Source organism: Trachurus japonicus, unplaced genomic scaffold, assembly GCF_045865225.1.
Source record: "Trachurus japonicus isolate A0001 unplaced genomic scaffold, Traja_1.0 AP030908.1".
Taxonomy (NCBI): Eukaryota; Metazoa; Chordata; class Actinopteri; order Carangiformes; family Carangidae; genus Trachurus; species Trachurus japonicus.
Genome location: NW_028221041.1, coordinates 1 through 55,000, shown reverse-complemented (window position 1 = coordinate 55,000; position 55,000 = coordinate 1). Strand labels below are relative to the sequence as shown.

The 55,000-nt window shown below is 42.1% G+C and overlaps 1 protein-coding gene and 2 long non-coding RNA genes across 3 annotated transcripts; 1 reads left to right on the top strand and 2 right to left on the bottom strand.

Moving 5' to 3' along the window:
- Nucleotides 1-6,394: 6,394 nt before the first annotated feature.
- LOC146959917 (uncharacterized) lies at nucleotides 6,395-18,929 on the bottom strand. Its single transcript, XM_085772785.1, has 14 exons — nucleotides 18,703-18,929; nucleotides 16,681-16,789; nucleotides 16,409-16,512; nucleotides 16,200-16,328; nucleotides 16,020-16,169; nucleotides 15,827-15,920; nucleotides 15,599-15,666; nucleotides 15,253-15,492; nucleotides 15,082-15,162; nucleotides 14,847-14,981; nucleotides 14,629-14,691; nucleotides 14,425-14,487; nucleotides 13,683-13,742; nucleotides 6,395-13,563 (listed from the first exon to the last, which is right to left on the bottom strand). The coding sequence occupies exons 2-14, from the start codon at nucleotides 16,787-16,789 to the stop codon at nucleotides 11,230-11,232; spliced, it is 3,630 nt and encodes a 1,209-aa protein (XP_085628911.1). The 5' UTR covers nucleotides 18,703-18,929; the 3' UTR covers nucleotides 6,395-11,229.
- Nucleotides 18,930-35,486: 16,557 nt separating this feature from the next.
- LOC146959916 (uncharacterized) lies at nucleotides 35,487-37,106 on the bottom strand. The gene is made up of 3 exons (XR_015035562.1): nucleotides 37,025-37,106; nucleotides 35,943-36,042; nucleotides 35,487-35,866 (listed from the first exon to the last, which is right to left on the bottom strand). It is a non-coding gene; the product is annotated as an uncharacterized LOC146959916 (long non-coding RNA).
- A 10,392-nt stretch (nucleotides 37,107-47,498) lies between these two features.
- LOC146959915 (uncharacterized) lies at nucleotides 47,499-49,541 on the top strand. The gene is made up of 4 exons (XR_015035561.1): nucleotides 47,499-47,569; nucleotides 48,246-48,300; nucleotides 48,634-48,685; nucleotides 49,181-49,541. It is a non-coding gene; the product is annotated as an uncharacterized LOC146959915 (long non-coding RNA).
- Nucleotides 49,542-55,000: the final 5,459 nt, after the last annotated feature.

Below are 55,000 nucleotides of genomic sequence, written 5' to 3'. Positions count from 1 at the left end.
GGGGCTTAGGGGAGGACAGAGGGCTTCTGGGATCTCCTTCCATTCACTCATTTAGGTTTTTTTCATGCTGATCTATGATTGGCCAAGACACGTAAAATGACGCGCCAAGGGAGAAGCAGTCAGAAGGTACCAGTAAGGAGATGTGACAGCATTATGGTAGTTAAAGGTTCATGAGGCAAGAAATGCACATGCGTTTTAAGTTTTTTACTGCTAATGGGCGATGAAGCGTTCAAAACCAAAAAGAATGAGCCCGCCCGCGTATCTCTCCGTTGCCTTGAACAGGCTGTGTGCTGCATAATGCGCTGCAATTCTGGGTCCGAATTTCCCGCGCTGTCCGCGGATGTGACGTCAAATGACGCTGCATGCGCGTCCTCGACAGCTTCGGCTTTCACCGCGTGCGACTAGCGGTCGGCGGATGTCTTGCAGCCTGAACAGTTATGTGAGCAGCAAGTAGAGAAATAACGTCACTTTCTTACATTTTAATATTTTTTCATGCGAGAAAGTGACAGTTTAGAGTCCCAATCTGTTGTCAGTTTATCTAAATAACGTCTGTAAGTAGGTTTGCTCCGACATTTTTCGGAGGAGTGCAGAGCCACACACGAGCGGCAGCAGCGGCTCATCACAGAGGCTGCAGCCGGGGAGCTGAGCTCATCGGCCGGGCAACAGCTGTCCTCCTCCCAGTGAAGAAAACGAGCCGAGTAACTTCCCCACAGGTTTTTAGCATAGACTGTAAAAAGAGGTTTTTAGAGGTTTTCTGCCGGCTGGTTGTTTTTAGGAGATAGGATGCTGGTCTCGTTGATGAAATCTAACAGTGGCACTGTGGCAGTCGCATTAGTTCATTTGAATGAAAAGTGAAGCAAGCAAGCAAACTTTATTTATATAGCACATTTCATTCCGAAGAAGCTTCAGGTGTGTGTGAGCAGCGCAGCCTTGGGGCTCTGTACGTACAAAAATCACCATATTTAGACTACTTCAATAAATAAATAAATAGTTTTACAATGAGCCGATTGATTCATCCGCGGTCAGTTTATCCAAACAACGCCTGTAAGGAAATTCTCCGACGTGTTCGGAGGAGTGCAGAGCCACTAGAGCAGCCGAGCGGCAGCAGCGGCTCACAGAGGCGGCGGCGGCGGCCGGTGCTGACCTGATGCCTGGACGGTCAACCTCCGGGTGTCGCGGTAAATTGAGCACTGTACAATGAGCGCGGCGGGGGGCAACCGCCATTCCGACATGCCGCCATTCCGACATTGGGCCCTAATTGTCGGAATGGCAACACTTCACCCTTTAATAAACATCCCATCATTCCGACAATTTTCTTCTCCTAAGGTCGGAATGGCGGTATCTTTTTCTCTTTTAAACGTGTTGCCATTCCGACAAATCTTTTAAAAGCCTACCCCACCCCACCGCACCCCCCCCCCAAAAAATAAAAAAAATAGGCCTAACACGATTTTGCACTAATGATATGCCGGCGCAAAATAGCAGTTTGCCCACGTTTGTCCAGTGCATCTCATTAAAGCACACAGATTAGTCAGATAATTCAAACGGCAGACGATTTCAAAGCCTCAGATTTTAAGCAGAGGGACTCCACAACCTCGTAAACCAACGAAGGAGGAGATAGGCTTGAACGGGAAGCAGACCGTGCTTTCAATCACACACTCCGAACCCAGTTGTTGCACTTTAGAAAATATAATTCGGGGGGGGGGGGCTTACAAACATGTACCAAAACGGCTCCAAAATACGCACAAAAATCCAAAAGAAACGAAAATTAACTAAAAGATTAACTATTACTACTACTACGCATGCCTCTGTGCGTCTGGCACACGCGTCTTGGAGCTCTCCCACATTGGTTTGTGAATGAAAACTATATGTTCAGCTCCCCTTACATGTGAAATGTACTTATTATTATTAGGGCCCGAGCGGCGACTGCAAGTCGCCCAGCGAAAGCCCTATTGTAATTGCTCTGTTTATTAGGCCCGAGCGGCGAGTAGCACTCGCCTGGCGAAGGCCTATTGAAATCGCGCTGTTTATTATTATTATTATTATTATTATACCCGTACTCTTCATGCCCCAATTTGGCCCCTTTCCCAAACGCGAAAATGCCCCGACTTTTGCCCGGCCTCCGGCCGGATCCGAAATTCGATATTTTGTGCTGCTCGCCCATGTCCGACGCGAAATGGCGAAACAGCGCCCCCTACAAAGTCCAAAAAAGCCCATAGGGAATTTGGGTCACTTTGTCGTACACCTACAAAATTCGGTACACATATGTACCATACCCACACAAACAAAAAAGCCTCTTATTGTCATGGTGCAATGTCAACAGGAAGTCAGCCATTTTGAATTGGTCGTTTTTGGCGCCAAATTAACTCGGTCAAAACGATTCGCCCAATTTGATAGACAACATCTTCTGACCTAGCTGAGTACAAGATGTGCTCCGTAGGTTGATAGGTCAAAGGGCGTGGCTGACAGGGGGCGCCCAACTTTGGCGTTTTCGCCATCTAATTACGAATGGCTGTCACACCCACATACTTTATCCTATCAACTTCAAACGTGAAGGAAATTATGGCGGTGAGTCACTGATTCGCCCGACGTATCAATATCCCACTTTACTCAAGGCGCCCCCCGGTGGTAACAGGAAGTGACCATTTTTTACATTAAAAACTTTAACTCCGCCCACAAATTTCGCCCTAACGACTTCAAATTGGCTACAGGTTATGGCGGTGAGTCACTGATTCGCCCGATGTATCAATATCCCACTTTACTCAAGGCGCCCCCCGGTGGTAACAGGAAGTGACCATTTTTTACATTAAAAACTTTAACTCGGGAATTTGGGTCACTTTGTCGTACACCTACAAAATTCGGTACACATATGTACCATACCCACACAAACAAAAAAGCCTCTTATTGTCATGGTGCAATGTCAACAGGAAGTCAGCCATTTTGAATTGGTCGTTTTTGGCGCCAAATTAACTCGGTCAAAACGATTCGCCCGACCGGCTTCAAATTTGATAGACAACATCTTCAGACCTAGCTGAGTACAAGATGTGCTCCGTAGGTTGATAGGTCAAAGGGCGTGGCTGACAGGGGGCGCCCAACTTTGGCGTTTTCGCCATCTAATTACGAATGGCTGTCACGTCCACATACTTTATCCTATCAACTTCAAACGTGAAGGAAATTATGGCGGTGAGTCACTGATTCGCCCGATGTATCAATATCCCACTTTACTCAAGGCGCCCCCCGGTGGTAACAGGAAGTGACCATTTTTTACATTAAAAACTTTAACTCCGCCCACAAATTTCGCCCTAACGACTTCAAATTGGCTACAGGTTATGGCGGTGAGTCACTGATTCGCCCGATGTATCAATATCCCACTTTACTCAAGGCGCCCCCCGGTGGTAACAGGAGGTGACCATTTTTTACATTAAAAACTTTAACTCCGCCCACAAATTTCGCCCTAACGACTTCAAATTTGCTACAGGTCATCGAGATGCCATGCTGATCGAACGATGTGCTCCGTAGGTCTCTACGTCAAACGGTGTGGCTGTCCTGGCTTCTCTAAGTTTGGTGTCCTGCTCTACACTGAGATTTCCCAGTGCCTGTGACTGACTGTGAGGTGACAGTCAGGCACTGAACAAACCTTATACAAATACGCCCCCCGGTGGTCAGAGTGACCTGGTTTACACTTAGATTGTCCGATCGGCTTCAAATTTTACATGTGTAATCCCAGTCAGCCCCTGATCACAAATACCAATATCTGGCTTCATACAAATGTGCCCCCTGGTGGTAACAGGAAGTGACCTGGTTTACACTTACATTGTCCAATTGATTTCTAATTGATTTCTAATTTTACATATTTGATGAGCCTCCGCCCCTGATCACACCTACCCACATCTGGGTTCATACAAATACTACCCCCAGTGGTCATGACCTGGTTTACACTTACATTACACTTACACAGCTCTAACGCCCACATACTTCATCCGATCAGCTTCAAACATGATCATTGCTCCACCCTGAACATTTCGATGGATGGCACACCCACTTTACTCAATGTGCCCCCCAGTGGTAAGAGGAAGTGACCTGGTTTACACTTACATTGTCCAATAGACTTCAAATTAACATTTATGACACCCCTACTTCACATTTTATGTACATGACAGCAGTCCCGCCCTCAATGCGTTACTATGCTTGTATTTTACATTAATATTGTCCGATTTGCTTGAACCTTCATATGTTATGATAAACCATATGTGCATATTTGCTGATACCTAAACATCACTGCTAAAGCCATTGTAATTGTATTCGATACAAATAGCTAACTCCTTTTGGCAACCATAATAATTTCTACTAGGTTTCTAATACAAAAGGTCTTTTAAAGTTACTACCTATATGACATGGTGTACAGTGGTACAGAGATCAAATAAATGTCAAGATTGGATTCTGTTATATAATAAATGTTTTATTTGGAACTATATTAGAGAGAAAGACCCAACAGTTCCCACACACAGCAAGCACTAAGCGACAGTGGAGAGGAAAAACTTTCTTTTAACAGGAAGAAACCTCCAGCAGAACCAGGCGTTAGTGTGGGCGGCCATCTGCCTCGACCGGTTGGGTTTGAAACAGGGAAGGTGGAGAGGTGGGGGAGAAAAGAGAGGAAAGACAGAGAGAGAACATCCATGAACAATGTATGTTTTTATGAACTTCATGAACAGCTATACAGGGACCTACTGAACATGATTACTCTCGAAGAGGGGGTGGGGGAAGAAAGTGGGTTTACATAAATATGAAAGGAACTATATACACCAACACAATCAACATAACTTTACAATAACAGCAGTGATTTTTTTTTTTGATGTTTTTTTTATATATTTTTTTTGTGAACAGTACTTAACACCCAACACAAAACAAAGTTCAAAGACAGAACGGATGGCTGGAGCTCTGCTGTCAGGGTATGGGAAGTGTTGAAAACCAGGGCTGGAACGACCTGTAACACAGAAAAAAAAAACAGGGAGCCAGCCAGGGAACACAAACACTAATATACACCAATACAGGCAACACAACACCACATGAACATAAAATATCTGTCAAAAACTATATTACACAATACTACACACTTAAAAAAAAATTCTTAACCACATCTACTACCGCTACTACTCTACTACTACTACTACATTACATTACCCAGTCTAAAGCCGCACACATACATAACTACTACTGCTAATACTCTACTACAACTACATCTACTACCACTACTACTCAACATTACCCAGTCTAAAGCTGCACACAATCCCCTCATGATCACTAAAATATACTGGCAACACCACTGACTGTACATCATAAACAGCTGTTTTAACATATACGTGGTCAATAAGTGTTCCTCTCTCTGTTGTGGGTTGTGTCACATGTTGCTCAAACCCTTTCTCCAACATAAAACCACAAATAGATGAGGATGTTAAAATATTATCATTAAAATCCCCAATGACAGCAACAGTTTTATCTAAGGAGTCCAACCACTCAAGCAACATGTTGAGATTCTCCTTGAACAAAGACACTGGATATAATGGTGGCCGATAAATCACTACTAACAACATGTCAAAACTATCACAGGCACAAACTAAACATTCCAAGTTCACATTTGGCGCCTGGATGACATCACACACTAAACCATTCCGACAAAACAAACCAACACCACCATGTTGCTTCCCCTGTAGCTCCACCAATGCTGGATCACTACTGGAATATGACACACTTCGAGGACCACTATAAAAACTAAAACCATCAATCTGGACCGATTCTAACAAAGAATCTGCAGGCAGCCATGTTTCTGTCACAGCAATACAGTTAAGCTGCAAATGCTGTATACATGACGCCAAATCTGCAACATGTCCAGATAATCCCTGCACATTCATCAAAAACACCGAAAAATTATTTGACTCCAAGTTAGGTCTGACCACATTTTCAGTTACAAAGTTTGGCATGCGTTGAAGTGCATCCTTTATTCTGTCATTACAGAAAATGGCCTTATCTGCAAAATCTCTAATTATCAAACCTGATAGAGTCCTAACACGACTCAAAGCTACATAGGCCTGTCCTGGAGCAAATATCTTTTCAAGACACACCACTGCTTCATCTACAGTTATGCCCTGTGTCTTATGTACTGTACACGCCCAAGCAAGTTTCAATGGAAATTGCCGGCGCATCCCACCTTTCCTTGTGACCCTTTCCTCTTCAGGTTCTATGCCTGTTGAGCCAGCTACAACTACTGGGGTATGTGTACTGTTTCTCCTCCTCTGGGTACCAACTTTATCATCATCAAACTTAACATAAACAACCCGAGGAAACTTACAACCAGCCTGATAAACAATGTCAGTTACTGTGCCACATACCCCATTCACAAGACCATCTTTTCCCAACAGCAACTTTTCATCCAAACAGGTGTTAGATGTCTTGCTGTGATGGCTGCTCATCAACTCCAATTTCCCAGTTTTTTTACTGTTAGCAAAGTCCTGGGCATGGATTACCTCATACTCAGGGCATGCTGTGAACAGCTGCTGAACATTGTGCTCATTTACTTGTGCATTTGTTGCAAAAATGTGTAAAGCTGAGCGGACTTCACCAGTTTCACGGCTTTTCAGTATTTCAACATCACTGTTCAGCAAAGCAGTCCCTTTAGTACGTACTCTCAGCTGATTCAACAAACCAGCAAAAACACTATCCTTCTGCCTTACAATCGTTGTTAACTCAACAACCTTAAATAAACTGGACCACAGGTTAACAGTCACATCATCAGTATACAACGATTTCCCTTTAACGGGAGGCAGCTGATAAAAGTCTCCTACAGCAAGTACACACACATTACCAAACGGTGAAAAGTCACCCGTTTGTTTGATCTGCCTTAATCGACCATGAATGTAAGCCAAAAGGTTATGATCCACCATGGAGATCTCATCAATTATCAAAATCTGCAGATCACTCAACTTAGCTCGCAAAGAATTGAGCTTCTCTTCCCCCAAAGGACTGTACGGCAAGCGCACATCCTTCCCTATGCTAAATGTGTTGTGTATCGTTGCTGCATTCAAATTATATGCCGCAATGCCTGTCGGAGCTGTCAACAAAACACACACGCTATCAGGATGACGACAGACTGTTGACAAAAGCCTCCCAGCCTCATACTGAATAGCCCGAATCAGATGACTCTTCCCAGTCCCAGCACCACCTGTAATGAACACATGGAGAGGCTCTGGCTTTTTATCAGCAACACGCTCCAAACACCACTGACGCACCCGATAAAAAATGGACATCTGTGTCTCGTTCAGTGATCTGATCAATGTCAATCCCTCACTCCTGGTCATGACATTATTCCTTTTCTCCAAATGAGAACCTTGTTGCCTGGTAACCGATAAATCAGGAATACTCACTTGGTCTTCATCCTCCACCTGTGGATTATCCCGGAGTTCCTGAACGCACTCTAAACGCTCCACCTGAGCCTCCGGACACAACTCACACCAGGCATCCTCTAACAAGCCCTCATCATCAATGCGATTCTGAGCCTCATCTATTTTATCTGCTTCGACCTCAAAGTCACATCTATTTCCATCTACAATAGACCTGACTGAATGCCTGGACCCATCGCTAAACCTGACATAACCGCTATTGTAAAACTCTTTAAAGGTTACACAGTTAGCAGGTTTAAGCTGGGAATCTGTGCGATGCGGCAAGAACAACTGCAATATGCTCTGATAAAACAACTCTGGACTCTTAGTCTCAGAGAATCGAGCATAACGAACAACAGCTGGTTGTGTCCGTGTTCTCTTGGCAACAAAACCGAACTTACCATTCAACTTGATGGGGTTCTTACACTTCTCATTTTTAGTAAGAACACGATACTCAGACACAAACACAGCCAGACACATGTCACCAAAAACACTATCATCAGGTCTGTTCCTATACCGGTCAACAATACTAGTCATCCACATGTCTTCACTGCTAAGATCATGTGATGAAGAGGATGCCTTCTGTTTTAACACACTTAAAGGCAAACTCATCCTAACAGTACTGTCTCCTGTGGGAATGAACATCACCTTCCTGGAGCACTCTTTTAGATGCATATTAGTCAGTCTATACACAGCCTCCTGAGCTGACACATCCCTATTGTGTAAATAAACACTGCCCATCTTCTTGAGAGCTTCCTTTGCACTAACATTACCATCTTTAGAGGCCTCTTTATGCGCATTGCCTAACAACAATCCCATTTCCCGCTCAGCCTTGGAAATGTAAGAAATGATATAGACAACACAGGCATACGCATCCACTACAAACTGGATATCCAAATTCGCACTCCAGCATTTCAACAAAGGCTTACTGTAATGGTTAATCCACTCTTCGGAAACCTGCCTTTTCAACACAACTTCAGTGCTCCGTCCACACAGTCTATAAGCTGCCTCAAACTCTTCCTGAGTGATCCCTAAATGACCAAACAGGTGCTCAACACTATCAAAACTAGAGTTTTCCTCTGACAAAGCTGCCTTGATATCTGTCAGAATCTTGATAGCCTGTTTTTTCTTCTCAGCCAAACGCTTCTCACACTCACACGGTGCCAAGACGTTTGCTGGATCACGTGGACAACTGCACGGTTCAACCTCATCAGGTTCTCGCCGACTAATAAATGTCCGAGCTGACACTGGCCTGGGAAAATTGAAACGACAAACAGTGTTTTTTTTCTTACAGGTCTTTGAATGTCGTTTTGAATGTTGCTGAACAGTAGTGACAATGTCTAGCAACTCCTCATCTGATGACGGCAACTCACAAGTGACATACTTATCAATAAACTGAACTACCTCCTCATCAGTGTTCTTGTCTATCAACGGCGCATTCTCTACCCAGAACAAACAATGGACATGAGGAGAACCTCGCTGTTGAAACTCAACCCTGTAAAAGTAATCTTTAATCTTACCTATTGGATGAGATGAAGACATAAGAACCTCCCTGAGAAAAACATGCCACCGAAAATCAAACATTCTAGCTGCAGTGACAGGATTACGACGCAGCAAATCACACCTATCAGCCCACTCTAAATCCTCTACAGTGGCTGTTCGACCCTCCTGCTTCAGGATACTATAGAGGAGATTCGTCCAACGCATATCTGCTGAACTAAAGGAACAAAACCATGTTGGAACACCAAGCTGACGCACACAAGCCAGAAGGTCCCGTTGGGCTCCCTGCCAAAAAGATGGAGTGCCTCTAATAGGCCTAAGAAAACGATAGCCATCATCAAACTCCAACATCTTTTTCAAAGAGTCCTCACCTTTTAAAATGTCAGAAACTTTGTAAGACCTTTGACCCCCTTTACCTTTACGCAGAGCAATAGACACATTTGACACAACCTGTTCCACTTCAGACATATATTGAGCAAAAAAAAATGTACTCAACATTATTCGCAAACCTGCCATCTGCATGAAGGATCCTGTTGTTGAAATATCGCGACAAAGTCAAGCGATTCGGCCGGTGCTCATGATAAGCATTTCTGCCCTGAGGAAACGATACAGGGAAAGACTTTGCCTCATTCGTGCTATCACTAAGCAGCTTCACTGGATTGTTACCTTCTGCTGGAGCTACATTCAAAACATCATCAAAGTATTGGTCAAGCACCTCCTGACCAATATCAACAGGCATCAGACAGGTGTCCTGAAACATACCATGCTGCTGTCTATCATGCAAAAGCTCATCCTCAGCTGCTGCATCAGCACTGTCTACAGTATCTGATGCCCCAGGAACTTCAGCTTCCTGTTCCCTAGTAAACTCATTCAACCAAGTTTCATTAAACTCAATATCCTTATAAAGGCTATTAGTCTGTTTCAAATATTGTAATGCCTGCTTAATGCGCAGAGTGTCAACAAATTGATACTCGTAGTGCCCTTTATAAGTCAACTTACGCTTTAATTTAACTGCTACCAAAGACCCCTCCATATTGGAACGGGGCAACAGGTTACTGGTCTCTACTATGTTCGCTGGAACACAGGTCACTGGACCATGTACTCCATTTTGCCCCCCTTTAGGCAAAGCCAACATCTTCATGAAGGGAATGTGCAATGCTATCAAATGTTGCTCTAAACTATTCAAACAGGCCAATTCCGGAGCAACTGCATCAACTGTGAGATTGTTAGACCAACACTCAGGTGGCATCTCACCTCTATTAATCTTGTAATGGCAACTATAACAAATCCAAAGCTTCCCTCGAGCTGTGTCTAACAACTGACACGACAAATCACAATCCTCATTACACTTATGTGGGTAGTCCTCTGTTATGCAGTTTGCTGCTATTGAGGCTACCGTCTCAGTCTTTCTGTAATCATCCTTCTTACACTGCAAAACCTGGTGTCTAAATAAAAGTCGGTGGCATACACAACACACAAAATCAGGCCCGTGTGCCACTTTCTCCCTAAACTGCTGCATTACAAAATCAAACTTCCCGGTCTTCTCTTTCTTTACCAGCCGTTTCAATACAACACCAGCTGCAACACGTCTCTTATGATCAGGATTTTCATGATATTTCCTGATGCTTGCGGCTTTTACAGTGTCTTTATGAAATCTATTTAACCTGTATTTACTTTTACTCATTTCAATCATTCGCCTTCTATGCACTACATTATGCTGATATTTCTTTACACTAACTGCCTTAACCCTTATCTTATGTGCAAGATTCTCTTTATATTTCTTTACACTGAGGGTCCTAACCCTTATCTTATGTGCAAGATTCTCTTTATATTTCTTTACACTGAGGGTCCTAACCCTTATCTTATGTGCAAGATTCTCTTTATATTTCTTTACACTGAGGGTCCTAACCCTTATCTTATGTACAAAATTCTCTTTGTATTTTTTAACACTTGCATGCTTCTTCATGTTCTTATACAACACATTCTGTTGATATTTTGTCTTTCCATAGGACTTCTCATATTTCTGACGCAAATCATTTTTTTTCCTTCTCAAATAATCACATGTATCAGATCTAATCCGATTCAAGCTACCCATAGCAGAAACAGGACTCTCAACTTTACTATGCTGTCTCAAGCTATAGCCTCCAGAAACAGGTGCATTAACCTTACAGTAATCATAACAGTTCTGTGTTTGAGGCTGATAAACACAGACAACTGTCTCGTAATGGTTACCATTAACGTTATGCAAATACACACCTTCATCCGACAACCTACTACCATTACAGCTATATTCAAGCCATCAATCATTACAATACGTGAAAACACTAACACCCAAGAAATCAGCTGTGGCTTGAATCTCCAACTCAGTGGCCCAGGTTCCAACATAGCGCATCCTTGACACCTTGATGTATTCTGATATGGAGGAATACTCACTTCTCAGAATACTCTGGTATGTCTTAGGATTGGTCTCCAAATGCTTCACAGCAGCACGTCTAAACTTCCCATGGTACTTCTGTGTACCACAAATGGCCTGACTAACAGCCCTAAAAAAACAGTTGCCATCGCCAACAATCTTCTCTGTCTTACAAGGAGTTCCTAATGGACCAACAGCAGAAGATGAAGAATCCACTCGCTCTGACACTATGTTAAATTGCTTACACAGAGCGAGACCGACGTCTTTGGAAAGAGGATGGAATTGTAAGTTTCTACATGCTACATCCCCAACAAACACAATGTCTGAATTAACTGCAACGTCATCACTGTGTTTCTGCTTCTTTGATGTCTTACTTCTAAGTGTGAGCTTCCGCTTCTCACCTCTCTTGGGGGCTGCACAAACCACTGGTGTGACAGGACTCTCCTCAGCAGGAGCAGTAACCTGTCCTTCCGTGCAATCAACAGCTTCACAGACCACTGCTGTGACAGGACTCTCCTCAACAGGAGCAGTAACCTGTCCCTCTGTGCAGTCAACAGCTTCACAGACCACTGGTGTGACAGGACTCTCCTCAGCAGGAGCAGTAACCTGTCCCTCTGTGCAGTCCACAGCTTCACAGACCACTGGTGTGACAGGACTCTCCTCAACAGGAGCAGTAACCTGTCCCTGTGTGCAGTCCACAGCTTCACAGACCACTGGTGTGACAGGACTCTCCTCAACAGGAGCAGTAACCTGTCCCTCTGTGTAGTCAACAGTTGCACTCACACCCAAAGACAAAGCTGCCGGCTTCACACTAACACCACTGATCTCAAAGAGCTTGGGTGTTGCCTGGAGAGCTGCTGCAAAGTTAGAAAAGTGCTCAAACAGAAGCTGTACTGAACTGAAATAGAGCACAACACTCTTCCCTTCACCATCGACCATCCCATCCGCACTGCGGGCATGGGAGTCGACCACAGCGTACTGGCCATCTTCACCAATTATGGCACAAGTACTGCCACACAATGTGAAAAAACACATGTTGTACTTTGTACACATCCTACTGAATCCATCACTGAAAGTGGTATGCACACCTGCATCAACAAACTCTCCCTCGACAACATCAACATCTCCAGCTACAAATTCACCAAGATCCACATCAAATGTCTGTCCATCAAGGACACACTGCCGAGGCAAATCCGGGACAGAAAGGCACTCTTCCTCCTTCCCACTGATCATGCCGCCCTCCCTCAGGGATGTGTACAGCTCATCACCTGAGATCACAACCTTGTCCAGTGTATCAGCCTGCCATGAAAACACACTCTCAGTGGTGTGTTTCATCAGAGCCACACAACTAACAGCCACACACTGACGACCGTTGTATTTAAACCTCCTGTCGCCTTGATGGAAACTCCCTCTAACGGAAGTGCGACCCTGGGACTGAGTGGGAGCCTGTGGCGCAGCCGCCACCACAGGAACACTGCAGCTCTCTCCCTCAGCAACACACTCCTCCACAGAGATGCTACTGACTCCAAACCACTCTGCACCCAACGACTCTTGAAGTTTCTGGATGTGAAGCATCAGGTCCTTCAAGCACGTGTTAAACACTACAGCAGACCGACCTGTGTCTGAACAAGCCAACCCTGAAGCATTGCGCGTCCCACAATCCACCACTACCAGGTACTCCCCGTGCTGAATGATCAAGCTGACCGCTTCATGGAGATTCAACACGCACAGTCCATCCCTCAACAGATGCTGCTGCAGGTCTTCCTCCAACGCAGTCCCATCTTCAAACTCCTTGTAGACAGCCTGACTAACATCCACCCTCCACGTCTTACCAAACAGACCAAACTGCTGCTGGCCGAAACCTCCCCCTCCCTTTCCCACCCGAGCTGCCAACTTCACCCCCTCGACACGAACATCATCAATGTCTGCTGCGCGCCAGGTACAAACGGGAGAAAGACTATGTCTGACTGCTGCAATGACACTGCATGACACGTACACATCGGCATCTAAATGGGACGATGTTCTACGCAGGCTGCTCCCTACCACTACTGCTTGAGGCTGGTCTGCACATGTGCAAGGCAAAGGACTAATACATTCACCTTGAGGCTGGACAGGGACAGGCACCGGGGCGGGAGGGACAGCCGCAGGACGGGTAGGCACACCGGGAGGAAGAGTGGTCCCCGACGCAGCACAGGTCGACACAGGCAGTGGTGTCGCCTCCTACAATAGAAAGAGAAAGAAAAACACATTAACAGTTTGACACAGACAGGATCATTAAACCAACATGCTACCACATTATCCACAACAGCAGAGAGCTTTGCAAGGATCTTTGTGCTTGCCTCCTGCTCCGGAACCCGGGCTTCAGGACGGACAGTCAACACGGATGTTGAGGTCACGACCTGCAAAGAGAAAGATGGAGAAAGAAAAAAAAACATAACTACAAAAGGAAAAACACATTGATGTATTTCCCTTAAGGGGATAGTTCACCCAAAATTTAAATTTCACTCATTATCTACTCACCCTCATGTATACCAAGAGCTGTGAAAATTTTAACTCAGAGAAGGAGCAGAGGACTCTGAAAATTCTCTGAGCTCTTAGTCGACATGAGGGAGAGGAGAGAATGAATGAAATTTGAATTTTGGGTGAACTTTCCCTTTAAACTTTGTATTCAAGTCCTCTGACTGTTTGCTCAACTTCAGAGAATATTCCCTATGGATAAAGTACTGTTTCACATTTCACTTTTTAACATGAAAGGGATAGTTCACCCAAAATTCAAATTTCACTCATCTACTCACCCTCATGTACTGTAGGCTAAGAGCTGTGAGAATTTTCAGAGTCCTCCGTCCCTTCTCTGAATTACGGGGGATGTCCAAAAAGACACACCAAAAAACATCCAAAGAAAGTTGGTGTCCATTGACAACCATTATATGGACAAATTCTGCTGTGTGGAGCCCCCTGTAACTCAGAGGAGGAACAGAGGACTCTTAGGAGGAGACACCTCTTAGTTGACATGAGGGTGAGCAGATAATGAGTGAAATTTGAATTTTGGGTGAACTATCCCCTTAACAAAACTGCACCTACCTTCACCGCCGCCGCCTCCTGCACGACACTGGCAGACACCGGAGCTGTACGTGCCGCCACCACCTGCAAATACACAAAATAAGATCATAAATATCATCCTAAACAGACAAGCAATGACGTCATTTTTCACAGTAAGTTAATTCTAACTGCTGTTAACTGCTCAACCTGCAGCACAGTCTCCATCAGGATTAAATGATTACATACCTGCTTCCTAGCATGTCTGCGCTTCAGGGAAACAGGTTTGCATTGGCGTTTCACAGGCGGGGGCTAATGTGAGAAAAAAAGAGAGGATAAAATCGTCAAATACACATAACAACCCCTTATACACTAACACTGTTGCACTATTTCCAGTCTAGAAGAAACAAAAACCAAGTTTATTATATTTCACCTATCACAAGTACCGTAAATTTCACATTATTTACCTTGTTGCCTGTGGGAACGCCGCCAATAGCCGATGGAACAAGACTGTCCATGGCATCCAGAATCTCAGGAGAGAACCGGGCAGGATTCGATGGAATGTCACACTCCGCCTTCAAGGCCACCGAAATGTCATCCACCTGTAAGAAAGACATGTAGCTTCTTTGTAAAGCCTGCCATTTGTTAAATGAAGCAAACACAAACTATCACTGTCGTGTAGTTAAATAAGAACATACGTACCGTACACTGAACCACCTCTGAATCATCGTCACCAGAGCCGTGCTCCTCAGAGTCGTGCTCCTGGTCACCGGGGTGGCTACGCTGTAATGACAAATGGCACAAAAAATTAGGATCAACTGACAATGTTCTCTTTCTTTCATCCAAGCGCAGTCACAGTGTTCAACCTCTTACCTTCCTGCCGGACCGAAAAGTTGTCCACTTGGTGGGGGGGAGTCGTGGAGTACTGTCAGGGGTCTCCTTCCCCACCAGAACCAGAACGGGAACCACCCGCTTGTCAGGCGTTGGTTGAGGCTTTGGAGAAACCAGGTACTGCACCTGTGGCGGAGGTGCTGGTCTCTCCAGGTGCCCGATGGTGGCAACCCACAGACAGTCTACAAGAATAGCCATTCCTGCATTACCGCTGAGGTGAATCTACAATGACACAAACAAAAGATTAATCATTAATTTGAAAAATGAAACTTTTACTGAACATGTTGTATCACTTCATATTGGTGATATTAAAATACATTCTACTTACACCATCACGGGCCCAGAGTCGGCGGTTACTGAGGGGGAAGCGGTCAAAATGGTGATAAAACTTAACACCTATAAAAAGAAAAAAAAAAAAGAAAAAACATTGATCATTAAAAAACACGTTTCAAAAAGGCAGTGTCAATTTAAGGTCAGAAAACCATTAAGGTGATTATATTATAAATTATATAATTCTCAAATAGAATTGCAGCCATATCATTATTTTCAAACATACCGAACTGTTTCGACACGGCGGAAAATTGTTTCCGGAATAGCTGTTGGATCCCCTCCGTGACCTTCAAGCGTGGTACAAGGTCAGCGACAAAAACCTAGATATAACAACACAAAAATAATCGTTAATAACTAAAAAAAAACCTATGGACCTGTACACAGCAACTTCATTTTTTTTTTTTTTTTATGAAACATACCTCTGCAGACGGCCATTTGTTCAGTACAGTAGCCAGGTAATTAGCAAAGGCTTTCCCACCGTGTTCGGGGGTGGGACTGGCCGTGAGGTTGTTTCCTGGCGCAATGACACAGACAGCGTCAGGGGTCCGAGGAAGAACAGCGTGCTCATCCTCGGTGCTGAGAAGAACAGCGTGCTCAACCTCGGTGCTGAGATGATCTGCGCACGCCCCAGGAACGGACAGGAAGCCAAAGGTGTAGCGATCCCCTGGCATCCGCACGGTCCTATCCGCAAGCTCACGCAGATGGGACGCCCCTATGACAAGAACAAACTGGAACAAAAAGACAGAATTTCTCTTAGGATGAAAACAAACATTTCAAACTACTGTGTTACTTTATAGTTTGTACATACCTTCTTGCCAGGGACCTCGGCAGGAATGACCATTTTGTAGTGGTGCCCAGTGAGCTCCGAAAATGGCCATTGGCGAACTCGATGGCGCCACCCTGTGCCATGAGCTGTTGAAGATAAAATGATTGTCTTAAAAAAGGCCAACTTCCAGTAGTATTTAACCACAATATGTAAACACTAACAGACTATAGAAATGCACATAGTTAAGACTTCAACACATATGATACATTACCACATAAATGAAATGTTGATTTTAAACATGGAAGACTACTTACTGTCACCAGAAACACTGGGGGCCGGCTGAGGATGAAACACCTCAGCCCGTCGTGCCGCCTCCCTCCGCTTAGCTGCTTCGACACGACGGTGAGACTTGCCACGGGGCATCTACAAGTAGAAAGACACAGTCAATCAATCAATCAATTACTCAAGACAATTACTTCATTACTTTGCATCTACAGAATAACAGTTCATGACTGAAAATACTGTTACTTTAAATCCATATAATGAGGTAGCAGCCACTTTGTCCCCACAAGCATTTATGCAGCTTTAATTGTACTGAAACATGCTCAAACACATCACTGTAAAGTCAGTATTATTCTGATAAAGTTTTGGCCTAAAGAAAACTTTTGAAATCACACTAGTCCCCCCACAAGCACTTATAGTCTACAGATTACTCAATGAAACACAGCACAGGTACACAGGCTATTGTCACACCTCTCCACTGTTCTTATATTTAATTCAATTCAATACAAAAAAACTTTATTTATACCCGAGGGACAATTAAAAGGGCAGCCTGAGCAGTTCAATTGAATAACATATAGACAACAACAGTCACACGCATGCACACATGCACGCACGCACACACACACACACAACATCAAATACGAGATAGATAGATTTAGCATTAAAAACAAAGACAAAAACATCACCATGCTGTTTAAGTCTTTTCACTTAACAAAACCAAAACTGTTCACCACCACAGCACATTCTGACTTTAATCAAAAACAAGTCGAAAGACACAGTCAATCAATCAATTACTCAAGACAATTACTTCATTACAGAATAACAGTTCATGACTGAAAATACTGTTACTGCAAATCCATATAATGAGGTAGCAGCCACTTTGTCCCCACAAGCATTTATGCAGCTTTAATTGTACTGAAACATGCTCAAACACATCACTGTAAAGTCAGTATTATTCTGATAAAGTTTTGGCCTAAAGAAAACTTTTGAAATCACACTAGTCCCCCCACAAGCACTTATAGTCTACAGATTACTCAATGAAACACAGCACAGGTACACAGGCTATTGTCACACCTCTCCACTGTTCTTATATTTAATTCAAATCAATACAAAAAAACTTTATTTATACCCGAGGGGCAATTAAAAGGGCAGCCTGAGCAGTTCAATTGAATAACATATAGACAACAACAGTCACACGCATGCACACATGCACGCACGCACACACACGCACACAACATCAAATACGAGATAGATAGATTTAGCATTAAAAACAAAGACAAAAACATCACCATGCTGTTTAAGTCTTTTCACTTAACAAAACCAAAACTGTTCACCACCACAGCACATTCTGACTTTCATCAAATATGTCCACATGTCAAGTATAAAGACCCAGTCAATTAATTATACAACACAATTAATTCAATACTTAGCATCTACAGTTAATGACTAAAAATACTATTGCTGTTAAATACCTTAATAATGAAAGTCAACCTCCAATCTCCACAAGCATATATGCTACCATCGTGTGGCTACCATTAGCTCATTATCACATCAAAGAAGCCTCTTTACTGGCTCGGTTTCTCTGTCTAGCTCGGTGTTGCAACTGTGTTTGTTGGTCCTACTAATAGTTTATATGAGCGTTTAGCGGAGATTCTAAGCTTTCTATTGATATGCAGCATTACATGTCTCTGTGTGTGCTACCTTGTTGCTTGTGCAGACTCAGGCCTTGTCAGACCCCCAGATACGGGGGCTTCAGGGAAGAAGAGTACCGACTACCGACGGAGCTCACTGGGCACCACTACAACTTATCACTCCATAACTTTGAAATAACCACTGTGTCCTCCTACGTAGCTGCAGCTACCTAGCTCAGACGCTAACGCTACCTGGCCACGATGCTAACTAGCTGCTATGCCAGGCTGAGCTCAACAAAACGTTTCAATTAATTTACTGCAGGGCACAGCTTAGTTTGTAACACACCAACACAATTAATACCACAAGCAAGAGCAACACGACAAGGCAACAACCAAGCTCTAAGTTACACACAATGTACTTACTGTAAAGAGTGGCTGGTCCCGCCTAGGTGAAATCTGGGTGGTGAAGTTGAAGGTGGTGTATGAGGTTTGAGGTCGAAAAGTGTTCTCTCTGCAACAAGCTTTGAAAAGCACTTCTCTAGCAAAAGCCTCAAGGGTGTTTGTCTCTCGCAGTGAGTCTAGATGCAATGCTGCTCTACACTCAGAGTTTGAAACAAACGGAATGAGCGGCTATCGGCGCCCCCTATTTATACCGCTGGAGTTCGAATTCAAGGCGACCAATCACAGCGCAGCGCAAGCTCCGACCCCTTGGTTACTGTTGCTATGTGTCTTCTGACATGGGTTTTTTTTTGTTTGTTTGTGTGGGGTCCATGATCACGCCGGTGTGATCAGATCACATGAAAAATAAAAGTTTTTTTTTTTTTTTTTTTTTTTTGAAAAATAAAAGTAGGTCACCAGAGCGCTGCCATCAACTTTACTCGAAAGTGCGGACGTGAAATTCTCTCCTACTTTTTATTTGACTTCAATTGACCAAGTAAAACCGGAGATATGAAAATCATCATTTGATAGTTTTTAATTTGTACAAAAATGATTCGAACGTAAAAGGGGGCGGGAAGGGAGGGGTAGGCGCTGCATTTTTTTTCTATATCTTCGTCATTTTTTGTCATTTTACAAAACGGAAAAAAGTGGTTGAATCTGCTGATACTAATCTAAGTGATCAATATACCAGAGACGTCCGACGTCGCTCGGGGGAGGGGCAAAAATCGCCGAACCGGAAGCCCAGCTGGGAGACAGGAGTTAGCAGCAGGAGCTAGCGGAGCTAAGACGTCTTACTAGGAGGAATAAAACGTGTTTGAAAGTCGGAAAAAAACAAGGAGACGGAGTGTTTCGAGGCGAAAACGAGGCGTTTAGTGAATATCCATCAAGCCCTCAGGCTGTTTTATGGCGAGGAAGACCTCGAGGGTGAGGTGACTTCATCTTCATCGTCTGAAGAGGAGAGTGGAGTTGAAGAGGGGGGAGACACGGACCCCGACGATGTCGCCGGTGATGAGAAGTAGGTCAAACTAATCATGATTTTATAGCCTTTGTTTGTTTACTGCTGTATTGTAAATGTTATAAACTACCTAAACTAACTAGTTTTATATGTATATAACGGTGTATATTTAGGTAGGGTTATGTGTAGAGAAGAGCAGGGCTGAAATAGGATACAGAGATGGGTAAATGTTCAGCATTTTATTTTTCCCTTTCCTGACCTCTCATAGTCATTTCCAAAAGATGATATACTGATTTCCATAGGGTTTATTTAGTGTTATAGCTTTTATTATTGTTATTTTATTATTTATCTATTTATTATTTGTAAGGTTTTCTTTACATGATGTGTTGTAGGCTAGGAAGCCAGAGAATTACAATTTAGTGCCCACATTTGAATTCACTATTTATCATGTGCATGTGAACACTAACCTGAACAATCTCTAATTTGTATATATATATTATTGTCATGTGTATATACAGGTATGAGGATAATGGACCATACACTGAGGCCTACCCAGAGAGGACATGGGAGGAGGACATGGGAGGAGGAGGAGACAGATGAGGTCCAGATCTCCACAGGCCCAGCCACACCTTCGCTTGGAGCCCTGGAGAACTGTGAACGACCCTTACTGTATATTGTTTGAAATATTTGTAGTGTGATTACATCTTAGTGTGATTACATCTCAATTTTACCTCTTATGTTACATTTGCACTATTTTAGACTCTGGGAAGGGAACACAAAGCACTGGTGTAGCCCTCTGTATAATTTTGTACTCTGTTTTGAAGAGCTACAGCTGACATGGTAAAAAACGCCTATAAATATACATGCTTTTTATGGTAAATATTTGTATTAAATAATATTTTATTTAAATTTTACATTCATATGTTCATATTTGCAACCTATATTTGCTTTTCCAAGTTCCAAAAGAGTTCATTAAGCATGTTTGTGTTTTTTATTGAAATAAATTTACATTTACATTTTTTCAACTCGGATTTAATAATTTTTGTGTATTTTGGGCTCAATGTGTTAAGAAAATAAGGTTCAAGTGAAAAATTAATTATCAGATCAAATAGATGAATTTATGCTGAAAAAAAAGATACCAAGCATTGGCATGTTAAACATTTTTTTATGTGGTATATAAAGGCAAAATCAAAAGTATTCAAAAACGGCCAAAATAGGCTTAGACCCCTAAGGGTTAAAAGCCCACATAGACCTAAAAACGCCTGGTAATGGTTATATATCTTTGTCAATTCTGAGTTTATTTTTTCTGATAGTACCAAGTATTATACATCATATGATTCAGGGAAACCTGATTTTTTATCTGCTGCAGTGTGAAGTCTCATTCATACTTTACTTTTGGGTGAGCATGCCACATTTCACAAAAAAACAAAAATCGCCCAGTAAAAAAAACTTGTGTTTTGTTTAACATCTCCCTAGTCAACAATAGAATTTTTTTTTCTATGTGAGAAGTTGTACTTAGGTGTTTTGCAGCTACATGTGAAGTTTTGTTCAAATACACCTTTTCCTCTGTGATTTACAGCTCATTGATCATTACCGTAGAGGCGGAACTTTACCACTAGAGGGCCTCGTACACACCCACAATATACTAAACTTCAGCAACTAACAGCACAAAATGTACATTTTGTGAATATTTATCATATATGAATAATAATAAGTCTGTAATGAAGACGTTTTTAGTGTCTGTCTATAACTTTTGAATAGGCTACTACAGTACTGTTATACTACATTTTTAGGTATTGGTCTCTAGATTGAGCTACAGTGGGTACTAGTTTCATTTGGACGTTTCCGCGTTGCGTGAAATTGTAGGTCACACTGTAGCCACTAGGTGGAAGCATCGTACTGAGATGCAGCTCAAAAGATTTTGGGATAATTCCACGTTTGACCACAACGTAGCTGCAATGGAGAGTGGCGCTGTTCATAGACCATAGGTACTTCATTTGCAGCTGTGGTCGAGAGAGCTAGAGAGTGGATGGAGAGAGGGACCGCTACGCCGGTCAATCAGATCAATGTTGTTGTTTTTATTGTTTCACAGTGGTTACAGTAGCCTACGTTCAACAGGATCAGTGGTTCTCAGCCTTTTGGGGGTCCCCTGCATATCTTTGATCTCTCCTGTAGCCTGGCTGGGTGGCTCCAAGTTTGAGGAGCGCTGGGTCGATTGATACACTTTTCATTAAACGTCTTTTTCAAAGATGATGTTATGTACACAAACATTTGTATCATGTGATCAACAACTCACATGTGTATTCTCTTAGTTACAAGTGTAATTTAACACATATGTTGGATGATCGCGATGTTTTATAATTTTGAACATAAGTTGACATTTGTCTCAAACGCCCCACCTATGCGGGTCGTTAGAGACACAGAGGAGGGACGGTTGAAACAGCGTTTTAAACAGAAACTACTGTCATTACTCTCGTTTTTATGCAGCATATCAGACAACATACTAGTGTACTCGTCATTGCCAAAATGTCACATAATTTCTCACAATATAAATAGGTCACATAAATATTTTTGTCCCGTGCGTAATTGTCAGGATCCGCATTTCGATTAAACTCGCCTTTCTTCTTTTGTACGAGTTGTTGGACGACTGCATTTTCATTTTCATTTCATTTCATTTTCCCCTCACTTTGCTGAATATCTGTTGATTCATGTCATAAACACGTTTTGTTCATTAAAAATATCTGGTGTTTATTAAAAATATGTTGTTCATTCAAATCGGTTGTTGTTCATTGCAAAACAATAGGGTATTAATTCGGTGATTTATATACATATTTTGATCGCGCAGTGTGACCACAATCACTACGCACGGTGGCGTGAGGGACATTTGAAACAGCTGTATCAATCGTCCCTGCAGCGACTACTGACACTTCAACCTGCATCCAAACATTTAGCATACTGTATCTGTCGGGTGCTGTCTCTTATCCGGTACAAAGTGGGATATGACAGAACTACTTTAATCGAGGGAAAGCTACATTGTTGCGAGTTGACTCCGGCCGGCGTGTGCACTAAGCCTGGGAATATTCTCATTTGTCCCGGACTCCCGGTCATAGTTATCTCAAGGAAATTTAAATCGAATGCAACTGGACTTGGTTATTCGTCTAGGAAGACGTTTCACCTCTTATCCTCTTGGATTACAAGTTACAGTTGCATTCGATTTAAATTTCCTTGAGATAAGTGCACACTGTTTCTGCTGTCAATTTGGTCATAGTTCATTTGTAACGTGTTTTCTTCATTCTTCATTAGGCTAATGTTAACACTAGAACCACCCAGATGGTCTCACACAGACGTTTGTGTTTTTCTTACGTAAATGACTTTGTTTACATTAAAACTACAGGTCTCTCAGTCCGTGACTTTTCCATGTGTGATGGTTTCTGAAGCTTACGACTTACACAAATGAAACATTCGATTTCTGGGCATTTATACCTCGGGCCGACAATAGCTTATTTTTTCTTCAATTATTGTTTTCATCAGTTATATTTATCATAATATGCCCAATTCGGGAGGGAGAGGGGGGGAGAGAGTGCCGCGGTCACATTACATAATGTAGCAGTTTCCAGAAAAATACAAAACAGGATATTTATTCATGTTACCATCTGTTTAGGTAGATAAAGGTCTCAGTCACATTTGAATAAAAATAATGCAATTAGGCTAAATATCATAGGATCTTTTTTTTTTAAAGATAAGCCTATTTTATTTTTAATTCCATAATTCAGAGATGATTTTCACTTAACGAAATGAAACGAAACAATGAAGCCTATACAGTTTTGTCCTCCGGCTTATGAAAAGTGTGAGGAGAGGTAGCTACTGTAAGAACCGGTTTTTCTAAGCTGACTGAACAGCTGTGTGAAGTTCTGTGGGGGGCAGGGCTGTAGCCTACTTGAGTGAAGTATCCACAAGCACACCTATTGATCAGAGATAAATGAAGGTGATAATGTGTCGCTGATGTTTCTAAGCTGGTCCTACAGACCGCTGCATATAAGCCCCACTGTAGCGATTTTCACCTAGCCTCGCTTTCAATAAAACACACACTAGCATTCTATAGCCTAATTGCAATCAGTGAAATATATGAAATCAATATAAAACACAATTTAAATATGAGAGTTGCTGTTGCTCTAGTTTAATAGCGCTGCAGCTGCATTTACCGTGCGCCCCTGTCTGTATGTGAACCTGTGTCTGTCTATGTGCGGGCAGAGATCAGAGATGGTTTTTTTTTTAATAACCATATATGGTCAGCACGTGCATAATTAAGTAGCCATGTGCTCTGTGCAGCGGCAACAAAGTAACAACAAAGACAACACCCGGAATGATGCTTCGGCGGACCTGCCCTCGCTTTTGAGGTCGGTTGTGAGAAAAATGCCTACTGTCCAGACAACTGTGTTTTTTTTAAAGCACCCTTGCATTACACAAACACACACATACGGTATATATAGCCGCACATATAGGCTATATCAGTGATCATAATAATGATGATAAGAGAAAATGCATTGTTCACTAAAACTGCACGTTGGCATCCCAGACTGAAATAAAATCTTTGCTTACAGTGAGAGCTGCTCTACTAAGTGAACTATACCTTTCGTGCGTTACTAATGTTATTGTGTCTCGAGTGTTTCAGAGTCGGCCGGCTGTAAACCAGCTGACCCCGACTGACTTTTTTTTTGCGGTCACATCAGCACGGCTGCATCTTCGGTCGCGGCTGCTGTGGCATTTGCCCATATTGCCCTATGGCCAGTCCGTCCCTGTCACTGGTTGTTTGTGTTGTCTGTCAAAACATGGATGAATGAAACCTATATCCACACATCTTGTAGCCTATTTCTATCGAGGGAAAGTTATTTCAGGATATCCTGTTTTATCGCCCAGCCCGAAAGTGACATAGACTATTGCCCGTTCATTCATGAGAAATCATCCAGCTACACTCTCAGTCAAACAAGGTGGGGAATGAACACTACTGTACAGTAGTTGGCTCATTTTAAAAACACACCGGCAGCATCGCCCACTGAGTTAATTAACTGCTGTGTGGAAAACCACGCTGTGGTCCGTAATCGCGGTGCAGATGGGTGTGTTTGGAGCTGACAAGAGGATCGATAAAAGAGAGTGAGATGTATAGCTGCCGTCGTTACATTTTTCTCATTGAAAAACTATACTGTATTATTATTAGATACTTAGATTACTAGACTCCTTAAGGACTGTGCTGCCCAGCTGGCTGTGCCTCTCCGTACCATCTTCAACCTGAGCCTGCAGTCATGTAGGATCCCTCTTCTCTGGAAGACCTCGTGCCTGGTGCCGGTTCCCAAAGTGGCGAGGCCAGCAGGAATCAGTGACTACAGACCAGTAGCCCTGACTTCTCATATTATGAAGACTCTGGAGAGACTACTACTTCGCCACCTTCGACCTCAAGTACAGCATTCTGTGGACCCCTTGCAGTTTGCATACCGGGAGAACATTGGGGTGGACGATGCAATCATCTACATGTTGCATCGGATTTACTCTTACCTGGATGAACCTGGGCGATATGTGAGACTGCTGTTTCTAGACTTTTCCAGTGCCTTTGACACAATTCAACCTAGTATTCTGAGAGGAAAGCTGGAGAAGATGGGTGTAGATCCAACCATCATCTTGTGGGTCTATAACTATCTTACAGAGTGGCCACAGTATGTGAGGCTGGGGAATTGCATGTCAGACACAGTGGTGAGCAGTGTAGGAGTACCACAAGGTACTGTGCTCTCACCTTACCTCTTCACACTTTTCACTGCAGATTTCACATCCACATCTGAATCTTGCCATGTTCAGAAGTACTCTGACGACACGGCCATAGTGGCATGTGTGAAGAAGGGACAGGAAGATGAATACAGGGACCTGGTGGGGGCGTTCACAGTCTGGTGCAACAAGAACAACTTGTTGCTTAATACATCAAAGACCAAAGAAATGATTATTGACTTTGGCAGGTCCAAAAGATCCTTACGGCCTGTGACTGTGGATGGGGTGGACATTGAGAGGGTTCAGTCATACAAGTACCTTGGAGTACACCTTGATGACAGGCTGGACTGGTCCGTACACACAAATGATGTGTACAAAAAGACACAAAGCAGGCTCTTCTTTTTAAGAAGACTCAGGTCTTTTGATGTATGTAATGTAATGCTGCGTATGTTTTATCAGTCTGTCATTGCAAGTGTTACATTCTTTGCTATTGTCTGCTGGGGTAACAACATCAAGGTCAGGGACAGGAACAGACTAGACAGGCTCATCAAAAAATGTAGCTCTGTGATGGGGGAGGGAGCGGAGCTGGTAGAGGCTGTGGTTAAGTGGAGGATGGGGTGTAAGTTGAAGACCATCCTGGGTGACCCCCAACACCCTCTACACAAAACCCTCTCAGGTCAGAGGAGCAGCCGAAGCAAAAGGCTCATCTCCCTGACCTGCAGAACAGAAAGATTTAAGAGATCATTTGTTCCTGCTGCAATCGTTTTATATAACACTTGTTAAAATGTATTTTTGTGTTCATCTTTTTTTTGTCATTGTTGTGTGAGCTACTGGACTAACGTGAATTTCCCTGCTAGGGATGAATAAAGTATTCTCTATTCTTCTCTATTCTATTCTATTCTATTCTATTATTATTATATTGCATCCCCATTCGTGTTCACTGCTCCATGCTGCTGTCTTATAGAGGCGATCTGCTGCTCACAGATGCCACCTGGCGGTTGTTTGGGCACATTGCAGCTTCTGGTGAAAACACAATTACTCCTCCACAAAAAATCCGCGTGAGCCTCCCGTGACTCACGCGTGAATGTCGCGTGAAACCGTCCAAATGAAACTAGTACCCACTGTAAACCATGCATATTTCCTCAACAACAATCAAGACTACTGCTGCAGTTACACCATTTTTGTAACACAACAGAGAAAAGACAATAAAAAATTTCTACACCACATCTGCTTCTGTGTCTATCTGAAAAAAAAAGCTATAATCACTGCTACAGTAGGAAGAGACTTCTGCTAGTTCTGTGTATTCTTCTATTCAAACCAACCTTTGTTTACATTACATGTGGTTTATGTAAAATTGTCTTTTCTTTTTAGCTGAGCAGCACAATGGAGAGTCCCTCAAAGTTTAGTTTTTCATCATTATTTCACTACTATGCTTTGTTTAATGTCTCTTTACAATTTGATTGAATTTACCTATGTATCCATATGTCTTGCAGTATCTGTGAAATACTATACAAAGTAAGTGCAATGTTGTTACCATATATAACAATGATCACTACAACTACTTCAGAACAATAAACACATTTATTATGAACAAAACTGAAAAAAAAATGAACAAAATTAAAGTGAAATTCCGGCGTAAGTGTAAACCATGGTCAAACACACCGTAACACCGAGTTAGACCCCCCCCTCGAGAGATCAATTTGCCCGACCGCTACATTCACGAGATCCACCAACTTCAGCAAATACCGCAATATCGCCACACACGGCGCTGTCCGGATCCACTGTCTGACCGCAACCAAAACGCCACCATTTGCCCAAAATAATGCTCAGAACTGCACCAAATGTCATCAATAGTACACACAGGGTCCCAGCACGTAGTACGAGTTGTCAAACATCTGCTAGCTTTGCCTGTTTTCTTTAGCAAGGAGATGCAACTCAACTCACCTACTTCTCCTCCGGGAGCCGCTCGTTGGTGAGGAAGCCCTGACGAGTCGATCACCGAGTGCACCGGAGTTCCGCAGCTCAATCAACAATTACCTCATGGAAATACAATCAGAGTTTTTTTTTTTTATCTTGCATATCACTTTATAACTATTATTATCGAGTGCTGGCCACGATATAGGCGCAAATGAGCATTTTTAAGAGCTGCGGAACTCCGGTGCACTCGGTGATCGACTCGTCAGGGCTTCCTCACCAACGAGCGGCTCCCGGAGGAGAAGTAGGTGAGTTGAGTTGCATCTCCTTGCTAAAGAAAACAGGCAAAGCTAGCAGATGTTTGACAACTCGTACTACGTGCTGGGACCCTGTGTGTACTATTGATGACATTTGGTGCAGTTCTGAGCATTATTTTGGGCAAATGGTGGCGTTTTGGTTGCGGTCAGACAGTGGATCCGGACAGCGCCGTGTGTGGCGATATTGCGGTATTTGCTGAAGTTGGTGGATCTCGTGAATGTAGCGGTCGGGCAAATTGATCTCTCGAGGGGGGGTCTAACTCGGTGTTACGGTGTGTTTGACCATGGTTTACACTTACGCCGGAATTTCACTTTAAAACAACAAATTAAAAAAAAAAAAAAAAAAATGAACACTATTTTGGGGCAGGAAGGGGGGGTGGGTTGGGTGGGCGGGGGTCTGCTGCTGGAGGGGTGGGCGGGCTGGGTTCTGCTGGATGCGGGGGTGGGCTGGGGTCTTTGGGGGAGCTCTCCATTGTTTCTGCAGACAAATGACAAAACAAAGTTACAGTGTGTAATTTCTTTATACATTTCATAACAGAAAATCTCATTGACACTTAGAAACTAGCACTCACCGTCCATTATAAAGGCTGTAGAGGCCTGGAGAACCTCCAGCTGCTGCCTCAGCTGGAGGTTCTCCTTTTCAAGGGCCTGTATTTTCTTGTCCCTGAAGGACACCTTAGATCTCTCAGCTCTCAGGAGCCTCTCCTTTTTAATAAGGAGTTTGATTGCCCGGTCATGGGCCTCATTTATTTGGACATGTTTGTCCCTCGGACAAATCATGGCGTCATTAGATGAATACTGCACACACACACACACACACACACACACACACACACACACACACACACACACACACACACACACACACACACACACACACACACACACAAAAAAAGATTAATTAGCACAGATACACACAGATAAGTGATCACTGATGAGACAGAACAGATATTTAACCATTACTGTTAATATTCACATTGTATTTCTCAGGAAGACATAATAATGGATGTTTCTAGATCACAATTATGTCATTGTACATAATCTACACTCGATTAGGGCTGACCCCCACAAAAATCGAAGCTTGGCCTTTTTTTTCTCTTTTGGACACCGGTTCTCATTGGCAATTGTTACATTAACATGAGTACCAGTAGGCTACTTGGCATCCTGGAAATCTGCCTGATTTTGCTACAGTCGCACACCCCCTCGGACGTAGAAGATAATTATCATAAAATGTTCATATCACCCTTGCTAATATGGTGTGTAGACTAAGCATCTTTTTTATATATATATAATATTTATTTATCATCAAATAACATCACCAATTGAACAAGGAACAAAAAAACAAAGTGACAGACATTCCAAGACATGACAAAGGCAAACATTATAAATAATATAAGAAATATAGAGATGATAAAATAATGAGTAAATAAATAAAATAAATAAATATGTCTAATAAAAGAAATAAATTATAAAAAAGACCTTAAAAATTTCAATTAAAGACATAAAACCAGTTATAAAGGCAGACAAGATTACTTAATATAATTTGAATAAAATTCAATCGCTGATATACATTTTTTGTTTTGATACAGACCCAAAATAAATTTTTAATTCGACTGAAAATAATGGGAATGATGCGGGGTTGTATTAGACATTTTGGCTTTATGAATATGGAATTTACCTAGTAATATGAAATTAATTATGTTAAATTTATTATTGTGAGAAGAGGAGCCGAAAATAATAATTCTACGGATAATAGGATATTAACATAGGTTGACTATGTAGAATTACAAGAACAACAACAGAAAAAGAATTCCAGCAGTCGATTGCCAGACCGTTGCTAGGTAAAACGGGCCGTTGCTAGGGACTCCGCTCTGATCAGAGGACAGACAGGAGGAGGACTATGCAGGATATTTACCTTATGTTTCATTTTTACCGTCATTAACAGCATAATAAATGACTTGTAGCTTGTTACAGGGACAGTGGAGGCTCTCTGCTTCCACACCGCTGCTGCTCAGAGCCTCAGAGCCTCCGCTGTCACTGCTCTCGTCAAGTTGGAGAAAAAAAAAAAAAAAAAAAAAAGGAGCTCCGTGGCACCGAAAGTCCGCGACGATAAACGTGTTTATGACAGATAAGACTACACAAATACACCCATCCTAACAAATATATGATAATCCATTGATCCACCGATTGATTATTAAAAAGGCTTCGTTGGAAACAAACGCATAGGACCGGGAGGAGGCAGGAAAACAGCGGAGAACTGAGCCACATGTCGGCTACGGGTACGAATGTAAACAGAACGTTGACTGAAAGTCAGTTGTTGAGCCCGTCAAAAAAATTAAAAATAATAATTCAGACTAAAAAAAATTTTTTTATGGAAAAGCAATACTTTCATTCTGTACCCCTCTAAAGGTCCCCTGGATGTATTATTTTTGAAAAAATATAGCTTTTAATAAATATTCTACATATTCAACCTATGCTCACTGAAATTTTTTCATGCTTAAGCTAACCATGTGCTCAACTCCAGCTTGTTACTTCCTACCGCTCAGTGACTTCATAAATGTATTTCTTTTGTATTGAGCCTACAATAATTCAATGTTTTAATTTTTCCCATGTTGCACAAAAAAAAGTTAATACTCACAGCGGTGATGACCAAGTCCTTGCGGACGTTCTCGGTCTCATCGTCCTCGGCCTTCCTGTATTTGGACGGAGATTCCATGTCCTAAAATAAAATACAAAGTAAAAATAGTATCGAACACAGTTTCATTATTGGCAACAAATATTTGAACTAGTTTTAGCTGCTATGCTAATAGCCATGGGGTTCCAGGGTGCCATTCCGAAGGGCCGCCACTCCGAACGTTTACTTTAATTTGTCGGAATGCCGACCCTTAATTATTTATGGGAAAAGGGTGCCATCACGAACCTGAAAGAAAGGGTGCCATTCCGAACCTGAAAAAATCTTGAATGGTTTACGGCACGGAGTAATGTAGCCTAATTGCGGTGGTAGCATAGTGGTCAGAGCATCTGCTTTTGACGCGGTGGATCAGGGTTCGACTCCCGGGGGAGATACATATTAACTGCGATTTTATTGGCCTCTACCTAACCTTTTTACTAAACTTAACCAACTCCTTTCTACATTGCCTAAACCTAACCAAAGCACAGAGCAAGGACATTTATTTTCAGCAGGAGTGCCGCGGCTGCATCAGACCATGGATGTAATGCATCAGACTCGCACCTGGGTGAAACTTTGGAGGGGGAGGGGGAGGGGGAGGGGCCGGTCGGGCGCTGTCCCCGCGGCGCGTCGTGTCAAGCCGGGCAGGAAGTCAAACCACGAGAGAATCCGGTCAATTTTCAAAATAAAACACATTCGGAACGGCGGCCCCTCGGGAAGTTCGAAATGACGGACCTTCGGGAATTTTCGGACTGGCAGACCGTCGGAATGGCGGTCCTTCGGAATGGCGGTCGCCCCCCTAGCCATGGTATGAAAGAAACGGTTACACCCCGCCTTTCCGAAGCCCCGCCTTTCCGACAATAGACTTCCATTCATCGTAATAGCGGGGTTTTCTATTTTTTCTAAAGACCCCGCTACTCCGAAAAGGCTATTGGGGGAAACCCCCAGTGCGCAGTGCGCATTGATCCTTTTTTCCTTTTTGGGGTCAAACGGATCATGTGCATAATTAACTGCAAAACAAGCAAATACTTCATATTAATGACATATAACGTTCATTATGCTTCTAGCCTCTACCTGGTCTTTTTTACTAAACTTAACCAACTCCTTTCTTCATTGCCTAAGCCCAACCAAAGCATCTCCCTCAGTCAGCTGTCAGCACGAGCGGCGGCTGCTGCAGCCTCGCGCCCCTGTGAGTGTGAGCTCAAGCCGGGTTCAGCCGTGCTCGAGCGGCGCAGGGGGGGAGAAAAAGAAAAAAAGTGTATTTCTATTACTGTGTGGGAGGGGGGGGAGAAAAAGAAAAAAAGTGTATTTCTATTACTGTGTGGGAGATCTCCAACAACGGAGTCGGGGAGAAAGCAAGTGGGACAGATCTGCCCAGTCCCTGAGCAGCGCACGTTTCACAGACAAGCCACAAAGCAGAATGTAAACAACGTCACGCGGTTCAGCACCTTGGACAGCTGCGGGGGGGAGGAGGGGGTGTCGGAGTAGCGGTGTTTCGAAGTGGGGCTATTTCTGAACAGCGGGGTGTCGAAGTGGAGGGGTGTCGGAATGGAGAGCTGTCCCCGAAAGAAACCTACAACAATGATGAGTGCTTCCTCTGGTAGTGGATTGGCGGGTAAACTGGCGTTTTTATGCGGTGTTGACGTCGCATTGATCACGACGTGCAGCACGCTACGTCACCAAAATAAAAGCGTAGTAGGCTACATGATGGCACAAAAAACCCAACATGAGGCTACATATTTATATATTATATATTTTTAAAATGAACCTCTTCATGCTGAGGCAATTTTTGCCAATTTCCGCATGTTTTTGTATCACTGCAATTAATACTTTATTATTAACCTGTTGGATCCGCAGGATCCTATACTTCCACCTACTGGTTGTGTGTTGGTGTTGCAGAGTCGCAAGCTTTCCAACGAGATCTCATACTCCGATGTGACCTTCGTGTCAACTCAGTTTTTTTTCGATGCGCAACCATAGACGCCGAAAAAAAAAAAAAAGCAGACAGACACCGGAGAGAGAGAACTGTGTTACGCACGACGCACGAGTGATTCCACCCGTTTTTTCCACCCTTTTTTTATTTGACTAATGTTAGTATTAATTATTATTATTATTTTTAGCCTACTAAGTGAAGTAGTCCTAGTTTTAAAATGCCCGAGAAGCAAAGACACTCGGTACTGGAGGCCTTAGAAGAAAATCAGAGGAAAAGTGATGAGGAGTTTACTGACTCAACTGACAGCAGCGATGATCAAGAGGATGACACGGATTTTCTGGATCCAGTTTATGAGTAAGTTATTGTGTTTCTTATACATTGTGAACAACTTAACAGTGCATTTTTGGCAATTTCATAGCGAATGTAGTGCGTTTTGTAGCGAGTAGGGAGGTGTAGTGACTTTTTTTTCACCTTTTCAATCAATATCAACAGCTGATCACACTTTGACGTTTTCTGTCATACATGCATTTTGTCGGCATGTTTTTTCCACAAAATCTGATATTTCACTTACTTATTTTTATGTCAGTCAGTTATTTTTTTACTATTATCACATAGCCCGAAAACCTTTTCAACCTGCCATTGGTCCCATACGTGCAGGAATTTGATAGCTACAGCTACAACTACAGCTATGGTTACTAGCTGTAACTTAGCTAGCTACAGCTGTAGTTGGAGGGCAGGCTGCAGGGTCAGGCTGGGGGGCTAGCGGGCTGTAGTGCTGCAGAGCGGTGGTGTACCTGTATTAACTACATTATTATTAGTTATATTATTACTATTAGCTATATTTATTGTATTCATTTGTCTCCATTTTCAAAGCCAAGAGGATGACCAAGTGGATGAGACCCCAAGACCATCTGGCACCAACAGCACTGCAGCCCCCCTCCTCTTTCTAGTCAGGATGTGGATGATGAAGATGAGGACTCTGTGCCAACGGCAAGGAAGACGATGCGCTCCAGTTTTATTTTATAGTCATAGCTTCATAGTCAGTTTCATAGTTACAGTCAAGGTTTCCTGGTTTCATAGTTTCAAAGTCACAGTTTTATAGTCATAGTTTCATAATCATAGTCAAAACTACTTTTACAAGTTTTACTTATTACATGTTCATAATAAAATTACTCAATTTGGTGACAAAATGATACAGTTTAGTTGTTTTTTTTTATTCATCATCATCATCATCATCATCATCATCATCATCATCATCATCATTATCTTTATTTGCCAGTGTACAAAATAATTCATAATGTTGCCCCTCCCCCATTGAAAACCTTTGTTAAACTCTGCTCTGAGCATTCCACCAGAGCCTTAAGATCTGTCTCAAGTGGAGATTGTAACATCCCTAAGCGTAGCTCTGCCTTTGCTCAATCTGCCTTCTCTTTTAAATCTGTCAAATCATGGAACAATATTCCAACTAATCTGAAAATTTGTACAGACTTCAATGTTTTCTCCCGGGAAGTCAAACAATGGATCCTAAGAAATCAGACATGTCAGCATTAATCATGAGCCTAAATTATTTTTAACCTTGGCAAAGTGTAAAGTATTTTAATAACTGTATGTTTTGTTAACTGATATGAAATAGGACTATGTCCTGAGTGTTTGTGATGTGTGAGAGGATGTATATGCATATGTGTATGGATGTTTAGAATGCTATGTAAATTGATAATTCTTATTTTATTCTGTTGTTCTTATTCACCTGCCCAGGGACTACGGATGGAAAGTAGCTAGTAAGCTAAATCCGGTACAAGGCATCTCGTCTCATCTCGAGACTAATGTTATTTTGTACATTGTCCCTGATACAAATAAACTTATTAAACTAATTAAACTAAACTAGACTCAGGGTCCATAAAAGCACACAAACTACACTGATTTTATACTGTGCACAATGGTAGTAGTTGATGGGCCACAAGCTAAATTTCATATCCAAAAGCTCCAGTAAATGGCAATAGACTCCTGTAATGGACATAAGATGTATTTTTGAGCCAGTTTCCTTTGGAAGTGGAAAATAACCTATTTGTCATACTCTGGTGCCAAACTGCCAAATAGTGCCAAATGTCCGCCTGGTCCTATCTTTACTAAAACCATCAAATTTGTTACATTTGTAGTCAATAATTTGCTGAAGGTGATCAGTGGCACCTGTGTACATGGGGTTATTGTTATCATAGTGTTATCCTCTTACAAATAGGAAAAGAAAATAGGCGAGGATAGAAATTTCACATTTCTCCTTTGATTTATTCCAATTCACTCAAGTATAGTAACAGACACAACATTTTTGACACTGGGAATACATTCCCTGAGGTCCCTAGATGGTCCCAGACACCAAGGAAATGCATGTGAACCATATAATTGTGTAACAATTCTTCATTTACTTTGGGTGTGTATTTTTAAGCGTTTTTTCTTAAAATACGGCTAGGGTTTAACACCCACAACTATGGTTTGACAACCTTTGTCCCTTTACATCTATATCTATAAAATATTGAATTGACTCATTCCATAAAAAATTGAGTTCTGAAAATACTTTTTTGTTGTTATTTTAAAAAAAAAAAAAAAAAACGAGTTTGAAATTTTTCGTGAAAAGGTGATATTTCAAAATCCTTATTTTAAAACAGGTTGAATTTTACATATGGTTCACACACTTCCTGTCCACATATGTAGGCTACCAAATTTTAGGTTGATATGTAAAACTACTGAGGCAGATGTTTATATGACAGTATAGGATTTTTTGGTGGTGAAAGAAGAGGTGTACAGATGGTACATATGTTTAAATCACCTTCGTTGTTGACGTGACGTCGCTTGTGGGCTGCCGTAGTCTGATATTGTCTGAGACATTTTCAGTGACTGTGAAAAAAACTTAGCATCTACAACCTTCATTTTTTTCCTACATGTTGCCGAAATCTGCAGTTTGAATAAACCTGTATTTCAAACAAACACATACTAATTATTGGCCTTGCAATAACCTAACAATGTGGCACAATGTATGTTTTTTCATACATCACATTGTAAAACTGTTTATCATATGTTTGATTAAAAATAAACTCCTTTAACTAGCCACACCACAACAAGAGCACGCCACAACAACGTGCCATTAGATGATTTAATGTAATGAATAAATGACATTTCATAGAGTGGAAAAGGTGAGGGAATGTTGATGTCCGGTGTGGGAGGATGAACTGGAGAGCAGCAGAGGGAGACTCAGAGTGGGGCTTCCATCTCGGCGTTGATCCGTCAGAGCTGGAACAATGCAAGATCAAAACAAAACAACTACTATTAAAATTTCAACCCCTAAGTGGACATTTAAGCTGCCTGACATGAATCCATTAACACTACAACAGCCGTGATGTCATTTTGATCTCTCTCACGATTACAATGCATGTGACTTGGTTTAAATAACACAATCTATGTCTCCCAGTCACTGACTTTTCCTAAAAGCCTGTGACACATCATCCTGTGAAATTCTCATTACTTCAGGTATACAACTGAATCAAATTAACTGTCCACTTAACTTGATTCTGTTGCCTAGAGATGTGTCACACCTCATCTTATGCATTTTGGGGTTTCTGGAATAAAAGAGAGGGGTAAAAAAAGAACACCACGTCATATGTATGCATACATGTGTTAAATCTGAATGGTTACCTGGCAATTTAAAGGCAGGGATAAGCTTTCTTCACTGAGAAACCTGATGTTCTCTTCATTCTCCACACCAAGTTCCTCTGCTGCAAACATTTGTATCTCACTGCAAAGGAGTGATGGAGACAGATCATTGGAATGTCACTCATTTTGTAGGCTGACAAAGTATAATAATCCATTAGGTCATCATGCCTGAAAAAAACAAAATGCTCTTACTGTCCCTAAGACACGTAGACTCCAATGACCCTGAACTTACATAACAACAACATTTTTTCATGTTTTTCACACACAGCCATGGTTAACAATTAGCTGTATCTTGCCAACCTCCAATTCCTCCTCAGTTTTCCCTGGCAAAACCTTTTTATATGAAGTACCCTGCACTGTAACTGTATGAACTGATGCTGCCCTCATGTTGAAACATGAATTGTCGAATTTTACACAGAAATCGTCCAATTTGATCAAAACTTCAAGTGATGAAATTCCACCCTTGAATGTGTAGCGTGGTGCAGAGTGAAGCTACCCTCCACTACACATTTAATTTGAAAGTTGTTTATTTTGTTCTGCAAATAGCAAAAATAGGTATTTTATCATCACAGTTCGCCACACACACATATTAACTTCAGACTCAAGTGTGTGTTCTCATTCACTGAACAGATTCACTGTTTTAACACAGAAAAAATCATGAATATCTGTAACTTACCAACATTCAAAACAATAAATCATGTGACTGCTGTATCACTATTCTTAACCAGTTTCATCTCATCATGTACATTCAAGATATCAACTTATTTAGCAAACACACAGTATCAATCACGTCTAAACATTGTCAAATTAATCATGTATCTATTTTAACCTATTTATGTATTTATTTATGAACTACACGAGCAGTCCGGGCTGACCGGCTCATAGTTTTCCTGTTGCTCGCGGTAACTACGCAACCAGTGCTAACTACAGGCTAGCCGTTTTCCGTACGGTACATTGGCTGAGTAACGTCTATAAACAACAATACATAACGTCCGAACGGGATAATAAACCAGCACATAACACATTCACCCACTCGTTACACATCTCTAACGCTCCCTTCTTACCTGCAAAGAGCAAAAATATGTATTTTATCATCACAGTTCGCCACACACACATATTAACTTCAGACTCAAGTGTGTGTTCTCATTCACTTAACAGATTCACGCGTGACTTCCTTATTCCTGAACACACCGTGTAGTGAACGCGCCCTCTGCTGGTCGGAGTTAGGTACTGCATACTGCTAGGAAACTACATTTTTCAGACAATAAACCACTCTTTTCTCACCATAAACACACAGACAATTATTACCACACTCTGAACATGAGCTGTGCTAAATGTAAATCATATTAAACATGTAAATAATAATACTTATGTAGGTATATTAACCCACTGATGGCTCTGTATTTCATTTCATTTCATTTCATTTCATTTTGATTTATTTCATTCATGGTTCTCACATAGTTGCAATATACATTGTGTACACATTTTCATCATGAATGAAAAGGAGCAGGATGAAGAAAAAACTTATAATTCCTGCCCCTCTCTGTTGTTACAAATGTCATTGGCTTACTTCAACACCAATATTATTCTCTGTTTCAAAATATTAGAGATAATGAAACATAGTAATGACAAAAAAACAAACAAACAAAATAACGGTAAACACCACTCATCTATCTATCTTTTTCTTTTTTTCCCTTCTTTTTCTCTTTCTCCTTCTTCTTTTTTGTAAATACTTATCTTTTCATTTTTAAACATTTTCTTAAACTGAGACATACTTGTACAGCTTTTCAATTCCTTGCTTTGTGAATGCCATACTTTTACACCTGCAACAGAAATACACATTTGTATTGACACAAATGCACCAGCTCAGAATTTGTTAAACTCCTACTGCCCCCTGGTGGAGGAACCATCAACTTCCCCTAACTCCTTCATGTCATCAAATTATATGCAGTGTCAAAACTCCATGTGTGATGAGGGACCACCCCTGAACACACCTACGCACAACTGCTTAGAACCCCCTTGTGGATGAACGAAATATTACTTTTTTTTTTGCCTCCTTCCTGGTTTTTTCTCCCTTTCACCTTCGCGCCACATCCCCGGCGTGCCTCAGGCCCCGCGGTCGCATGGGTGAGCGAGGGCCCGATCATCGCCGCTTGCGGCTTTAATTAGGGCCCGAGCGGCGACTGCAAGTCGCCCAGCGAAAGCCCTATTGTAATTGCTTTGTTTATTATTATTATTATTATTAGGGCCCGAGCGGCGACTGCAACCCTTACGAAAGAAAAATATATTGCAATATATTAGAAAATATCATGTGATATATTAGGCAATATATTCCCATATATGGGATTTAATTTTTATATTTTCCAATATATTGCAATATATGCATGGATCATATATGTGTATATATTGAGAAATATATTGAAATAAAGACCAAAAAGGCACTATATTTTTAAATATTTTATATATTTATATATATATGCATGGATCATATATGTGTATATATTGAAAAATATATTGAAATCAAGGCCAAAAAGGCACTATATTTTTTTTATGTTTTATATATTTTCATATATATGCATGGATCATATATGTGTATATATTGAAAAATATATTGAGATCAAGGCCAAAAAGGCACTATATTTTTTAAATGTTTATATTTTATACAACATACACACACACACACACACACACACACACACACACACACACACACACACACACACACACACACACACACACACACACACACACTTTCTTAAATGTATCAATTTAATTTATTGGTTAACAACATGGTTTGTTGACTGCATTGCTTTTTTTTTTTAAATGGCACAAAACGCTTACCGTGAAACTCCTGTGGGCCTGAAGGCTCTGACTGGCACCCTGAGCTGCGGGATACGTGTCTTTAGGGGAAAGGGCTAGTACCTGAGAAAGTAGCCAGTATGGAGAAGAGTGGACAAAAAAAAGGCAGAGGCAGAAAGAGCAAAGCAATAGCGAGAGAGAGATCGATTATATATTCAATATTAAAAAAGATTAAAGCCCCAGTATGTAACTTATTTGGCTTTTTATTAGCAAAAATCAAACATGTCTTTCATAAATACGTATTTCACTGAAGTGGAATCACACCCACATACAAATGAAAGCTTTCTGGTACCTTAGAATGAGTTGTTACAAGTCGTTACAAATACATAAGTGGGCGAAGCACCGTATGTGACAACATATTGTCACGCCTGTATTGTTTTGTCTCGTGGTGGCGGAGTTCACGTGAACGTAACATCAAGAATATGTTCAGATATGCAACCACACCGCTAGATGGGGGTAATTCCTACACAATATACCTTTAAAAAAAATTATGTTGAGTGTGAGAAACTTTTACCTAGTTGTTCGTAGTTAAGGGATTGAGAGAGAGGTGGCTCAAAGTGGCTCATATCAGTGAAGCCCTGGCTTCTTCAAGGTCCTGAGGGTTGGAGGCTGACAGGATATATAAAATGCAGACATGCAGAAATAAAATAAAAAAACAGTATTGTATTCATTCAAATGTTATATACAGACATAATTTCGTTTTTTCGAGCTGGAATATAACTTTTGACCACAAAACATCAACGGTAAGATGCACTTTACGATTCTGTGAAGTTTATTTTCGCTTTAAGTTACTCTTTGGCTGCTAGTTCGCCGAGTTTACGTCGCACAGTGATGGGGGAGACATCTTTGTAATCAGCAGAGTCTCTGCTTTCATATGACACGTCGTTTGTTTGCTTAGCATCGGTTAGCATGAGGTGGTGAAATGAGAAGAAGCACAAAAGTGGATCTGCGTTGTTTTTGCGTTCTTGTTACATGCCCATATAGTTGCTTGGGGTTTGAGCTGTGTTGTGTTTAGGTGACAATGCTTGGCATGGGCTTTTAGCTGAGTTTCTCTCCATCATTTTGGTATGCTATTATGTTAGTATTGGAGCTTCCTAGCGTGTGGAGAGGTCGTCTATACACTGCACCCACCCCAGGCTGCCCCCTGGCAAGGGGGCGCTCGGGCTCAAGCGGTGGGCTGGCTAACCAGCTTTGTCATTCCGGGGGAAAAAACGAGCCGGGGGAGACCTGGATGACAGCGGAGGTTAGCCGGCCGACCACCACAGCAGCCCGGCTGTAGCCTCTGTGATAGACCGCTCGTCCGGTGGTAGCCTAGTTAGCTGCTAACTAGCCTAGTTAGCTGCTCCACAGGTGGAGCTTCACTGCTCCACAGGTGGAGCTTCACTGCTCCGCGAACGGCGGAGCAAACTTCCAAACAGGCGTCATTTGGATAAACTAACCGCATATTGGGGATCTAAACAGTTACTTTAAACAACTTCTGAACAAACATTTATGGTAGAGCCAAGTTGTAAACTGTATCTGAATCGTGTGATTTTCTGCTTTCCGAGGGCCCAGACAAGACTGTCAGCTAGCCTGACTCACCTCATCAAGCTAAAGCTTACAGCAAACAGACACTGCTTCGCCAAAACGTGGTTGTAATCTCTCTATCCTTCGCTGTTATGCCGTGAAAGGTTTGTTTTATCGGTAAATCCACAATATTTCGAGTTAACTGTTGTTGATGTACGTGTTTAAATCTCAAGCCGCGGACTCGGGGCCAACCTGATTCTCGAGGCTTGCACAGAAATATCAAACATGCATACCCCGGCGGCAGACTGTTTTAAAAACACGGATTTAAAGGCAATGGAAATTGCTTACACTAAAAACAAAAGTTTAATTACAAAGCTAAAACTTACCGCTTCGTTGATGGAGCACGTCTCTGGCTGTAGCTGGTCCAGCAGAGCGGGGAAAAGAGGAATTGGCGGAGGAGCTGTACCGGTGTCAGCGCAGCACAAACTTGGATCTGACCATTTAGGTGTGGGGGCGTGTACATGTGTTCATAATTGCTACAACACAAATTTCTCATGTGTCGAGATTACAGTGAATTTGAATTGTCTTATTTTGGCAAAGTGCTTAATGTTAAAGTAATTACTTATTTTAATATTATATTATTTTAATATTAAACAATTATTCTGACCTCCCTCCTCCCCTCCGTAATTAGACAGTCCACTGTCGGGTTTTGCGCTTTCTGATAAGGTCCGGGATGCCGGTTTGGCCCAGACCGGCCCAGACCCGTTTCAAAATTCAAATAATATTTTTGGGCGCACTTGGCTGAGATCCGTAATACGGGTTTGGCCCAGACCCGTTTCAAAATGCAAATAAAAATTTTGGGCGCACTTGGCTGAGATCCGTTATACGGCTTTGGTCCAAACCTGTGGAAAGGCAACAGAACTAATAGTCCAGTAATTTTAGGCCAAAAAAGGGGTCAACGTTAAACAAATTGCAACAGAAGCAAACTCAACTGATTTTGTATCCTCAACATGTCCTGAGTGAGGGAAAAAAAGCCCCGAAGAATCCCATTAGGGGAAAGTTTCGAAAAACACCCAAACATATCCCATTTATACGCATATTAAAAAAAAAATTCACGTGTATAGGGTAAAATTTTTAACCTTTAGATATCTCCATGAAAATTACTGAGTTGATTACTTACATTAAGACAAACAAAAAATGTATTACAAGTTTTTTGAAATTCTTTGTTAACATGAGCAAATTTGCATAAATTTGCATAAATTGCACCGTTTTGACGGCACATGTATATATGAAGTTGCTGTGGTGATACCGGCATGAAAATTGGAATGAGTTGACTCCATCGGTCAACCGACAAGTTGACCACTTTAAATTTCAAGATGACTGCAATTTTTAAAGACAGCCACATCCTTAGTAGAGCAGGTATGACATGAGGCAACAGTGCATAATCCAATTACGTATGGCTAATTTGCATACATACAGCACCTGATCTAAACATTGAGTAGAGCAGGTGAAAATGTCTTGTTCAATCTTGTTAACATATAATATGTTAACACGATTGAACAAGACATTTTTTAACTGTAATGATGATATTACAGTTAAAAAAGGAATGGAACCAATTTAGGCCCATGAGCATTAATAGAGACGAAGCATGTCATACCTGCTCTATGTGGCTGTCTTGAAAAATTGCAGTCATCTTGAAATTTAAAGTGGTCAACTTGTCGGTTGACCGATGGAGTCAACTCATTCCAATTTTCATGCCGTTACCACCACAGCAACTTCATATATACATGTGCCGTCAAAACGGTGCAATTTATGCAAATTTATGCAAATTTGCTCATGTTAACAAAGAATTTCAAAAAACTTGTAATACATTTTTTGTTTGTCTTAATGTAAGTAATCAACTCAGTAATTTTCATGGAGATATCTAAAGGTTAAAAATTTTACCTTATTCACGTGAAATTTTTTTTTTATATGCGTATAAATGGGATATGTTTGGGTGTTTTTCGAAACTTTCCCCTAATGGGATTCTTCGGGGCTTTTTTTTCCCTCACTCAGGACATGTTGAGGATACAAAATCAGATGAGTTTGCTTCTGTTGCAATTTGTTTAACCTTTTCTCATAAAATGACTGGACTATAAGGGCTGTTTTGAACCTGGCAACCACATCCGCTCCCTGATCTGGCATGTCAGCTTAAACCGTGTGTGCACTACAGCCGGAGGAGAGGGCTTTCATGCGGATCTGGGCCAAAGGTTTTTGCTATCTGGGAGGCTTTACGGGGTTAATATAATCAAAGACGGTTTATATAATACATCCATGGTAGCAGCTGGTTAGCCGCTGTATGTTCGTAGCAGGAGGCTACTAAAGCGAGTCTGTTGGAAACACTACACATCTACAGATCTAACGTAACAGAAGAGATGTTTTTCGTGGGATAATTGCCCAAAACCATGTGTAGAACTCAAATCAGTGAGCTGATTAATGTGATCACATCATCCTGATTTCAGCCTTCAAGAGCTGCCACTAACGTTAGTCAGCTCTGAGGAGCTGTCAACAATGAAGTACCGGGAAGTTACACTTAACGTTAGTTTGTTTACTGAGCTGGGTTTATTTAAGGGGCTACAGGTTAGCATAAACACATGAGAGTAGACTACGTTATGGCAGCTTCAGCTAAGGTAATGTTAGCTAGTTGCTGCTCAGATAAAGCTCATGAACACTGCTGTCTTGCCAAATTAACATTAGCCTACATGTCAGTGGTCGCAGGCAACAGGTGTCTGATGGTTCGAGATAAGGTTGTGATTTCTGACAGCAGCAGCAGCCAGTAGCTAACGTTAGCTTAGCTGAAACAGGATAGATGGGACCACCGGCCGGTAGCCCCTTAACCCTTTAACACCTAAGCCTAATATAGGCCGTCTGGACTATTTTTGTTATTTTGGCTGTAAAAGTGTCATAAAATATGTGAAGAGTTATTGCTTGGATTCTTTTTTTTCAGAACAACTCAATCTTTCAATATCTGACAGTTTTAATGCACCATTGTATGTTATTACCATGTAATAACAGTTTAAAGTGAAAAAAATCAAAAAACGGAATTGGATTTTTCAGGTTTTTACTTCAACAGCAAATGGAAACTAGAAAATTTCCTCTCGGGAAATTTTGAATGGGCCGCGGGGCTACTGCCGGTTTTGCCATCTCTGTCAACATGGGAATCAAACCCACGATCTTAAGCGCAAGACAGAGCTGATCAGACAGACACATGATCATCTTTCTATAAGCACTGATATGGAGGAGCTGTAATCACATTAGGTTAACTGTGTGTGTGTGTGTGTGTGTGTGTGTGTGTGTGTGTGTGTGTGTGTGTGTGTGTGTGTGTGTGTGTGTGTGTGTGTGTGTGTGTGTGTGTGTGACTGTAATCACATGAAGCTGGCTCTAGAGTCTGTGTGTGTGACTGACTTGACACATAGTTAGTTAGTAGCTGCATCCTGTGTCAGTCTGATTTAGCTGTGTCTGTGTTTATAAACATTTAAACGAGCGCCAGGTGGATTGTTTATGAAGTTAACGAGCTCTGGCCTGAGGATCAAAGAGGTTACCACGGCGATAGGGGCCCCCGCAGGCTGAGACAGACAGAAACGTGGAGAAAAAGAGCCATTTTCTGCCTCTGCACCGGTCTCACATTTAGGCTTAGCATGACAAAACGGTAACTCCTATCAGAACAAAACACAGATCACATTGCTCTAAGGACTTAATGAAAATTTCGGTACGATTTGGTGTTTCTACAGTAAATATTTTGGCGACGCTGGCAGTTTTAAAACATCAGGCCGTTCTGCTCCTCTCAGAAAATATTTGTATTGGACTCAATGAGGAGCAGGGACAGACGTGGCCGCACTCAGAGGCTGATTCTGTCAATTCTGTAAGTCTCTCTGATATTTTGAGCACATGACATGAGAGATAACAAGTTTGTCTTACAAATTCTGAAAAAATTATGTCTGTAGAGTGTAAATTGTGGCCGTGCTGACAGTTTATCCAGAAAAAATACAGAATGTTTTTTCACTCTCTCCCACTCTAACCGATGATGTCACGCACTCTGACACGAACATTCCATGCAATACACACCCATTATAAACTCATAATTTCTCCAAAAATGATCATGGTCATTGATCAGGGATTGATCAAAAACTATATGACCTATCAAAACGTGGAGTAATACGACAATACACAAGACTTGTGTCTACTGTTTAAAGTTTAAATGAAGTCTCTAGGTGAAAGTATGCCTGAGCAGTAGACGTTTGTTAAACTCCAATGATTGGTCTTTTTCGCTCTTTTTTTTTCGCCCGTCCCATTGACTTACATGCAAAATTTTGCGTAGTTTTTCGCGACTACGTCGCGAAAAATTCGTACACTGTTGAGAAAAGTAATAGCACACCGATCCCGATCAAGACGCACGTTTTGATATATAATATGTCCTGCAACTCACTAGATGTGAATCGAAAAAGCGTCCGGAAGAGGACGGAGAATAATAATAAGAAAAAATCCACACAATAACAGTAGTGCCCGGGCTTTCCCTGCTGTCCCTGCAGCTATTTCATAGCTGTTGGGACCAGTGCCCGGTGCGATTGCCCGTGGCCCTAATGAACATGAACAAAACATAAAACAATATAAATTTGAATTTCCAACTATAATACATATGTACAACAAATATTTTCCACACCTGGGCTTTCAGTGCCTCTTCTACTAGCAACTATTTACAAAGTGGGCAGGCGTTTTTTAGCCCCTGTGATAGTCCTTGAAGCAGTTTCTCTCCAGCTGGAGGCACAGACCCACATTGCACTCTGCACAGTGCCAGGGGGTGCTTCTTTTGCAGAGAGCACACTGTCGCCGTCCCATGCTTGCCCTCTGTGCTTTCTCCTGTCCCTGTGAGCTGGCAGTGGGGACAGGGAAATGTTGGGTTGTGGGCTGTGTTGGTGCAAGGGGGGCAGCGGTTTTTGGAACTCCCAGGAGGTGAGCACACAGCTCCTCCTGGAAGTCCTGGCGGCTCATGTGTGCCAAGTGTTGAGCTGCACACAGCTCCTTGTGGAGAATGTAACTGTTGGTGACAGCAATGTCCAGTAGATGCTGAAACACTGTAATGTACCATCTCCTGGTCTTGCGGTGCACCGAGCGGGTCCCCAGCATTTGGTCGGAGGTGTCCACTCCACCCATGTAGCGGTTGTAGTCCCCCACCGCTGTTGGCCTGGGGACAGGGACCTTCTGGTGTCCACCATCCTCCCCCTTCTTCCACCGCAGCACCGTGTCGCCTGAGTAGGCAGTATGAATGTTACTGCAAATGGACACCTCCCTTGTGTCCATCCACTTGACGAAAAGAAGATCTCCATCCCTGATCCACCGCATTGATCCTCTGGGAGACTTCTTTGTCAGGCTGTTTTCTTCAGTGGTGGGAACACCCACTCTCCCTCTCCTGTAAGTCCCACAAGCCCCAAATCCCTGTCGGCCCAAGTGTCGAAAAAGGCGAGGACTTGTATAAAAGTTGTCACAGTAAATAATGTACCCTGATCCCAGGTAATCTTTGTTTATGAGGGAGGTGACAACATCAAATGAAAGGCCATTCTCTGTTGCAGGTGTTTCTTTCCCGGTGTAAAGTTTGAAGTCAATGGTGTATCTGTTGACATTGGCAGCAACAAAGAATTTCAGCCCCCATTTTGTGGGCTTCTCCTTCATATATTGCTTGAAGGCCAGCCTAGCCTTTGTGGCCACCATCCTCTCATCCACAGAGATGTTCTGCTTTGGATGATAAAGTGACATGCAGCGGGTCCTCATCATCTCCAGCAGAGGTCGGACACGGTGGAGACGGTCATGGTCTCCTGTTCCTTGTTTTCCGTCGTTCAGCAGATCCTCAGCTGGATCAGAGATGTGGAGATTAGAGGAAATGCTGAAAAAACGGTCCCTTGTCATCACCGTGTTGGGAAAGGGGATGTGGAAAATGGTCTTTCTCCTCCAGAAATCGGACACCTTTGGGAGGTTTAGCACAGACATGTAGAGCAGCATGCCTATGTACATCTTTATGTCTGCTGGTGCCACGGGCTTCCAAGGAAACTTCTTCCCCCTCCGAAGGTTTCTTGCTGCATTTTTGTTTGTGTTAGAACACAGCAACTTGAGGACCTCAGCATCAAAGAAGTTGGAGAATATGTCACCTGGTGAGAGACCTGGTGTGTTTAGTGGGGGCTGCACACCAGGGGTTCTTCTAGGAAGAAATCTGGGCAGCTGAGGGACGATGTCAGGATCAGCTTCAGTTTTCCAACCTTGCGGTGGACGACGACGTGGTGAACGGCTGCGCAACGCAGCTCCGTTCTTCCGTCCGTCACTGCGAACCCGACTTCTTCCACGGCTGTGACCTGGTGAACTGCACTCCTGTGCTGCTGATGGTGCATCAGAACACAGCACCCTAAAAGAGTTGCAAATATAAGACAAACTACAGTGAGATGAGATAGAAATGCATTCTTTTTGAAATAAAGTAACTAAACAATACTGTAAACAAGGTAAGTAAGATATGGTACAAAATACATACACAATAAACAAGGTGAGTAGGTAAGTATGGTAAATATGATGCTGTGTATTTTATTGTCTTGTCTATCTATCCATGGGTCTAAATTAGGTAAGTAAATTAGACATACAGAATAAAAAGCATGAAACCATATGATGCAGAGGTGGGGATTGTGGAGACATCAAGTCATCTCATTGCCATGTATTTGTTCTTCTTGGTCACTGAACCAGGTGCATTCACTAATCAGCTCACCTTCCTGGCTGAATAGCTGTGATAATGGGAGTCAGCTGGTTTAGTGCATGAACTAATACATGGCAAATGAGATGACTTGATGATTCCAACCTCTGATAATGTAATAGTGTGTAGTGGAATAATACTAAGGAGAGCAGAGAAAAAAAACTATTGGATATCATTTTGAACAACATATCGTCGCTGTCCAATGAAAACCACGTATGTCCATTTTTTTCGATTTTGAGTTTTTTCAACAATTAGAGTGATCAGGTGTCCCTCCGTGAACAGTAAGCTTTGGAAATCAAAATGGCCAGTGAAAAGATGTTAAATCACCTCATCTATTTTTCATGTAACTCCCTTTGATGTCAAAGCTGTCAATCAAAGCGCGTATCTCCAGCTTCTGTGGAACAGTCCTGTCGGCGATTTTTCCCCCCTCCCACAAACCTCGCTGGGAGCAACAGCAGCTGGTCATAACAATGTCAAGGTAACGTGAAAACGATTGTTATTGTTTGTCGACTATTTTCAACTTAACATTAGCTGACATTTATTAATAATTGCTTTTATTTCGTTCAGAGAAGTAACGTTAATGCCACACTCTTTATTGAGAGCTTAGCTGACGTATTTAGCATAGCATACCTAGCTTGCTAGCAGGCAAATAAACTCGGTTGGACAGCCTGGTTTTATTATGAGATTCACTCAAACACGTATTTTTGCCATCAAACTCAAAGGAGCAAGACCTTATAATACTGCGGTCATGAACGTGACCGTAAAATGGCTTTATCTTTGAGTGAAAACCCTGGTGTAGCTAACTCATTAGCAGTAGCGCGCTAGCTCACGCAAATCTACTAACTTATAACTGACCAGATAAAAAAAATAAAAAAAATACTGACCCCGATGTTTCCGTGGTCGAGTATTTTAAACGTTGTGTACTTTGTGTAGCGCACACAATTGTTTTTTATGTGTTTTTCTCCCTCCTCTTAGGATGTCTGTGTCATTAAAGGGCATGTGTGAGTTTGTCAACATTAGTTATGAGGCACTTGTGGCAAATGTGAGGGTCAGCAGTGAGGAAGGTTTGATGCTCTGGCTATCTCAATCCTAGTTTCCAACAAAGTCAACATTGTATTCAGTGGACTAAACCTGTTTCTCTTTATTGTTCTTAGATTCATCTGATAGTGACTCTGACCATGATGAAGAGGATACACCTGCCCAATGAGGGTTGGTGGCTTATCATGATTATCACATTACAACACTTTGCTTCCAACACCCCATGTTTGATTTTGTGTAGTTAAGCTCAAAGTCAGTCTCAGAGCTAGTTCTGATAAAGCAAACTTCTGCTGTATTTCAGAGTTATAGACCATCATCTAGTATGTGGGTAAATTTCAAAATTCTGAATCAAGAATTTTTAAGAGATGATAAGAGATGATGAAGTACAGAGCAACTGAGGTTTTCAAAATTTGCCGGTCGAATCAACTGATACAAGCTCAATTCTGAATATTGGGAACATTGCATTCAGTGTATTAAATGTGTTTTTGTCCTTATTGTTCTTAGATTTGCTTGAAAATGATTCTGGTGATGACCTGGAGTACTATAGCCAATGAGGGTTGGTAGCCTATTATAATTAGATTACATTACACTTCCACATCTCCATATTGGGTTTGTGTAGAACTTAAAGACCAAAGCCTGTCACAGATCTAGTTTTGAGAAAAGTAAACCATTGCTGTATTCAGTTGCCAGTCAAAGCAAATGATAATGCAAGCTCATTTTTGAATATTGTGAACATTGCATTCAGTTTACCAAATGTGTTCCTCTTTGTTAATTCACTTGAAAACAAATCTGCTGATGAAAAACAAAAACACGCACACATTTCTCACAAACAAAAATCCACACACACGCTGAGAAGTCATGCACCTCTGAGCAGTCAGGTAGTTTTTATCATACTGTACTTTTTTCCCCCACAAATATTGACTTCATTTTAAGTGTAGTGCTGTAAAATATAAAACATTAGCATTACATAAATTTTTTTAATGTTCAATTCATCAAATTATGACTGTTTTCATGAAATCCCCCCCCCCTTCTGTTTTTTCTTTTCTACTAGGTACAATGTGGATGGCACTATGGAGTATAAAGTACTCCACTCAACTGGGAATGACAACTGGGAACCCTATCCATCCCCGTCTCTCAGGAAGAAGTGTGCCAGTGTTGCCCCACTCTACTCATCCAGCCAAAAGATTACAGCTGTGAAATTCAAGCAGCTGCAAGAACTGAAAACTGAACTGAAGTTTTACCTTAAGACTTTCATGCCTTTTATGATGCACTTGATCATGAGTCAAGATCAATTCAAGTTACACATGCACACACAGCATGCATACACTCACTCACAGCTACCACAGTTTAATTTGTGCTGAGGTTGCCTTGTGTACGGGTCAGGTTCTTGTGGTCAAGCTGGAGGTTTGGGAGGTCCAAAGCCAAGTGTCATGATAGCTCTCTCTTTTCCTTACAGGTGCGAGGAGTGTGGTGGTTCACTGTGAGACCAAGAGAGGTGTGTCCAGTATCAGAGCTACAGGGAGGACCAACAGGTTTAGATGACCCCCTGTGTGAGGGATGCCAGAGGTGGGTGAAGCCCCAGCATGTGGACTTCCATGGGGGAGCTCTGACACTGGACACACCTCTGGTCTCACAGTGAACCACCACACTCCTCACACCTGTAAGGAAAAGAGAGAGCTGTCATGACACCTGGCTTTGGACCTCCCAAACCTCCAGCTTCACCACAACACCAAAGAACCTGAGCCGTACACAGGGCAGTCACAGCACAAATTAAACTGTGGTAGCTGTGCACCATCACACAAACAAGAAACACATTCATACAACTGCAGTACACAAGCACAACATTAAAAATGAAACTTTTTTAAAAATCTGTTTTGTATGTTCAACTTCATAGATACAATGTTGCAATTAACACACTACATACCTAATTGTGATGGGTTTCCCTACCACTGTGTATTTATTTATTTATTAAATACAATTCTTTGATGCATGTATTGTTGGTATGTTGTTGTTTGGTGCACCTTTAAATGACTTGGGCCATGCCTGATCCTTGTCTGTTGAACACATGGAATTTCTATCATATTTTTTGGCAAGAGTACATAAATTATTTACTAAGTATTTTGTTGCTTTAAGGCTTGTTGCTTTATGATCTTCTAGTCCAGTGGTACAGTAGCAATATTGAGCTAAACTGGTCGTAATTACTAGCTTCAACTGCAGAAGAGAAATGCACCAGAAGTCTGCTGCTGGAGTTTACTGAAGCTAAAGATGTCAGTCATTTGTTATGTATTGTTAGTAAACTAGTGGTTTGATAATGGCTTGCAGCAGTTAATATACTAAGTAGCCTACAGTAAGAAGGACGATGTTTACCCCCCCCATCCGGAGACGTGGAGACTGAGAGGAGTGAAGAGAAAAAAAAAGTAGGCTACGGTAGGACGGAAGTGCAGTCAGGCAACGTCTGTGTAACTTTTGCCATCATAGCCATAACAGTGTGTAGTTGTGTAGGTAGGCAACTGTTTATTTCATTCAGCTTACATGTTTTATGTGAAGAAACTACGGATGATATGTAACGTAGCATTTTAAAAAAAACATCAGAGCGCATTAAGCTGTCAATGAAACGCGATCTGGCCATTCTAATTAATGATGAGAAAAAAACGTATCTCCGCCGTCGCGGTAAAAATAAACACGTAAATCCATTTAAACACGATTTTAGTAAAATGTGGATTATATCATGACACTCACATGTGTATGACCACATTTAATGTTATTGTAGCAAATTTGATGATACCACATTCAAACACTGTGAAATTACGGTGTTTTTTCCATTTCCTGTAAAAGTACCGTTTTGGACATACGTGTTCTACGTCGGGCAGCGACGATATTCACAATCATTGAAAAGAAAACTAGTAAAGTAATGCTAAATAAACAAATCTAAATCTACACATACTATTGAAAGGTGAAGTTTTATACAAAGCTAAAACGTAGTTGTGTGAGCTAGCTTAGTTTTTCTGACAGCTACTAACAATCCTACTCACTCTCGTTCGGGTGGCTCTCCCCCAGACGAACTCGCTCCTGCTCCTTCATCTGGGTCACTGTCCTCCTCAATATATCGCCTGGGGGGTCTTCTCCTTCTTGCAGACTGTCTGTCTGCCATTGTTGCTCGATAAATGTTGGTTTGTTTGTAAATAAATCCGATCGCTCGTCTCTCCGCTCGCTCTGTCACACGCCCACTTCTCCTCGGAGGTGCCGGCTCCGCTGTGTGTGTGTGTGTGTGTGTGTGGATTCTGGTCTGTGATTGGACAAATCCTACGGCGCGCCATTGGCTACAACCGTAATACACCGTATATCAACGCAAAGCTTATAGTCTCCAGATTCAGGAACACTTTAGATTTTTTCTCTAGCACAAACGGTCGAAGCGTTACGGTAAAGGGAACCGCTGACGTCGTGACACTATGACGCTGTGATATTCGTCTGTGATTGGACAGCTGTCACTCGCGAGTGCAATTGACTACCGTAATACACCGTATATGAGAGGGAAGCTCATGGCGTCTGGATTCAGGAACTGGGTGAGATTATTCTCTAGTGCAAACGGGCGAGGAACTACGGTAATGTGAACCGCGTATGCGCCGCCATGTCGGCGCCGACATGGCCGTAATTAAAGGGTTAAATAAACCCAGCACAGTGACGTTATACAAACTAACGTTAAGTGTAACTTACTGGTAAGTTATTGTTGACAGCTGGTGTGGACAATAATCACACCAGTGAGTAGGCTAGAGTAGAAAAGTTAACTGCCCCATGCTCGAGCTGAACAGTAGCCTTCTGTTGCTAGGCAACCATGTCAACGACACATTCTATGATTATTTCGTTATCACGAGAAAACGGTCTTTGTTATCTCGAGATAACGAAATAAATTAATTCGTTATCACGAGAAAACGGACTTTGTTATCTCGAGATAACGAAATAATAAGTCGTTATCACGAGAAAACGGTAATAAAAAAAATGTATACGGACCTGGCCGTTCTCGGCTTCCGTAACTTCATGCTGTTGCTACTATGTTTTTTAAAGTTACCTTTCGTTTCCTTTGGATTTTTGTGCGTATTATGAAGCTGTCCTGGTCCATGTTTGTAAGCCTTTTTACCAGGAGTAAATTCCCCAAAGTTGCAACAACTTGTAGTGATCCACTGGGTTTAGCCTCGCCAGCTGGGGTAGTTGATTTGCAGGCTTGCTCCCCAGGTTTTTTTCATCATCAATTATCCTTGTGGTTTGCGCACTGGGACGTGTGGACCTTTAATGAACGAATGAATGTTTCTTTTTTGCTGTAAGTTGTGTGCGTAATGCGTAAAAGTGCATTAGTGGGACCGAGGGTTTAAATGGAGAAGTGACGTGGTGAGAGGGGAGGAGAGTGAGAGACACAGTCGGCGTTTGGACGGCTGGCGTGGCGGCAATTCCAAAGCGGCATAGTGGATTATTTTTCCTGGTGGATTACCCTGTGGATCATAAAGGCCCGTTTGGACACCGCACGGCCGGGCCAGTTCTCAGCCAAGCGGGAGGAGGGAGAGGACTGGCGTGATCACCTCGGCAGAGCCGCGGCGTCTCTCCCGTGTGGACAGTAGGACAAACAAACTCTCTCTCACTCACCCTCACCACGCGCCAACGCACACGCGCGCACACACACACACACACACACACACACACACACACACACACACACACACACACACACACACACACACACACATTCCCACACACTCATTCCCACAGCTGGGACTCGGACTTAATGGACAGCGGGAGGGGGGAGGTTTTTCGGGTTCTGTTGATCTGTGTGTAATTGTTTATTATATGCCGCCTGTGATGGGCGCGTTTTGAGTTCAGTGAAATACAGAGACTAGCGAGTAGCGACTTTGATTATTGCTTCCCTGGACGCACCAGTAGCGCGAGCCTATAGGTCCGCCTGCAGCAGGACTGCGTTGTGCCAGTTTCCCTTATATCCTTATTATAAGGGAAATTGTTACTAACTGACATCGGAGTGTGTGATTGTAAATGGCGAGACTTTGTGTTTGTTTATTTATTAAGCTTCCACTGACTGTATCACATCTGTACACATGTCTTAAAACATGAAACAAAAACCGGAAACAAACACACACACATACACATACCCTAACCACCGCTCGGAGTAACGCACATTTCCCACAAATTAAAGCCTTGTCGGAATGGCGGGACGAAACTGTCGGAATGGCAGGACGTTTGCATGTCGGAATGGTGGTATGTCTGAATGGTGACATGTCTGAATAGTAGAATGTCGGAATGGCGGTATGTCGGAGTGGCAGCATGTCGGAATGGCAGCATGTAACCGCGCCCCTTATATCAGGTGTTCTTGTGGCAAATGCATTACCATGCCCACTTTGTTTGATTGAGAATGTTTGCTGTTGGGAAATACCGGAGGTAGGTTACATAATGCTATGTGTTACTTATTCACAATTATGAGAGAACATAATTGATGCTGCCAGTATTCTTCCCTGTAAGGTTGTTGTCAAACTAAGGGATCTACCACAGCCTCAACCTACCTGTATGAGCCTGCACCCAGGATTCGAGCCAGTGTGTTTAGATCAATATGCCCTTGAAAATGCCCTCAATATCTATAGGGCCCTCCATGGTGCTCTACAAATTAATGAACATAATGCGTAAGTAGGTTACTGCAAAATAACACTAAACTGTAAATACATCAAAAGATAATTATGGTAAATAATAATTGTACACTGTGTAGTTCCAAAAATATCTGTATTTCATATTTTCCATAATATTAATAATGATTGATTCAAACAAATTTTACACATCTTAACATGTTTACACAATGTAAATAAAAGTATTTACAATAGTTAGGAAAACAGTAAGAAAATAAATCACACAAACATGATCAATGGTGTGGGGTGTATACATTTATTCTCCAAGCTATGCAAAATTATTCTTAGTCTCCAAATATGGTCCACTCAGACCCAAGGGGGGTTGGGGTGGTGAAGGGTAGGGCAACTTCAGATCACCAACAAAAGGTATGATATATTCACTTAGCTGCATTCATTCTGTTATGTACATCAAAAAGTTTAAATCATATACCAGATGGATGATCACAGGACAAAATCTTACACAGTGTCCCACAGTCTAGGAACACAGGTAAACACTAATTAACACAACTAACTGGCAGCTGGGTGTGGGGGTACTTGGGCCGTGGCAACAGGAGAGTGATCCCGTCCTGTGTAGTGGTCAGAATACGCCAGCAGTATCCAGACTCTGAGGGAAATTATGTTGGCTTCCTACCTAGGTAGAGGATACATTGCCTTTTGCATGTCACAAGAAAATAAATACATCTTTGAAGACTCACAACTGTATTTGACTATTGTTTGGTAGGAAAAAGACGATGTTCTGGCAGCTGGTGCAAAAACAGCTGAGACAGAGACAATAAAAAGAGTTTATAACAGATCAAAGAGAAATCAATAAGACATATTAGTGCAAAGTTAGGTTTTATCATCCATCCTGGCTTATACCACTGCAGCCTCACCAGTAGGAAAAAAAAAATTAAAAAAGATTTATGAATCTCATTTTCGTAATAACACTTACTTCATCTAATTGGCCATAAGAAGCAGTTAATTATCTGCATTGGCTTGAGATGGAAAAATAGTATACTGTACAACATACGCATCAGTGGCTGAAGCGAGAGGTTACACCCCGCCTTTCCGACAATAGACTTCCATTCATCGTAATAGCGGGGTTTTCTATTTTTTCTAAAGACCCCGCTACTCCGAAAAGGCTATTGGGGGAAACCCCCAGTGCGCAGTGATCCTTTTTTCCTTTTTGGGGTCAAACGGATCATGTGCATAAT

What these genes read in the sequence shown, in the direction of transcription:
- LOC146959917 (XM_085772785.1), bottom strand. Translation starts at nt 16,789, where the DNA reads ATGCCCCGTGGCAAGTCTCACCGTCGTGTCGAAGCAGCTAAGCGGAGG. An exon ending in AGGAGGCGGCGGCGGTGAAG is followed by an intron (nt 13,743 to 14,424) that starts GTAGGTGCAGTT and finishes TTCTCTTTGCAG; the next exon opens with GTCGTGACCTCAACATCCGT. An exon ending in CCCGGGTTCCGGAGCAGGAG is followed by an intron (nt 13,564 to 13,682) that starts GCAAGCACAAAG and finishes TTTCTATTGTAG; the next exon opens with GAGGCGACACCACTGCCTGT.